The sequence below is a fragment of the Scyliorhinus canicula genome, chromosome 14 (genome assembly GCF_902713615.1).
Source record: "Scyliorhinus canicula chromosome 14, sScyCan1.1, whole genome shotgun sequence".
In the NCBI taxonomy this organism is placed as follows: Eukaryota; Metazoa; Chordata; class Chondrichthyes; order Carcharhiniformes; family Scyliorhinidae; genus Scyliorhinus; species Scyliorhinus canicula.
Window position 1 is genome coordinate 40386703 of NC_052159.1, and position 72089 is coordinate 40458791.

General features: G+C 43.6%; 1 protein-coding gene and 1 long non-coding RNA gene across 2 annotated transcripts; one reads left to right on the plus strand and one right to left on the minus strand.

The window, feature by feature from the left end:
• Positions 1–212: 212 nt before the first annotated feature.
• Positions 213–28571, minus strand: rfc3 (replication factor C (activator 1) 3). The gene is made up of 9 exons (XM_038818081.1): positions 28390–28571; positions 22841–22978; positions 16368–16435; positions 12857–12954; positions 8573–8754; positions 6002–6138; positions 5468–5566; positions 2827–2896; positions 213–610 (listed from the first exon to the last, which is right to left on the minus strand). The coding sequence occupies exons 1-9, from the start codon at positions 28474–28476 to the stop codon at positions 416–418; spliced, it is 1074 nt and encodes a 357-aa protein (XP_038674009.1). The 5' UTR covers positions 28477–28571; the 3' UTR covers positions 213–415.
• A 21-nt stretch (positions 28572–28592) lies between these two features.
• On the plus strand, positions 28593–35500 carry LOC119977316. The gene is made up of 3 exons (XR_005463166.1): positions 28593–28707; positions 32279–32349; positions 33839–35500. It is a non-coding gene; the product is annotated as an uncharacterized LOC119977316 (long non-coding RNA).
• Positions 35501–72089: the final 36589 nt, after the last annotated feature.

The following is a 72089-nucleotide window of genomic DNA, read 5'->3' on the forward strand; positions in this document are numbered from 1 at the left end:
TCCTGGATTGTAATATATGTTTAATTTTAGAAACAATTTTGATTTGTGTTGTTCATGAAATCAATGAAAAATATTTTCAAACCAGAGAATGTGATTTTGCACTTTTCCTCATACCATTTCCTCTAATATCCCAAAAAAGTGATTCCAAACAGTGGCTGTCTGCTGTCTTGAAATCGTGAGATTTAAAAACATACACAAAACAGATAACCCAATCTTCATTAGAATTGTTTATTGTGGACTCAATTATTTACAGTAGGTTTATTGTAATAGGACAAAGCAGGGAGTTGGGATTTATTCAGTCAATTAAATTTTTTTACGTTTTAGCTGAATTTCTATAACATTGAATGAGAATCACCCAGTCATTTTCACATCCTCCTCAAAATGAAAAGTCAGAACATCTTCATGAACAGAAATTTCATGAGAACATCATAGCTTCCAGACCATCTTCCATGAATTGCTTGTAAATAGCCATAAACTTGGCCACAAAAGCTTCCAGGTGATAGATGGCCTTGTTGCCAAGTTGCAGACGATGCTCATAATAGGCTGCCATCTGTGCAACCTCCCCTTTAAGCAGACCATCACAGTTGTTTAGCAACTCTAACAAGAGACCCTGAAACAGAAAATTGAAACAAGTGAATCTGAAAATTTGCATATTCTTTCATTTACTCAGTCTGAACCAACTCAGATCATATTACGTACGAAGACAAATTTTTAAGAATCCATATTTTACTTGATTAAGGGGCATCACAAGTGGTGACATTTCAATTAATTTTGTCTTCCTTTTCACACTACACAATTTTGACCTCATTAGGTGGGCATAAATTCCTTCACTATCGCTGGGTCAAAATTCTAGAACCCCCTTCCTAACAGCACTGTGGGTGTTCCTATTACATGTGGACAAATGCAGTTCACACTGCTTCAAGGGCAATTAGGGATGAGCAATAAATGCTGGGCATAGTCAGCGGTGCCCACAACCCATGGATGACTAAAAATACTATTTGGACATTTAAATCCAACATTATTGTTCCTTATTGCACATTATATCTAATTTTAGTAATAGAAATGTATTTTACAGAAGTCATCACTTCAATAATGGCACTTTGCTGTATACTGTATTACAGACTAACTCAAACTAAAGGAGCAATTCCATAACTACTGGGTCACTATTACAATCAAGAAAATTGTGTCACAAAGCACTATACTGTATTGCAATAAAACCTTTTCATTTACTATTTTTCCAAATCAATTTTGATGTATAAATTGTAATTTAAAATAGGTCCTTGGATATCATCCAATCAACACAATTGAGAGAGAAAGGTTGCTTGATAGGATCATTAATTTTATTCAACCGAAAAGCACTGCAATAAAAATGACCTTGAGTTCAGTTATTTTTTTGGTGAATGTCTGAAGTGCTTGTTGTTTCCATAGACAAGTCACTTTGCAATCATGGAAATCAAAGATTGATGAATAAATAATACAAAAAAGTTTAATTCATTTTGGTTGATGTAATTTCACCCCTTTAATGCGCTGTTGCTTTGTAGCAAATGGTAGTGGCAATGTGATCTTGCTAAACTAAGCAATAAGTTGAGACAATTGGATGTCAAGGTTGTTAACCTTACCGGTAGCTTGATAAAATTCTGCTATCATACAGCACTATTAAAGGATTACATTTAATATTTACATTTTTGGAAAAATAATAGTCAGCACCCTCAGAAGTGAAACCAAAACTAATACATCTCATTATTCATTCTCCAATGAGTTAGAATTTTCTTGACATCACTCCCTGACCAAATTAGGAGAGAATTTTCCTGATCAGTTTGTGCAGAAAAATGAAAAAAGCTGACTCCCACTCACTTCCCTTCACCTACCCAGCAAGCTGCAGCTTGCTTCCAGAAAGGGCGGCACGGTGGCTAGCACTGCTGCTTCACAGCGCCAGGGACCCGGGTTCAATTCCAGCCTTAGGTGACTGTCTTGGTGTGGAGTTTGCACACTTTCCTTGTGACTGCGGCTTCGGTGTGGAGTTTGTACATTCTCCCTGTGTCTGCATGGGTTTCCGCTGGGTGCTCCGGTTTCTTCCCACAGTCCAAAGATGCGCAGGTTGGGTGATTGGCCACTCTAGTGTCCAAAGACGTGCAGGTTAGATTAAGGGGTTATTGGGATAGGGCAGGGGAGTGGGCTTGGGTGGAGTGCTGTTTCAGAGGGTCGGTGCAGACTCCATGAGCCAAATTGCCACTTTTTGCACTGTAGGGATTCAAGGAAATCAGCAACTTGCTGTGCTAAATGGTAGATTAGCATCTGAGTTGCACTCTGTGGAATAACATGGCTAATATACCAGTTGAACTTGTTGCAATGAACCAGAAGATTTTACTTTCAATTCCATTCTAAACTTGTGTGCCAATTCAAAGCAAATACTTTCATGTCAGACTCTGTTTTGATGTTAAATCAAGGGCCACTGTTAATGATTCATTATATCCTACCCTATCTCCATCAACAGCAAAATCTTAGCTTATTTATTTGGTTTGTTGACTTGAGGTGTAAAAATGGCATATATCCTACCCTTTCTCCACCAAACCAAAATCTTGTTTTATTGATTCCGTTTGTTGGATTGAGATGTGTAAAAATTAGGCCACAGAGTAACTTATCAATTGTGAAGGGCTTTGAGACACGTAAAAGTTAATCTCCCTCCAACTCCCCCAACATATTGTACCACCATTCTAGAATTAAACTTTATAGAATGACCAAATTGTACAATTATGCCAGCAATTTTCTCTCTTCAACATTGGGGAAGTAAAGAATGATAGGATTAAATGGTCTTCTGTAATATACCTTCATTATTATTTCAGGGGGTATGCAGTGGGTCAGAAGCTCATACAACCGTCCACGTACTTCAAGCAGCCTAAAAGGAGATATGAATATCTTAGACATGATAAATTCAATGAAACATCAAATTTTATTTGTATTCGGAGCAAAACAAATATATTAGCACTAATAATGCTTTTCCCCAGATTGAAGGAATATATCCTAATTAATGTGTTTTAACAAATGGAGGCAACAGAATTTCCTTCATTGCATTCCTATAAAATGCCTAAAAAATGCTACACAAGGCCATAAAACATAGCAGAATTAGGCCACTTGGCCCATAGAGTCTGCTCCCCCATTCAATCATGGCTGATATTTTCTCATCCCCATTCTCCTGCCTTCTCCCCATAACCCCTGGCCCCCTTATTAATCAAGAACCTATCTAATCTCTATCTTAAAGACACAAAGACACTCAGTGAAATGGCCTCCACAGCCTTCTGCGGCAGAGTTCCACAGATTCACCACCCTCTGGCTGAAGAAATTCCTCCTCATCTGTTATAAAGGATCGTCCCTTTAGTCTGAGATGGTGTCCATCTTATGCAAGTTTATATCCAACAGTCTAGCATTTACGTGGATCATACTTTATTTGACCAGAGTTTACAAAATTTATTAGAAATTTTACTGATACCATGAAATTTTATGCTGTTAAACAACATTGCCAAACCAGAAAGACGAGGAATGCTACATTTAAAAAAAGCCTGTAAGAGATGATATTTGTAAAATCATTAATAAGACAGTCAAGTATAGAACATGTACATTTAAAGTTTTTTTTTACAATATTCATATATCTCCATATGAAGTTTTGCTGTGCAAGTATATCCTTTAGCTCTTTACCATTGCCTAATGACACACAAAAACATGATTCTCTGATGCAGGGATGCGGAGGGGAATTAAAGGAAAAATTAGGAAAGAATCAGAACAAATCACTGAACTATTATGTTCCCATCTACAGAATATTGAGATCCCAGGAATAAAAAATTATCAAGTGCTAACAGTAATGAAAGGGAGCCAATAAATGTTAAAGTTGCCAAGAAAGGAAATAAAGGAAAACAAAGAAGGGGAATAATATTTAATGATTACACCTATCGTGTGATTAAGATACCTCTGCTTGTTGTTCATGGGCAATGAATTACCTTAAAGAGAAGTGATCATAGTGATGCAGGCAAACAATATAAATTTCACAGCTAAGTTCCATGAACCAAAATGTGATAAGGGGCAGCACGGTGGCGCAGTGGTTAACACTGCTGCCTCACAGCGCTGTGATCCCAGGTTCGATCCCGGCCCGGGTTATTGTGGAATTTGCATAGGTCTCACCCCCCTCAACCGAAAGATCTGCAAAGTAGGTGAATTGACCACGCTAAATTGCCCCTTAATTGCAAAAAAAAATTGGGTACTTTAAATTAAAAAATTCCATGGAAGAGATTATGGCCAAGTGGGCGGAGGAGCTGGGTATGGTATTGTATAAAGGGATTATGGTGCCCGGTGCTGCAGAGGGTTAATGCCTCAACCTTGTACTCGAGGCTGGGGTTAATTCAATTAAAAATGATGCACAGGGCGCACTTAAGGCCCCAAAGCGCTGGAATTTCCCCTTCAAACATCTTCACTCCTCTCATCTCCTTCAAGACGCTGATTAAAACCTCTTTTGATCAAGCATTTGGTCAACTGCCCCAAAGTCTTCTTTAGTGCCATGTCACTTTTTGTCTCATTAATATTGTCTGATGGAATATTTAATATTGTCTGATGGAATATTTCTACCTTTAAGGGTCACTTCACAAGTTCATTGAAATGTGCTTTTGGACATTTTACCACATTAAAAGCATGCAAGTGCAAATTGCTCAAGGAAGTACAAGGAACTACTGGAGTCTAATACTGTTGGCGAGTCTTGAATTTTCCACCTTCCATGAATCAACTAATTAAAATGTTGCATGTGCCCTAACCCTGGACAAGTTCTGCTTTCCATTGCACCCACCTTCACAGACTTACACGGCTCCAGGCTCTCAATTTTAATCTCAAATTTAAGACTGTCAGAATAGAATTTGTTGTGTGTAGTTTCATTCCTCCAGATCTGCAACCTAACCTGCTTTTACTCCATCTCCAATACATTCCCAGCTTTGCCTCAACATTAGTTTTGTTCTTTAAGAATTCCCATTTTTTTTTAAAGATCCTTCTTAAAAACCAATTCTGCTCGCAATCCCCAAATCTCTCAATTGGCTACCTCTGACAGTTTCCCCGCACCATTAAGTTTACTGACTTTCACTGCTACCCATGTGCATCAGTACTGGATCTGACACACCTCCCCCAATCAGCTGGTTTGAGAAGTATACAATGAGACAAAATAGACAGAAATTGTACTTCCAAATGCTGACTTTAGAGACCCAGCTAAGAAGTGAAACTTCCCTGGAAGAATGGAAAGCTCAATTACCAAATTGAGCCTCAGAATGAATGGTCAAGCATTAACTCTTTCAGCTTTGAAAACGATCAGATAAGAAGGAATTTTGATCGTGGGAAAAATTTGAAGAAGCAGTTCCAATATAGCTTATTGAATATTTTGCAAGTTAAAATTCCTCCAGTTTTCGAGGTAGAAAAATAAAATTTAATGGAGGTTTACCTTTGTGGTGTTTGCTGGCTGACAATAGCATTAGCAGTTTCTCGGAGATATATTTCCCAGTCTGTCTCAGGAATATCCTGTTCTGCTGAAAATGGATATCTAAGAGCATAAAAATATTTAGAAATCAAGAACCATCTAGATATTCTTGCCACATTTACTATTTTTGGGGGTCAAATGCACAGTAGCTGGAACTGGTAGAAATTAGTGCATTTTCAATTTTGCTATATGAAATGTACATTTTCAAATAATTTTTTGTAGGATTGTGAAAATTCAAAGTCTACAAATTCACAAAGTACAGACTGAAGAGTATGGTGGCATAGAAGTTATGTTACTAGATGAGTTATCCAAGCATGGGCAATCCAGAGAACAAGAGCTCAAATCATACAATGGTAGTTTGAGAATTTGAATTCAGACAAATTAATAAATTACCACCTTCTCAAGGGAAACTAAGAAGAAGCAATGAAATGCCGGTGTAGCCAATGATGCCCATAGCCAAAGAATGAATTATGTTCGAAAAAAATCAATTCAACTTACTGCTGAACCCTGCAGGCTTCACACATAAGCAATGCTTTTCTAAGGTTGCGATTTGATTTTTCTGCAATTTTCTTCGCCAGTTCTTGAGGAAGTAAGAGACCTTCTTTCTTGCAAACCCCACTTAGCACGTGACAAATCTGGGAACAGATGAGGTCTAATTGTCACTCTTGCACATCACCTCAAATTCAGAGAATACTTTACACCACAGAAAATACTGCAATTTCATTAGTCAGGCCACCATTTCCCAAGTTTTATCCAGATACCACTTTACGCCATCACTTCAGTCACTAGGTGCAATTATTAAATGGTCAGAAATACAAAAGAATTTGAAGTATTTAAAGGGACTACCATGAAAGAGATATTGATGATGGTTACCCACCTTTGGTAAAATTTTGAAGACTCCAATGACAAAGCATACAATAAATCATTTGTTTTGCTGTTAGAGTAAAGGGATGTTGCTGCTATCTAAGCTGTTTTGCTAGCGTACCTTCACACATATACTGTTCGTTTTACCATTTGGGGAATAGTAGGGGAAGTAGTGGAAGGATACTAGTGCTGATTATTAGCCCGTTGAACCGTGTTAAACACTCATCCTGTGGCCAACAAGTCCAGGCATTGGACTCGAACCCCGAGCTTCTGGTCCAGCAGTAGGGGTGCGACGACTGTGCCACAAAGCCTTCAACATAAGTGATAACATTAGAGCAACAGAATAAGTCAAAATTCATTCTTCAAAATGTTTTTTTAAAAACCCCAAACAAACTTTTAGACTCTCCAATTACTGGTTGTTTGTCAAGAGGAAAGATTTTTTTCCTGTATACCTTTCCAAAATTCTTAATTGAGAGCATATCAGATCCCTTTTTCTTTTGCAATGAAATTAGTTTTAGTTTCTATAGTTCAGGAGTTCCCAAACTAATTGGATGGGGTCACATTTGGGGTTGAAAGTTTCCCCTCCCGAGTAGCAATGGCAACTGTGGAGTAGAGACGACCAGGCCTGGAGACTCTGACTAGACAGCTGTGGACTCCCTGGATCGTTGCCACCAAATAACAAGGAGCGGATGGTGAGCCCAAGTGTTCTTTAACATGAGAAACACTTTTGGCAGTTGCGTTATAGTGGACCAGAGATATTTATGATCTGACTTTGCACAGATAGAGGCTGGCAGAGACCGACTGTGCCCAAAGTGCTGGGTAAACCGAGAGGTTATGAAACTGAGTGAGGAAGGCGAATGGTGGTTTCAAACTTCACTACATTTCTGCTCCTGTCTGTTGGTACAAGTTCCTTACCAGAATAACAACTCTGCTGCATACGCTCTGTGTTTGTCGGTGTGTGTGGCTTGCAGAATAGGAGTGTATGTGGGCACATGCAAGCCTCTATGTAGTGGGGGAATTGATGACTGTGTGTGTGTGCGTGTTTCAGTCTTTTGTCATCAGGGAACAATGGAGAACTTGGCTGAAACCTACAAAGGTGCATCACATAAATGTTTTTACAAATAACTTTAAAAACTCATATATATATATACACATACACACAAACGAGTTTTTAAAGTTATTTGTAAAAAATGTATATGTTGCCCTATAATAGGTGAACTTCAATATTTATACTCTGAACGTTACCATGCTGCTTTATTGCGGTTTTCTTTTCACTGATGTCTTAATTTTCAAGTGATAAAAATGGGGTCATATTGGAAAACACATTGGCAATCGTTCCAATTAATATTTAAACAGACACTTTATTTGCCTGAATAAAAACAGAAAACGCTAGATAAACTCAGCTGATCTGGCAGCATCTGTGGAAAGAAACAGAATTAATGTTTGGATCTAAATGGCTCTTCTACAGAACAGACTGCCTTTTCTGTTGGTCGTAAAAAGACACAACATGGTTTGAATTGGCTGCCCAATTTTCTGGGATGCATCAGTGCGACTGATAGAACATTACAGCTATCACTGACGTTTTTCAAACTTGTTTGAAAAGCTAGATTTTTAAAAATTCCATGAGAGAAAAAGAGGACCCTTTTTGTATACACTGCCCATTTTACATTTTCTATTATCTTCAATAGAAATGAAAAACAGGCTTCTGCCTGGTAGCAAAAGTGAAACCACACCTAGTTCCATCACTCTCACTTGCTGAACAAAATCTGTGAAGATTACAGAACATAAAACAAAAGTTACAATGGGTATTGTTGTTTTTTTTGATCACTCGCCAACACTGACAACAGCTGTACTAAAAATGTACCTTAAATGTCTCAATTTACAAGCCTGGTTTCTCCTTGCTATCATGCAGGGCAGAATATGAATACTTGGTCTCATTCAGTGAGGACCACAAATTCACATTACAGAAGACGAGATAAGATATTTTAATTTAAAAAATCAGATAAAAACTCAGAAGCTCAAGCTGAGCTCTGATGTTAATATGTAAAGTTGAAATCATGTATAATTGTAGAATGTTTGAAATACATCCCTGGTAATGCAATTTTTTAAAAACTGTAATAGACGGCTTATTTAAGAGTCCATTGCCAAAATAATCCATTGCTAAAAATCTAAAACTAAGAATTGCATTAAGCCAAATACACTTACTTCCTCAATGCTGGGTGCAGAGACTCGCACTGCAAGACATCGACTACGAATAGGAGTAATAACTTTTGATGTTGAGTTACAGCAAAGAATTAATCTGCAGGTAGACATGTACTTTTCCATAGTCCTCCTCAGAGCATGCTGGGCATCCTTTGTTAATCTGTCAACTTCTGTCAGCAGCACAACTGTCAAAATGATTGAAATTAGAACATTTCATTAGTTGCTTAGTTTCTTTCCAATGTACATGTAGAGCACCAATGACTACAATAACTATTATAATGTTAAAAACCCCGTCGATGTTATGAGTGTGTCTCAAAACCTCAAAGATTAACTTGAAACACTGGTTATTATTGGTGTATTTTAGTTTGGAATAATGTGAGGAACCATGTCCAACCAGTAAGGAGCCAGTCCAGTTGTGTCAAAACAAGAATATTTAAAGTAAAAGAATAAACACATGACAAAAGACTAATATACATTGAAGTAAGTATATAAATAACTAAGGAGACTGTTTTATCTGAAGTTCTCACTTGTTACCAAAATATACACATAATCCCTGAATTTACTGAGACACTTCTTTTTCCAAGCAACAACAATGTTTTGTAACTCTATAGGTAAAATCCAGTGAATAGTTACCACACAATATCGCTTAGGTAATGAAGTCTGGGAAAATGTCTCTTACTGGTTCACCAAAGGCAAAAAAACGGCATCTTTTAAGAGAATATCTGCAATATGCCATGGCTCTAAATGTTTAATGGAACAGACTTCTGTGCCACAGATTGTAGATGGAACTGGCATGTCTGACTGTTGGATATAGAAATAGCCCCTCTCCCCGATGAATGCTCGCAGTTAGATTGTTCAGTCTCTCTGATATTCCCCTCTGTGGATTCTACTGTCTACCTCTCTTGGATTCCTTGCTGTTAAACCATTTTTATAGCCCCACTGATCTCCTGGTACACGGTTTCTGATGTGGTCATTAATCACACCTCAATTTCTCTAAACTCTTGCCAGTCATGTTATTTGTCTGTTATTTTTGAGCACGATTTAACGGAAAAGTTTGTGTCATTTGCGAGGGGTTTTTCTGAGAGTCCCCTGCCGGGTATGCCGGCAAGTTCCCCACCGCTATCTAACAAGACGTTGTCCCTTCTTTGGATCCTGGAGGGTTTCTCACCGGTTTAGACCACACTTGCACTGGGGACCTGAACTTGGGTTGGCCCGCCATTTTGAAAGGGTGCCCTAATCTCTAAGTGAGCTTGTGGGTCCCCTACATCCCCCACTCATGGGCAATGTCACCTTCCCACAAATATATACAATGCCCCACATCCCCCCCTGAGGACACCCTGCTATGAGGTCCCTGGGGGAGGAGGGTCTCCCTCTTCAGGCTCTCTTCTTCCTGGACTCCCACCCATTACCCCACCCCCACCCAACTTCCCAAGCGACACCTACTTACCGGTCCTGCACATGCCCCACCCAGCTTCATTCCCCCCCCTCCACCCTTGTTCATGGACATGCCCACCCCCCCTCCTCAGGCCCCGACACTTGGCAGTGCTATCTTGGCACCCTTCAGGGGGAGACCAGGGGCCTGTCCCTGGCCAACCAGGGACCCTTGATAGCCTGAAAGACCCTCCGGGCGGCGTTCTGTCTAGTCCCGTTTGTGTGGGCCAGTACTGAATGGCGCCCAGTTGCAGGAGGCCGGCAGATACTGGGTAAGCTCGCCCAAGTATGGTTGAAACCTTACTTAGGTGTGCACTGTTTTGTCGCGCCCATTTTGGGTGGGGTTCTGATTCAGACACCTCGCGAGGTCTGGGTAGATATTGCGAGGCTTAAAGGCAGCTGGGAAGCCAGAGGAAGGCCTCTCCTGGGATCTACCGGCGATGCCCTCGCTTGAGCACCAAGTGGCTGGTAGATCGCATCCTTTATTTTCATTTCAAGTTCACTGTTAATCTCGTTAACTTCCCATATTCCTAACAAGTCCAAAGTCTACAATAACTATAGGACTATGGTAGGCCAAGTCAAAAGACAGTCTTTGGGATTGAACGTAAATGAGGTAAAGACTAATTTAATAGCACTAAATGGCAATGGAAATGTCAAGATTGGAAGCACCGAGATGGAGGCAGTGGACAAATTTAAGTACACTGACTCGGTGATAAGCTGTTCCCATGATAAACAAAGTTACATCCATGAATGGAACATCAGTTAAGGCTAACTACAGAAAGAGGCACGACCAGTGAGTTAGCCTCAAAGTCTGAAATAATCAGCATGGAGCTGAAAGAATGTCTTGTACAGTCACAAGCATGGAGTGATGAATGAAAGGCTTGGACTCAAAAAGAGGATGAGAGGAGGATAATGACTTTTGAAATGTGGTAGAGGATGTTCAAAATCAACTGGATTGACAGAAAGACAAAGAGTGGGTAGAAATTGAGGAATCAAAAGGATAAATACATAGAGAGAGAAAGGCAGCCAAATACAGACATTGGAAATAAAGACCCGACAGCCTTATCCCTGGCAACAATTGAAGGAGAATTTGAAGGTTAAAAACAGAAAAGGGAAGAAGAAAAAAATCTAATAGGTGGATAACATTGAGACCTGAATGGAAGAAGGCTTGAAGCCAGAGAATCAGCATTACATGGCCTATGGTGAAAACGAACAAACGTTTGTCAAGGTGTGGCCAAGCCAGCCACCAAGTCAGCTTTTCAGTTTCAAAGTATTGGCTGACACTTATGGTTCAAAATATAATGGCATCTCTGAAGACAAACATATCTTAGCACTAAAGGGCAATATACATTTGGCAGCTTGTTTGGTTTTACACATGGAAACTTTTTCATTGTGATAAATTGGCCGAGGTTAGGTCAACCACAACTAGGGCATTGTATTCTAGCGTTTCGGAATTTTATTTTGTACTCAGCCAAACAAAATTGCTTACAGATAACAAATGTGATGGTATCCAGTGCCATTTCTGTGTGAAGCTGCTGTGAGCTGGTCAGCTGAAGGCAGCAGGGGCACATGCAGGGGGTGGAAGCAGTTGAAGCTTGGCCAGAGGCAGCAGCCATCTGTCCTAGGGCTCAATAACACCAGTGATGTTATTCTGAAACGTATGGGTATTTTTCTGGGATGAGGCTTCAGGTGCGAGCGGTGACCAGCAGCCAGTTCTCCCAGGATTTCAGCTTCCAAAAGAGCACGAATCAGGCCCATGTGACCTAGGGTATAACACAAAAACTAGCTCATGCAAGGTAGAAGGTGGTGGAGCAGTTTAACACAAAAGAAAATTCAAAGGCTGGATCTGGGACTGGGGACTATTGCAATTATTTTAAATGAACTGGAATTGGCTATACAGTGCACAGGGTTTTCACGGAGTTTGAATAAAAGGTGATATTGGTGGACTCCCACCATCAAGACAGTAGTCGGCACAGCTGAAGGAGATTTGGAAGAAATGCACCAATTTTTGAAGTCTGTACTGGTGGAACTTGGGTTGAGAGGTAGCTAATATCCGATGGGAATCTGAAGGAAAGGAGCTTGAATTCTACCTTAAGGTCTTTGTGGCAAGAATGGCACCATATGCACCCGGTACATGTGCTATTTAACGTGCAAATTATACTGACTGTCATTTATCTGTTAATTCAAGTTCAATTTGTGTTGATTAAGATATATGGTATGATTAGAACATAGAACATAGAACATTACAGCGCAGTACGGGCCCTTCGGCCCTCGATGTTGCGCCGACCTGTGAAACCATCTGAAGCCTATCTGACCTACACTATTCCATTTTCATCCATATGTCTATCCAGTGACCACTTAAATGCCCTTAAAGTTGGTGAGTCTACTACTGTTGCAGGCAGGGCGTTCCACACCCCTACTACTCTCCGAGTAAAGAAACTGCCTCTGACACCTGTCCTATATCTCTCACCCCTCAATTTAAAGCTATGTCCCCTCGTGTTGGTCATCACCATCCGAGGAAAAAGACTCTCACTGTCCATCCTATCTAACCCTCTGACTATCTTATATGTCTCTATTAAGTCACCTCTCAGCCTTCTCCTCTCTAACGAAAACAACCTCAATTCCCTGAGCCTTTCATCGTAAGACCTTCCCTCCATACCAGGCAACATCCTAGTAAATCTCCTATTGCTAGTTATAAAAAGGTAAAATCTTACCATTGATTTTTTTCATTGGGATTGCTTGGTAAATTCAGTTCTTTAGGTTTGTTGATCTCCATGGGGATTGAAACGCAAGTGTACACAATACTTTTAAATGAGTGAAATCCATAAATTAGATCTCAATTATTTAATCTCTTACCTTTGAAGTCTCTCTGTGTACTTGTCTCAAGCTGTTGAGACTGTGCTACTGTTTTAATCAGTTCTTGAATAACCACTCTGTCACTGTGCCCAGCATCACTGAAACAGAAATATAACCCTAGAATTCTAATCCGCTTTAAAATTGGAAACAACATAGTTGGAAGATGTAAAGAGTGAAGCAAATCTGATGCTCTCCAATATTCCACCCAAGAAGCCTTTATTCTCATGAGTTTTGAGAAGGCATTAGTGAACGCAAGAAGGAGACATCAGAACAAAGATGATTCAACCCTCATTCACATCAATCCAGATTTGTTGGGTGGCTAACAAGAGCAGGAATTCCAGCTGATTTTTATCTTCCCCAAGCCCAGGAATTTTGATGAAAATTGTAATAATCCCAGCACCAATGCAAGATCGGAAAGTTATCCCGGCACCACCACACATGACTAATTTACTTAGTAGATATGCTCAATTTAGTCACTAAAGAAGCAGAATAAAACACATTCGTTTATTTGAGTGCCATGCATATTTGTTGAAAAAGAGCATCTGAAAAGGTAGAGCAATACCAATTCATGCGTGTCAACTACAACAAGTACCAATATAATAAAGTATAGAAATATTAATTGTCACGCGTCACTGCGTCGAGAAAGAAAAACAAAGTAACGTGGAAAATGGCTTAAAAACTAACCGTTTCGCTGACCTGTTTAAATTCAGCCCAGATTGGGAGCAAAAATAAATTCATGTTTTGCTAACTCTAGGGGTCTCATGTAAAACTAGTTCACACAGCGTTTGAATATTTATTGCTAAAAAGAGACATGCTGCCAATGTGTCTCGCACTCATCGGGCAAATGGGAAAATGCCAAACTTCAAGCGGTCGCAACAATTCATACCACAGATTAGAGATGCTGATAGATTTGCAAATAGACTGATTGGCTGAGGCGTTGTTGTGGAGAAAGCAGAGAACTATAGGCTCTTCATGCTTTCGTGAAATTAAATAAAAAGCACAAGGGTTTAACATATTCTTTTTGTTTCGAGAATGGGTCAGCGAGTATGAACATATGCTGCTTCTAGCAAGTGTAAATAATCAAGTTATGATCTTGACTGGTTATCTTAAAATGGTTGTTAGTGTAGCTATTGGCACACTCCGTGCAAGATCACAAACACATCATCCATGTATCAGAAATAGCACAGGGCAGGAGATTAGTGCTAAGCCACTTGTGGAAACTGATGGAAATGTTAGCATGGGGAGATTACCTAGAGTGGATTGCATGGTTACACCACCATTTACGCAAACATGGAGTCATTATAACTGAATTTGACTGCACAAATTGCCAAGTTCATAAGTTTAATGAATATAGATTCAAAAAATGGTATAGCGTCCCGGCACCAATGTTGATGGCTTCCTTCAGCAACATGTTCGTAAATAAGGTAACAATGAAAAACAGGCACATAGACAAGGCATTGTTATCAATATGTAGGTTGCACGTAGTCTTTGCTAAGGAATTCTTCATTGCGTATGTGGGAAAACTCAAGTGATAATTAATTTAACCACTTGGGCAACATATGCTATCCAAAACTGGTCATTGATAAAAAGGGTGTAATGGGCCATCACACTTGTGCGCCTTAGGTAGCCCATACAACTTTCAACTTGTGTGCTTGCGTCCCTCACTCCTCTACTCACAGTTTCCTACCACAAACCTGTGTCCAACGTAGATGACGAGTCCTTGAAACTGGGCTGAATGGATCTAGCGCATGCATGTTGTGGACTGACTTTCACATGCATCAGGAATGCATCAGGCATTATGCAGCCTCAGAGAGAGTCCAGACATACATATTTTGCAACCTGACATAAGGAACCAGAATGGTTATTCTAAGCAAGCACATCATGTTGGTGAAATGCATGGCATTCTTAATGAACCTTGTGCTTTTATTTAAATTTAGATAGGTTTTTGATTAATAAGGGGATCAGGGGTTATGGAGAGAAGGCTGGAGAATGGGGATGAGAAAATATCAGCCATGATTGAATGGCGGAGCAGACTCGATGGGCGGAGTGGCCTAATTCTGTTCCTATGTCTTACGGTCTAATTTCATGGAAGCATGAAAAGCCTATTCTTCTCTTCTTAATGATGGTTCCAAATTCCTATGTATAGGATTTGCTGCCTTGCTTGAAAGCAAGACACAAAAACACTCGGTTGACTTATGCAAGAGTAACGAGCTACTCTGCAATGTACATGATGGGATTTGTCCTCATGGCTCACTATATCCACACAAGTATGAACTACCTCAGGCACACAAAAATGATGGCCATTACACACCGTTTTATCAGTTCTGCACAGCATGAATTGATCAAATGGTTGAATGAATGATTACAGCTAGTCCTTAAGTGAGTTTTCCACGAACAATGAAGAATTCCTTCAGCTTCGCTAATTATATTGATATCTGTGATTGGCACTACTTGCTGAACAATCCAGAACGCAGTAATAACTTAAAATGGGCGTTATTGTAGCTATCAGTCAAGCTCGTAACGTGGTTCATTTACGTTTGCTAGAAATGACATACATATCCAGTGACCCATTCACAGCAAATAAAAAGGAATATGTTGAAACCTTGCACCTTTTTTCAATTACCTAGAAGCATGGGTGACCTGTAGCCCCCTGTTGCTTTCTTACGACAACGCCTCGGCCGATCAGTTGATTTGCCAGCCAATTGGTATTCTTTTGTCCTGTGGTATAAATAGCTCTGATCATCTGAAATTTGGCATTTTTGCATTTGTCGCGATGTGTGCCAAGATGAATAGATTTGGCAACACATCACTGTTTAATGTAATATTCAAATTTCGTACTACCAAACAACAGTTTTAGTCATTTCCTTGTTTTCTGGGATAAACAGCGCAAATTGTTCACATTTAACATCAATGCAAGTTATTCAGATGGGTCATGAGGATGGTTGATGTGGGGAAATAGAAAAGTTCATACAAGCACAATTGATTGTGCAGTTCCTAGGAAATTGAGGTAGATTTCACAATGAAAGTACCATTGTACACTTATACTGGCATCTAACACTATATATATATATATATATATATATATATATATATATATCTATATCTCTGAACTGGAATATTCACATCCTGCACTAAAAGCAAAAATATTCATTTCCCAAAGATCATCATGCATCATGATAAGTAGTCATAGATGAAGGCAGTGCAAAATAACTTTCTAAGACAGAAGCTAAAGAAATTCGGCATGTCTGCATTTGACTCCCACAAACTTCTACAGATGTGCCATAGAGAGCATCCTATCCGGCTGCATCACAGCTTGGTATGGAAACTGCTCGGTTGAAGATTGCAAGAAACTGCATAGCGTGGTGAACTCAGCCCAATGCATCACACAAGCTTGCCATCCTCCCATTGATTCTGTCTACACCTCCCGCTCCCCGAGGACAGCAGACAGCATTGACAGAAACCCCTCGCACCCAGGCTTTTTGAACAAAAATGATCCTTTGTAAGCACTTACCTTGCATTAACTTCAAGATGATAGTTGCTTGCTATTGTGCTTATTTCCAGTTTCTTTTTGGATGGTGTCTGTAAAGATGTACAATCAAATAGTGAGAAGTTACAATATTAATATTTCATGCTGATTTGATTTGTTAGGGCTTCAACGTGACCACAATTTTTAAAAAAATATTTGTTTATGGGATGGTGATTTTGCTGGCATGGCCAGTGTAGCCACCGAAGCTGGCCACTTCCCGACATAAAATGGAACATTGAGTTGCATTCAGGGAAAATTGGACAATGTCAGAGAGGCAAGAAGGTTGCAGAACCTCTCTGTGGATTCTGTCTGTGAAGAAACCAGACAGCATAGGAACTAGCAGTTTGCATACTAATTGAGCGATTCCCGGTGATTCTCGGGCACAATAGACACAATAATTAGCTGCAATAGAAACATTCTATAGCAGGTCAGACTTCTCGGCGCCAATGGAGCCTGAAACAAAAGGACACAAACAAGTTAGAGAGAACTGCCCAGCGATCGAGGAACAGACCCGTTATTGGGGAAATTCAAATCAATCGATTGGGAAGAGACCCAATCGATTGCAAGTTTATAGAGGGTCCGCCCAGATGGGTGCGAAACCCAAAACAGTATAAGACAGAGACCCTGACCCCAGCTCGCTCTCTTAGCCGGCCCTCCCAGCAGAACACCTTTGCAGCAGCTCTCCAGAAACTTGAATGTGAGAAGGAGGCCTGGCCAATTGCTACAGTGACAAGCAAGTGTCATACAACGCACGCTATGAGAATAGACACTCCCGACCCCTGTAGTCCACACCAACTGGAAGCCTGCGGATCCAGGACAAAGCAAGAGGCCATTGTTCCCTGATCGGCAGTTCCCTTATTCCAGATAAGTATTGGCCTAGTAGTGGTAGGAACAGTTTAGTCTTAATATTATGTGCATGAGTAGTAAATAACTGTGTAATAATAAACGTGTCTTGTTTGAACTTACTAACTGGTGTATTGAGTCATTGATCTGAACTTGAACCTCGTGGCGGTATCATAAGGATACCATGCGACTCTAGAGCCAAGGAATAAAACAGAGCCGATCGAGTGTTAAGCACACTCACCTAGAACAAGCAACATTTAGTGGCGACTCCACCGGGACTCGACTAGAAGTGGCCCTCCCCCCCGAGCAACGAGCAACACCAGCATTCATTGTCCACCCCCAATTGCCAATGAGGTAATGCCGGTGTGCTGTCTTCTTGAACCATTGTGACCTGTTACAATAGAATCATAGAATTTACAGTGCAGGAGGCAGTCATTTGGCCCATCGAGTCTGCACCGGCCCTTGTAAAGAGCACCTACTTAAACCCATGCCTCCACCCTATCCTCTGTAACCCAGTACCCCACCTAACCTTTTTGGACATTAAAGTGCAATTTATCATGGCCAATCCACCTAACCTGCACATCTTTGGACTGTGGGAGGAAACCAGAGCACTCAGAGGAAACCCACAGAGACACAGGGAGAATGTGCAAATTCCAGACAGACAGTGACCAAAGCCGGGAATCCAACCTGGGACCCTGGAGCTGTGAAGCAACTGTGCTAACCACTGTGCTACTCAACTTTTTGATGAGATGTGCAAAATGGAAAAGGAGGAGGGGTAGCCTTAATAATAGATGGGGTTAAAGACAGCAATGGAAAAGGATTTTATTTCAATTTGGGCAGAACTTACAGGTGTAGTGCAACAAGAGAGTTAAAGTACTTTTAAATTAAAACAATGTTTATTTATGAAACCACTTAATACATTATAAACCCACAGTAAACATCTTAATTATCAACACCAATAAATACCCCAAAGAATACAGTACTCTACAAGTAACTCTTAAATCTTTCCTTGCAACATCCATAAGACAAAGAAAAACGGTTTTACAGAAAGACATCAGGTTTAACTTCTCTGCAGAAACAGACATTATTTTGAAATCACCAAAGGATCTGGAGACAGTTTTTGATTGCAGAGAGAGACTAATACACCTGCTTGCTGTGACTGCAGCTATCCAGCTCTCAAAACAAAACTAAAACACACCCTGTAGCAGACAGCCCAAAGCGAAAGTAAAAGCAGACAGACGGTCCAGCTCCACCCACACTCTGACAACACTGATAAACACCCACTTCGGAAAGGTACATCTACTAGTTATTTTATAAACACCCATTTCTTAAAGGTACTCCTACTACAGCTACTTTATAAACACCCATTTCTTAAAGGTACTCTCACATGACACACCCATCTTGTCCTCACTCAGGTTGGTGAGACAAAAGATGCAAAGTGTGCTCCCGGTTGAATCAGCAAGGAGTAACTGGGGCACAGGGAAGAAAGGAACACCTTTTTATGCACTTTTTGCCTTAAAGGAGATGTATATAGGGAAAGTTTAAAGGGAGAAGGTATGTGGTTCAGACAATCAGGGTGAGACCGGGAAGAGGGGCGGGGTGGTATCCCGCTCCTGAGGATGGGGTTGAGTGGGTGCGGAGTGTCCCATTCAAGTCCCAATCTGGGTGTTTAATAGTTACTGTATAGTTACAACTGAATTGTTTTCCTTTAATTCTTTCAGAGTAGCTATCAGGGGAAAAAAAAAAGATCAATTGTATACAGTCACAAACTGTAACCGCACAGCTGGCATATCCTCACTCTGCCAGTGCAGGAGTGAAGCTGCAAACCAGGACTACTTCCATGCCAAACAGTTAGCCCAGAATGCGATTGGCAGAGCTGAGCAATCCACAACCAACCAATGGATTAAGATCAAACCTGTTCAGTCCTGCCAGGTCCAGTTGTAAATGGTAGTTGTCAATTAAACAACGAACTAGAAGAGGCTCCACAAATACCAATCATTGCCCCCGTCTACTCTCAACCACAACAAAGTGATGGAAGGGGTTATAAGCAGTGCTATCAAGCAGCACTTACTTTGCAATAACCAGCTCACTGATAGAGGCAAAAATAGACATTGGACCCCTGGAAAATGAGGCTGGAGAAGTAATAATAGGAACAAACAAACAGCAGAGGAACTGAATAGTTACTTTGCATCGGTCTTCACGGTTGAAGACACCGGTGGGATGCCAGAGCTCCAGGAGAATCGGGGGCACAGATGAGTGTAGCGGCCATCACTAAGGTTCAGGGGAAACTGAAAGGTCTGAAGGTGGATAAATCATCTGGACTGAATGGACTACACCCCATGGTTCTAACCAAGCATAGACAAGGCCAGTTGAGGATGGCAGATAGACTTTCCTAAAAGTGTCGTTTGGGTTTTTACAATAATCCAGTAGTTATCCTGGAGGGCAGGCAGGAAAGTGAAGTTACGATCATAATCAGATCAGGTGATTTAGCACAGTGGACTAAACAGCTGGCTTGTAATGCAGAACAATGCCAGCAGCGCGGGTTCAATTCCCGTACCGGCCTCCCTGAACTGGCGCCGGAATGTGGCTTTTCACAGTAACTTCACTGAAGCTTACTTGTGACAATAAGCAATTATCAGCTAGAATCTTATTGAATGGTGGAGCAGGCTTGATGGGTCGAATGGTTTGCTCCTATTTTCTACCTTATTTGTCGCCACTATTACAGAGACTAGCTTTTTAATTCCACATTCATTTAATTAACTGAATTGCAATCTTCTCGCAGCCATGATGGGATTTTAAATCATGTCTCTTGATCATGAGTTCAGATCTCTGGATTACTAATCCCGTAACATAACCATAATTATCTCTCAATCTACTCAATTGTTGCACAAGTTCCTCCAGAACCAAGATCATACTATTATGCTTTGTATCCACTTTTGTATCCTCGGGACAGGAAACAAAATGGACAACCCAGCCTTTTCATAACCGCTATATCAACCGCAGATATTCAAATTACAAAGTGGTTTAGCTCCCCATTCCCTTAAAATAAATTATGCAGTCCTGACAATGAAACATTTTTCATTGAAAATCTCTCCTTCATCAACTCAAACTTAAATTATTTCTGATATACATTGTCTGATCTTTTTTTAAAAAAAACAAGTATATAGAGACGTTCATGATCCCAGATGATTTTATGACATTAACATTTCTCAATAAATTAAATCAGAGTATTTGTAATTTTGTTTTTTGTGTTGGACATGTGGTACACAACTGCCAACACTTTTACCAATGCAGGGCTGCGTCAAATTTCGCACGTAACTGTACATGACTTCCAGCTGGGCCATAATTGTCAAGAATATGGTACAAAGGTGAGTGCAACTTCCCAGAGATCAAGCTTCATGTGTTCTTGCCTTGAAGCAAATAGCGATCTCTCTCTCCCCCAAAAAGCATTCACCCAGTCTCCAAACTGTATTTTCCACTATGATATTTCCCCTACCTCAGCAGTACAAAATTAGAGTGCAGTCAATAGACAGCAGTTGCCAAACACAAAAAGCAGCATCCAAACATCTCAGGCAAATCAAGCACTGGACTACAGAATAGTTAATTAAAAAGAGCAAAGGAGGGGGTGGGGGGCATTTATATGGTTATTGGCAAAAGGACTCATGGTCGAATCCTTGTTGCTCAAGCACGTCTTAGCTTTAAATGATTTAAAGGTCTGCTGGAGGATTCTGTAATCATTCTGCAAGAGACAAGGCCTGTTAATGCAACTGAAATTTTCTAGAGGGTGGTCTCCATTCTGTTGAGCGGAATAAAATTGTTAATAATTTTGTTCTGTCGTCTAATTCTCATAATGGACCTCTGACGTCTTTCATGGAAGCATCCAGAGCTTTGATGTTGCACCTTATCACCCTGCATCATACAGCAGTAGTTTGTTTTTTAGACTTCAGTGATTATTGAGTTAGTCACAGGCAGAACTTGCTTTCTGGATGCATGTACAGATATCTTCATCAATAGTGGCATCCCTAGAGAGCACATCACCAAGGAGTGAGAATTATTCTACAGCCTTGAGAATGATGCCATCAACAGTCATGTCTCGTTCTGATTGATTTTCTAGCACTTGAGCGTATGTTTGCCATAGTCTGGATGACTTCCTTGCTGTGGACAGCTAGGGCAGTCACTGAGATACAGAAACTCTCAGATTACTGCCTATGACATAGGTGGAGGCAGGCAGTATGGAGCTTGAAGAGCTTCCCTGAATGGAATCGAACGTTCATGTCTGCATGGGCATCGCTGACAGCTTCCTTAGGTATTTCAGCAAAGAGACTGAAGAGTTGGGGAACCGCGTCATATCCTGTTTTACACTGCTGGCTACCATAAAGGCATCAGGCATCTCACCACAGGCACACAAAAATTAGAGGACCATTGAGAAACCTTTGCCTGGAACGGCCTGAATAGGTAGTAGAGGTTGAAATCCAAATCACATTTAAAAATACTTGGGATATACACTTGGAAGTGCCATAATCAATGAGGGAACAGACTATGAGAAAAGTGGAGTTAGGCTAGATACCTCATTTTCGGCAGGCATAGAGACAAAAGAGCCTGGCACTTAATAAAATGCCATTGTCAGCAAAACTGAAGCCCATGAAATAAAAGGGACAGCGTTAGCATTAACATAAAGTTGACTAAGAAACCGGAAATAGTCGTGAACTGCTGATTTTCAGACTGGAAGAAGATTCAATGTTAGGACTGCTGCTCTTTTACTTTATATTAAAGGGCACAATTTCAAAATTTGCAGATGTTACTAAACTTGAAAATATTGTGAAATGGGAGGAGGATAAGCATCGACTTAATGAGGACACAGACAGTTGTTGGAATGGATACCCACATGGCAGATTATTTTAGGAAAGTGTACATTTCAGAAAAGATACATTTTATATGAAGTAAAGGTACAATTCTAAAGGGGGTGCAAAACAGAGGGGCCAAAAGTAAAAGTGCACACACCATTGAAGATGATTAACATGACATACAGAATTGTGGGCTTTAAAGAGACAGTAGAAAAGCAAGAAATCCAAAGGAACACAATTCAGCATTTGGCTTTACAAAATCACTAGTATTATGCTTACATAGAGAGTAGATATGGGGAAGGAACATTCCTCCTCCATACTTATCCATTATCAATCAAATTTCATTTGGACAGAGTTTGAACTTGGAATTATCCAATGATAAAAAATGCACCAAAATTGCTTTGGCATTTGGAAGGAAGTGGAGTTATTTTGAAAGTTGTGGATACCGTGCCAAAGGAACCTGGAAATCTGTCACATGGGATAGCTGAAGATAGTGTAAAGTGCTCCAAATAGATTGAAGTTCTAAAAATAGGAATCAGTTACTTTATCATGTAACAATACTTGAACAATACTTGAACAAAAGAGTTGTTCCCAAGGGACCTTCCACAAAATTCACTATTCCCAGAAGAGTTGTTTTTGTTATGTATCTGGACACCACAAGTGAAACTGAAAATAGTGTACACACACACCTTTGTTTATCATTATCTTTTTAGGTTCTAAATAGCATCATTCTGCTGAAGTATACATTTGAACATTGAACCAATTCCTTACTGTTATTGTTTGATGTTCAATCCTTAGCTTCTCTATTCCTGCACCATAAAGCTCACGAAGTAAACACATTATCCTCGTCTTCTTTCCTGAGCCTGAAGGTCCATACACCAGCAAGTGAGGGAAATCACCATACTGAACCTGGTAGGAACAAAGCAAAGGTCATAATCAACCAGAGTTTCACGTGATAGAGTGAGGATGGTACTATTTCGACCAGTATTTTCTGAAATCGCTGCTATAAACCAAAGTTTACAAAGAGCCAGACAAAAGAATTCCATCGATCATTTATTTTGGCGGCAGTATTGAATGTAAGTTAAGAATATATTAAAATCAACAGGGAACAAGGCAATTAATCCTACTATATTTGCTCTTAACAGCACTATATTTTTAGGCCCACCCACTCTCCCTGAAACGTTCAGTTATACTTTTTCAAATATTTGTCCACTTCCTTTTTAAGGGTTACCATCAATTCTGCTTCCAACATTTGTTTGACCTCATTTGAATGCACAGCATTGGGAATGGAACATTTGTGGAGGTTTTGAGATTGTGAAATGTTTATGAAAACAAGTTCTTTCTTCCTCTCACAAACTTGAGAATTACACCAAAATAATAAGGGTGACCAACAACTGGAAGGCAGAAATGACATTCAGCGAAATAGACCATTGAGCAGATGCAGTTAAATGTTGAACTTTCAATTATTAAGAATTACCTTACCTGTGTTTCACTCAAGTCAATGCTAATGGCTTAGGCCCATTGAAAGTTTAAAAAAAAAATCTATGAAAAGGTGAGGGAGGGAGAAGGCGAAAGGCAGATCCAGTTTCTTTCCTCGTTATTTGCTTTTATTTCAATAGAAACGTTAATTTTGAAATAAATCCTTTTCAAGGCAGGATGGAGGTGCAGGTTAGAAATGGGGTAAGGGGGATGCTCCTCTGTTTCTTTTTGTACTTGCTCCCCAAAACACAGGTAACAAGTCGAGCGAAGGTTAAGTGTGAAGTGATTCATGTGTAAAGGAGCATATACAAAACGTTCTAAAGCCTAGTTTTGGAATTAACCATATCACTTAAATTTGATACAAAACTCTTATCATGACTCTTCTCCAGAGGACCCTTCTATACAAGATTACCAATTAGCTGTCTCAATACACAATATTTGATCTAAAATAGCCTGTTGCTAGTTGATTCCTCAACATATTGTTCTAAAATAAACTGTCTTTGAATGCATTTCAGGATCTAGTTCCCTAAGCTACTTTGCTCATTTGTTTCTCCCAGTCTACAAGATCAAACTTAAAAACTCCCCACAGTACACTGTATGAGTGGGTACCAAGCTCAGCTACACTGTCTCATCCTAACTTCTTTTAAAACAATGATCACTGCTGCAAATGCAGATATATACACATGCCTGTTTCTTAAAACCTACCCTGTTGATCATGACTTTGGTCACCTGTCCTATCATCCCTATGTGGCTGGGTGTCAAACTGTGCCTGATAATTCTTCTGTGTGGTGCCTTGAAAAAAATGCTAATGCAAGTTTCATTGTTCCAGCATACATAGGATTACATGTTCTGTGAGAAACTAGAGCTTCCAGGTTATAAAGTGCCTTTTGGCCAGGGTTGGACATGTCCTATGATTGGGGAAAGGGGATAGGAAGAAAGATGACGAACCAAAGTAAAGTACCTTCACACAGAGATATACATCTCTGTAGAATTACTGCAGTAGACATTGACGTAATCTGATCAACACTCCCTTTGTATCAGAATGGTACCTTTGTCTCTGTGTAAGCCAACGGAAAGGTTCAGCAATTTTCAAAGTATCGCCTGTGGGGGAGGGTGGGGTTCTTTTGTGTATAAAGATTCTACGTCCCTCATGTTCCTCAGAGTGTGCCTGCTGCAACCCTTGATTCCAGTGGCCTCTCTCCTTCTTGCAAGTAAAATCATTTCACCTTTAAATATGTGTTATCTGTTACACTTCTTTCAGCCTAAAAGTCTTACTCGGATGTTAAAGATTTTGACAGGAAAGGGGATAGGAAGAAAGATGACGAACCAAAGAAAAGTATCTTCACACAGAGACAATCAAATAAATATGTTTCATTCTTTAAAATTGAGCACAATTGCTTGATCATGGTTAACTTCAAGATATCTTTGGCACATGAATGTTTTCTTTCTTCACTTTGTACCTTTGATTAAATAATTCTTAACCTAGTACAGAAATTCATACCTTCAAATTCTGCACTAATCTTTAAATGCTTCACCTGGCACAACACAAAGATCAAAGAGAATGACGTCATGATATAGGCTTCCAGTTCAAGGAACATCACAGAAAGTATTTATTTTTGAAGGCAATTTTGCTGAGCAATAGAACAAAGCTTAATCCTATTTCTATTATTAAAGAGATTTTATCAGCAAAAGAAAATTTTTAAACTGAAAGTTATCTTTCAACAGAAAAGATCTGTTTCCTTGCAGCTGCATTATCAATGTGCAGTTCGCTGTCTCATCTTCAAATCACCTGCTGCTGTTATTCAGATTTATTTATGACAACATGCAATTTAAACTAAAGTTATTAGAAATAAAGGGGGTGCATTTAAATATTGCAAGTTATTTATCAACAGATAATAGAAGCAGTAGAAAGAAACACCTTTCAATCAAAAGGACAGTTAAAGTGGCGAAAGATATTATTTAAAATTGCAAGGGAAGTTAGGATATGGACATAAGAGTGGTGGGGCTGGCAGAACTATTTACAAATATTTAGCAGTTGCTTAAATAAGTGTATTGTGCCAGAGGATTGGCAACCAACAAACAAATTACCCTTATTTAGAAGCATATCTGAAACTATGGTTGTGTTAATTTCACATCAGCACAAGGAAACAAAACAAATTGTAAAGGACAAGCTAGTGGACCACTTAGGGAGATACAAACTAATTCATCAGAATAAGCATAGGTATACAAGGTCATGCCAGACTAATTTAATGGAAAGTTTTCACTCAGCAAAAGTGTCGATAAATAGTGACAGCATTGATGGTTTTTGCGGAATTTAACAAAACTTTAAATAAGGTTCACAAAAAACTAGCTGAATCCTCAGGAATGGTTTTAGAACTTCTGATGGAATTGATAAAATGATAACAGGGCATTAGAAACAGAATCTGAGGGCAGCCCGGTGGTGCACTGCGGCCTCACAGCACTGAGGTCCCAGGTTCAATCCCAACTCTGGGTCACTGTCCGTCTGTGTGGAGTTTGCACATTCTCCCCGTGTTTGCACAAGTTTCACAACCCAAATGATGTGCAGGGTAGGTGGATTGGCCACGCTAAATTGCCCCTTACTTGGGAAAAAAAAATTAAATGGGTATTCTAAAAATTTTTTTTTTTAAAAACAGAATCTGCTAAACAGGTATTTTTTTTCCAAAGCATATGGTGAGAGCACTCTCAAAGGGGTCAGTGGAGGAAGTGAATCGCTTGTGAAGCAAATGTCTGTAGTTTCATAGAAACATAGAAATTAGGAGTGGGCCATACGGCCCTTTGAGTTAGCTCCACCATTGACTATGACTGATCATCCAACTCAATAACCTTCCCCGACCTCCATATCCTTCAAAATCACACTGATCCTCTGACTCCTTCTTGAAAACACACGATATTTTGGCCTCAACTACTTTCTGTGGTAGTGAATTTCATAGGCTCACCACTTCACCACTCTGGGTGAAGAAATGTCACCTCATCTCAGTCTTAAAATGGTCCACCCCATATACTCAGACTGTGCCCCCAGATTCTGGACTCCCCACCACTGGGTACATCCTTCCCGCATCTAGTCCTGTTACAATTTTTTGGTTTCTGAGGTCCCCCCTCAATATGCTGAACTCCAGAAAATATAATCCTAATTGACTCAATCTCTCCTCATATGTAGTCCCGCCATCCCAGAACACAGTCTGGTAAAGCTTCACTACACTCCCTCTATGGCAAGAACACCCTTCCTCAGATAAGGAGACCAAAACTGCATACAATATTCCAGATGTGGTCTCACCAATGCCCTACATAATTGCATAAAGACATGCCTGATCTTGTACTCAAATCCTCTCATTACGAAGGTCAACATACCATTTGATTTCTTTACCCCCTTCTACACTTGAAAGCTTATTTTTAGCGACTGGTGTACAAGGGCACTCAGGTCTCGTTACACATTTCCCTTTCAATTTATAGCTATTCAGATAATAATCTGCCTTCCTGTTTTTGTTACCAGAGCGGATAACCTCGTGCTTTTCCTCATCATTCTGCACCTACTATGCATTTGCCCACTCAATCAGCTTGTTCAAATCACAGATGCATCACACTCACCCTCCCACCCAGCTTTGCATCATCGGCAAATGTGGAGATATTACATTTAGTGGCCAGCAGTGTTGCTTCACAGCACCAGGTTCAATTTCTGGCTTGGGTCATAGTCTGTGCAGTCTGCACATTCTCCCCATGTCTGCGTGGGTTTCCTCCGGGTGTTCCGGTTTCCTCCCACAAGTCACAAAAGACATGCTGTTAAGTAATTTGGGCATTCTGAATTCTTCCTCCGTGTACGCGAACAGGCGCAGGAATGTGGCGACTAGGGGCTTTCCACAGTAACTTCATTGCAGTGTTAATGCAAGTCTACTTGGGACAATAATGATTATTATTTAATTCCCTCATCCAAATTATTAATACATGTTGTGAATAGCTGCAGACGCAGCACCGATCCCTGTGGTTGACGCAGTGTATGCGTGGGTTTCCTCGGGGTGCTCAGAATTTTCTCCCACAATCCAAAGATGACAACAAGAAGTCTCACAACACCAGGTTAAAGTCCAACAGGTTTGTTTCAAACACTAGCTTTTGGAGCACAGCTCCTTCCTTCAGCAGTGCTCTGAAAGCTAGTGTCTGAAACAAACCTGTTGGACTTCAACCTGGTGTTGTAAGACTTCTTACTGTGCTCACCCCAGTCCAACGCCGGCATCTCCACATCATGGCTACAATCCAAAGATGTGCAGGTTAGGTGGATTGGCTATGCTAAAGAGATCAGAATGCAAATCACATTTCCAATGTTCAAGTCTTTAACCTTGCTTGTAATAGGGTGGAAGGAATTTAATATTAAGGCCTGTTCATTTGAAGGCTGTATTGCGCTTGGTACTGACATACAAACTGTCCAGATTCACAAGAAACGATGGTCCCCGGTAAGGGGAAAGCCGACGAAAGGGGAAATATGAAAATGGCCAAGGTGCATTAAAGAAAGTTACATTTTAAAATATAAAATGTTGAGTTAGACCTATTAGGTAAAAACCATGTTGGCAATCGAATGCAGCAACCCAAGGACGGGAGGCAGCAAAAAAAAAGAAAACGGCAGCGCAGCATTGGCTTCTTATTCGCAGCAAGAATGCGGTGCTTAAAACTTGCTGCTTGACCCATAACGCCGCAGAATTAAACACAAAGGCCTTTTCTCTCCAATGTAAAGTCAACAATTGGCTCGGAGAGAGGGGCATGTGGAAGGAGGCTTATGTCGGCAGACCGAAGGAGCTAGTGCTCGGTGCCCGCAGTTGGGTGCCGTCACTCACCAGGTTGCGGAGCTGGCTGGCCTGCTCCTTGTGGTAGTCGACCTTGGCGAGGGCCGTCGGCCGGTACTTGTCCACCCACAGGCTCATGGTCCGTTCCTCCGGCCCGCGCTCACCAACCACCTCTCCGCGCGCTTCCTCTCAAAACTGGCTTCCGGCCGCGCGCAGCCGGCGCCCACGTGACCGACCACAGCCAACCAGCGCCTTGCCTCTCGTTGGCACTAGCCTCTCTCCTTCTCATTTTATTTTATAACAAGTTTAACCCTGAACGGTTATGCCGCACAGAAAGCTGGACACATCCAATTTGTCACTTGGACAAGAGTGAGTTCATTGAGGATTTTGGGAAGGGTAAATTGTGTCAGCTAACTTGGCTTAGTTTTAGTTAACAGAGAAGGTTGATAAGGGTAAATGTAGTTGATGTGGTGTACCTGCTGAAAATTCTTTTGAAGTGCCACATAACAGACATTTCATCAAAGTTAACGCCTAGAGAAGCAGCTTAGATACAAAGTCGGCTGGAAACAGAATATCATGATGATGAACAATTGTTGGAAGATAAATATTGGGGTTTTGCACGTCAAGACCACTGTGGTGTTCTTTATGTTGCTAATTTTAGAATGATGTGGAGATGCCGGCGTTGGACTGGGGTGAGCACAGTAAGAAGTCTTACAACACCAGGTTAAAGTCCAACAGGTTTGTTTCAAACACGAGCTTTCGGAGCACGGCTCCTTCTTCAGGTGAATGGAAAGGCTTGTTCCAGAAATGTTTATATAGACACAGTCAGAGATGCCCCGGAATGCGAGCACCTGCAGGCAATCAAATCATCAAAGATGCAGAGAGAGAGGTAACTCCAGGTTAAAGAGGTGTGAATTGTCCCAAGCCAGTTCAGTCGGTAGGCCTCTGCAAGTCCATTACACCATTACACGTGGAAACACCACCCACCAGGTACGCGGCGCATACTCGTGCGACTCGACCAATGTAGTCTACCTCATACGCTGCAGAAAAGGATGTCCCGAAGCGTGGTACATTGGCGAGACCATGCAGACACTGCGACAACGAATAAACGGGCATCGTGCGACTATCAACAGGCAGGACTGTTCCCTTCCAGTTGGGGAACACTTCAGCAGTCAAGGACATTCAGCCTCGGATCTCCGGGTCAGCATTCTACAAGGAGGCCTTCAGGAGACGCGACAACGCAAAATTGCTGAGCAAAAACTTATAGCTAAGTTCCGCACGCATGAATGCGGACTCAACCGGGATCTGGGATTCATGTCGCATTACATTCGGCCCCCACCAACAAGCCTGGACTTGCAGAGGCCTACCGACTGAACTGGCTTGGGACAATTCACACCTCTTTAACCTGGAGTTACCTCTCTCTCTGCATCTTTGATGATTTGATTGCCTGCAGGTGCTCGCATTCCGGGGCATCTCTGACTGTGTCTATATAAACATTTCTGGAACAAGCCTTTCCATTCACCTGAAGAAGGAGCCGTGCTCCGAAAGCTCGTGTTTGAAACAAACCTGTTGGACTTTAACCTGGTGTTGTAAGACTTCTTACTAATTTTAGAATGGTTCGGTAGTGTTCACAAATAGCTTTAAATTAAACAAAGCTATAAATTTATTAACACTACTTAATTGGATTCAACTTACTCCTATATAATACACAGTTGATAATAAACATATAATCTACACTCATCTACTACTAATCTCTACACTATTACATTAACTATGATCTGCTCTCACTCATTATCTTTCCTTCAGTCTGTTTTCTAGCTTTCTCCTCAACCTCTCACCACAAGGTTCAGCTTCAGTCATATAAAGTTGTACATCTAGCTCCGTCTAGTGGTTGATTTAGACATTACATTAACCCTTGCAGCTCTTTACATTTCTGAGTGTCACAATGACCTAGGCTCAGATTCTTGCTCAGTTGGGTGGCCTTTAAAAATGGTGGCAAGACCCATTTCCTGAATTCCCAATGCATTCAGGTTTCTGGCAATTTACATCAGCAAGGGATGAGGCTGCCCACAAGCAGCATTCCCACCTTTGTCAGGATGGGCAGTTTAGCCACCTCACCCACCCTAACAATTTAGTGAGGTTGGACCCTTCAGTAATTAGACATAGTTCACGGCCACTCGGAGGAGGTGTGAAGTACGGGGAACACCTGTTCCAAGTGAGGAAACTCCCATCGCCCCAAAATGTCACCCGTACCTGGAATTCATTCATCAACAAGCTTTGAAATACAAAAATTGTTATTTCAGTTTCAATAGTTAATAATAATCTTTATTTTTGCACGTAGGCTTGCATTAACACTGCAATGAATTACTGTGAAAAGCCCCTAGTCGCCACATTCTGGCGCCTGTTCGGGTACACAGAGGGAGAATTCAGAATGTTATATGTAAGTTATATGATGTAGTGTCAATAAAAGGTGTTTTGCTACATTGATTGATGTCTCTACTGTAATAACCTGAAATGATTTAATTGCCCAGTGTCCTTTTAAAATTAAAAAAAACTGCAGAAAGCCTTACCTTGTCCTGGACTACTTTGATTGACATAACATCTTAAAAAAAGAAAAAAATGGTTTCCAGTTTCAGTCGTTCAGTTTCAATAGACTCCTTTGTTTACATTTCCCAGGGTTTGTTATACAGTATATTGTATTTGTGTGTGCAAGGCACAATTTGTAAATTTGATGATCAGACAAAACTCCGAAGTATTGTGAATGTGAGCGAATAATAGTCTAATAATCTTTATTATTGTCACAAGTAGGCTTACATTAACACTGCAATGAAGTCACTGCGAAAATTCCCTCGTCGCCAAACTCCTTAACCTGTTCTGTTACACTGAGGGAGAATTCAGAATGTCCAATTCAACTAACAAGCACGCCTTTCGGGACTTGTGGGAAGAAACCGGAGCACCTGGAAACCCACAAAGATCCATGGAGACTGTGCAGACTCTGCACAGAGAGTTACCCAAGCAGTAATTGAACCTGGGACCCGGGAGCTGTGAAGCATCTCCAGGTGTCCCTGCTCCTTACCGTCATTCCTACCATAATAAATCACCTCGTGCTTCTCTGCGTTAAATTTCATCTGACATGTCTGCCCATTCCACCAAAAAGGAAAAAACGTCCATTTTAAGCGATTGCCAGACGCCACCATTTTGCGTTAGCAGTGTGAAAGTGGGCACTCGCAGAGGCAATGTCCCGCCTTTGTGAAGTGTAAATGCAAAAACCACTTTGCTCAGCAATGCTTTTCTAACCAGACAATCGAAGTGCAAAAATCTAGAAATGCTGTTGGCAAAATTAATTTAGAAGATCCATTCTTCATAGATGTTGGGCTGGATTCTCCAATTCTGGGGCTATGTCCCCACGCCGACGTGGGAGCCAGAAGAACTGGGGGTTTTGCTGGGGGTTAGCAGGACGGCAGCATAGAGAATCCAGCTGTAGCTGCTGATATGCCCCGGAGAGTTGCCGGGCCCATGGCCGTGCATGCGCATTAATACTTTTGGCGTGTGTGAGCTTGAAGTTCAAGTCAAAGAAAGAATCCATAAAGTGAAATTTTTAATTGTAGACACAGATTGTGAATCGTTACTGGGTGTGGAAGCTTGTGAAACACTTGAATTAGTCAAAAGAATATACAGCACTGACTGTATTTTCACTGTGCACAGTGCATCGGTGGATTCAGTAGTAGAAGCATTTCCAGACGGTTTTTCAAGGAAGGGGCTGATTTAGCACAGGGCTAAATCGCTGGCTTTGAAAGCAGACCAAGGCAGGCCAGCAGCACGGTTCAATTCCCGTATCAGCCTCCCCGAACAGGCATCGGAATGTAGCGACTAGGGGCTTTTCACAGTAACTTCATTTGAAGCCTACTTGTGACACTAAGCGATTTTCGTTTCATTTCAGGTTCGTGTCTTGCCATTTACTTAGCGAATTCAACAGAAGGATAACGCGCAACCCATAATACATGCTCCAAGGTGAGTACCAGCACTATTAACGGATCGTCTGATAGCTGAATTTGATAGAATGACGAATCTGGGTGATTAAGAAAATTGAAGAACCAACAGATTGGGTAAATTCAATGGTGTGCGTGAAATGCAATAATGAGTGAAGAATCTGCATGGATCCTAAAGAGCTCAATGCCAACATCAAGTGAGAACACTATCCAATACCAAAATGTGAAGAAATCAGGTGCACCTGCTCCAGTAAACTGGATGCATCATAGGGTTTTTGGTAACTCAAATTGGATGAGGTGAATACATTTGTACATTTTTTTTTTTTTAATAAACAATTTTATTGAGGTAGTTTTTGGCTTTATAAACAGTTACAGACATCATCAGAAAGGAAGCAAAAAAGGCAAAAATGTGCAAACATCCACGTACTTTCAATACTTCCATCATACCGTATTGCACAAGCCCGCTCCCCTCCCACCCGTACTACCCGCCATATTTTCCCTCCTACTCTAGCCCCCCCCCCTCCCCCCACCCCCCTGCTGACGCTCACTCTCCCGCAAAGAAGTCAATAAATGGTTGCCACCTCCGGGTGAACCCCTGCACAGATCCCCTCAAGGCGAACTTAATTTTTTCCATCCCCAGGAAACTTGACATGTCCGCAAGCCACCACTCAGTCTTCGGGGGCTTTGAGTCCCTCCACGCCAATAATATTCGTCGCCGGGCTATCAGGGAAGCAAAGGCCAGCACATCGGCCGCTTTCTCCCCCTGGACGCCCGGGTCTTCCGAAACCCCAAAAATTGCCACCCCTGGACTCATCACCACCCTTGTTTTTAGCACCTGGGACATGACCCCCGCAAATCCCTCCCAGTACCCCCTCAGCTCAGGGCATGCCCAAAACATGTGCACATGGTTCGCTGGTCCTCCCGCGCACCTAGCGCATTTGTCCTCTATCCCGAAAAATTTGCTCATCCGAGCCACCGTCATATGGGCCCGGTGAACGACCTTAAATTGGATCAGCCCGAGCCTTGCACATGTCGCGGTCGAGTTTACCCTACTCAGGGCCTCTGCCCACAGCCCATCCTCCATTTCCCCGCCTAGCTCCTCCTCCCATTTAAGTTTCAGTTCCTCTGTCTGGGACCCTTCCTCCCTCATGAGCACCTTATAAATACCTGAGACTCTACCCTCCCCTTCGTCCCTCCCAGAGCCTATTCTGTCTAGGATCCCCATTGGCGGGAGGCGCGGGAAAGATGGGACCTGTCTACGAACAAAGTCCCGCAGCTGTAGGTATCTAAAATCATTTCCCCCTACCAACCCAAATTTCTCCTCCAAGCTCCTCAAACTCGCGAAGCTCCCTTCCAGGAACATATCACCCACCCTTCCCGCCCCTGCTCGCCGCCATACTCGGAACCCCCCATCCATACTGCTACATTTGTACATTTAACACTCCATTTGGGCGCTACTGTTTTCTTCAAATGTCGTTTGGGATAATATTGGCATCTGACATCTTTCACAGGGCATTGGAGCACATTGTGGAAGATTTAGGAATTAAGAAGATTAAGGAAGATTTAAAAGCACTGTTAGCAGCAGTAGAACTGTCCCAAAAACACTTTTTCTCCCTGGAGCCAAAGACGCAGGAGATAGATGGTGAGATAGCTAACATTAAAGCCCCCGACTGGTGGAATCTACGTTCGTGGATTGTAATCCCGGCCTGGATTCGAATAGCCTCTCATCATTTAGTTGTGTGTCAGTTGGTTGTTATGTTATACCTGTGTTGCCTTAGCTGCAAGTTCCGAAGACAGAGGAAAACTGCGGAGCTCCGAAGGGCTCTGAAGAGGCGCAATATCTACAATCAAGACAGAAGAACCGTGGTATGATAAAATTCCTTCTGCTCTTAGTAAAGAGATTCATTCCCCGCCATGATTGCCCAATGCTGTAAAATATCGAATGTATGTTTATATTGTACGTTTGGGGGCCGCTGGTTTGTTCATTATATTTGATTGTGTGTTGTGTGGGCGGTAACCCTTGCGTTTGGGGGCCGCTGAGTTGTATGATCATATGTGATAGGTTTAAATGTGGTATTGCATCCCGCTTAGTACAAGGGATTGTGTTTGCATCTTTGCTATATCATCTTTCGATATTGTTGTACAATAGAGGGGTATAGTTTAGATTAAAGGAACCTCTCGGGATACGGAGCTTCGCGGGCTGCCATAGGGTGCTCACAGTCGGCAAAATTGGGAAGGGAATCTTGCCCTTCAACCCTAGTATTGATACAGTCCGAGCCAGTCTGGACGTATCGAAGGGGCATCTGTAGGTTTTCCGGGCAAGATTCAAGCCTTTTACGAGCTGGGAAAAGGACTTTGAACTTTAAAGCAGTAAAAAAACAGCCATGTTGACTAAACTTCCCAGCAGCCTCAGCCCTGTGTGTGTGTTTAGAGAGGCAACTCTCGAAATCCACAAGCAGCAGAAACCCAGACATGCCGGTGATTAGTTTATCTGCAAGATAAAGGAGTTTGTGACATCACCAGACTAGACCGGCAGAAGAACAATGCACCTGGGTTAGTTTCAATACAGGCGCTGATGGCCCTGGCCCAGAGGGAAGATAGAACCCATTTCCTTAATGGGATAGCATTCAGCAACCTCCGGAGGGACAATAGGGTGCAATCAAGTACCTGATACCGAAGATAACGATGTTAAGCCCACGTATGCTTCAATGGGGACTGAAGATCACAGTAGCAGATAAGGCCGTAGCCTTTACTTGGTGTATAAAAAGGATGGTCAGATCGGCCAGCGGGTTCTTCCTTTTTGTCACTCTTCTCTCCTCGCTCCTGCTCATCATCATCGTGCTCCTGGTGCCTGCCTTTCATTTGTTTCAGCACGCAGCCTGAGACCCACTGAGCAGTTTAAGTTTGAACTTGGATTGTGAGTATCCTCTGGAAGTTTGCTAACTTCCCAAGATTACTATAGTGGATGAGGCTTTGGGGGAAAGGGGGTTGCACGCATCTATCATAGGTTTAAGACACTGCTAAAATTGTGTAAAGTAAGCTTTTACGTGGTGCCCGTTTAGTATTCCTTCCATAGTCATAGTTTTGTAAAGCATAAGGCATTTTGTGGTGTTTTCTAGCATTTGGTGATATTGACCTTGAACATTTAATAAATACCTATATTTGGCTTTCAATTGGAGTCCGTTTTGAGTTTTCAATTCCTCACCAACGATCTCTGATCAAGTCACAATAGTAAATCTCCCTTACCATAATTCCGGTGTCTAGGACTGAGGGGTACCCCGGGCGCCTCGAAACCGCCCACTCAGGAAAGACTGCCAGATAAAGGTGGGCAGAGACTTTCCTTTCTTCTCTCTCCCGGGGGCGCTGTTCAAGTGGAGTAGGCGCGAGGTGGTTGTGAGTCCACCGGTAAGAGAGAGAGGATCACCCGGGCAGTAGTGGGGTTTGGACAAAGGGGTGTGAAGCCCAATATAAGCCCGTTGGGTGGAGTTAGAAAAAGGGGATCCCGCTACAGATACTTAAAATGGGATGTAGTGATATGCGTATAGATATATAAAGGGTTCATGATTACATCATTGTGTAAGACAACCACTAGATGGCAACACTATAGTCATGTAAAACTATGTGAACTCAAAGAATCTTGGGTGTCTTCGAACCAGAAGTGTCTAGATAACAGTGTATTTGAGAGATAGATAGTTAGCACGTGTGGTTAAATATAGTTAATACTTTATTCTGAATTACTTAATCACTAGTTATAGTTCTGTAAGTGTGAACAAACTCAACATTATTCAATTTGTTATTCATTAAACCTATTTTGCTTCAAGTTGACGATTGGTAGTTTCTTTAGAATCACAGCATCAGACCATTCTGAAAGTATAAAGCAAAGAGTAACGACATATTACAAACGAATTTGGCTTCAGTAAACTAGCTAGAGTAATATAGTAGGATCAGAAAAAAAAAACCTTAGTAGCTAATCAACTCGAGGAGCATCATCAGCAAATAACAGACCTTTGAAGACAATCGACTCAATGGACAAAGCACAAGCTCCTCGACACCTAAGGATAACCGGTAATTTGAATGCAAACTGGCGGCTGTTTAAACAGCAATTTCAAATTTATCTGGAAGCATCTGATTTAACTATTGCAACCAATGCTCGCAAAATTGCACTGCTATTAACTATGGCTGGTCAACATGCAATAGAAATTTACAACTCTTTTCAATACTCTGCCGGTCAGGACAAAACAAAGTTTGATGTTATTCTTAACAAATTCGACTAATGAGACGTTTGAACGTTTCATTTTTCATAAAAGATTACCAAACAAGGGGGAAGCGTTTAACAGCTTCTGAGACTGCTAGCACAATGCGGTAACTTTTCAGCACTGCATGATTCTTTAATTCGAGACCAAATAGTGTTTGGTATCAATGGTGACGAAGTTGAGGGTGTAAAAGCGGTGTCCCAGTTGAAGAAGATGCACATTTCGGACGGCAACCATCTTGCACGTGTTCACTCAAACCCTGCACATTCGCACTTCATGAAAAATGTGAGGCGGACGAGAGCCAATCTGCGTATGCGCGAAGAAGTGTCGTGCGTAATAACGTCGATGGCATGACGTGTTCATGGTGTGCAACCTCCCACTTCCAAAAAAAATGCCCTGCCAAAGGAAAACAATGCTCGCAATGTGGCAAATTAAACCATTTTGCTGCTCAGTGCAGATCCTCACTTACATTTAAATCTGCTAAACAGGCTTCTAGACAGATTAATGTCCGTAGTGTGGAATCCAAAGAAGAAGAAGAAGAGAATTTTTCATCTGACACAGACACTTACTCACTGGAAAATGCGTTCTTTGTTGGGGTAATAGAGAAATGTGAAGAATCCACTGAACACTGAAGTAACAAAACATCCTGAACTAATCAATTCTCTAAATTATTACACTGAATGGATCACAGTTGTCAAAGTTAATAACTGTCCAATTCAATTTAAATTGGATACTGGCGCTTCAACTTGCTCTCAAAGCTGGATCTCAACAAGCTTAAACATGCACCTGAGATACTTCCAGCAGCCTGTAGACAGAAAGACTACAATGGAATTTCAATTTCATCGATTGGATCCTGTCTCCAACAAGAATATTGTAACGTCCTAAGATTTGAGATTGTCAAGTCAGATAAATCATCACTCTTGGCTGCACAAGCCTGCAAGGAGTTGCACCAAGGTCAACACGGTAGCACATGGGCAGCACGGTAGCACCAGGACAGCACAGTAGCATAGGGCAACACAGCAGCACAGTGGTTAGCACAGTTGCTTCACAGCTCCAGGGTCACAGATTCGATTCCTGACTTGGATCACTGGCTCTGCGGAGTCTGCATTTTCTCTCCGTGTCTGCGTGGGTTTCCTCCAGGTGCTCTGGTTTCCTCCCACAGTCCAAAGATTTGCAGGTTAGATGGAATGGCCATACAAAATTTCCCTTAATGTCCAGAAAAAGGTTGGGTGGGGTTGCTGGGTTACAGGGATGGAGTGGGGGTGTTGGTTTGGGTAAAGTGCTCTTTCCAAAGACCGGTGATGACTCGATGGAGCAAATGGCCTCCTTCTGCCCTGTAAATTCTATGATACAGCGAATTTATACTGCAACTTTGTCTCAACCCATGCTGAATGATGATATCCGAAGCATTTTAAATCAATATCCAGGTGTTTTTAAAGGCAGGGTGTAGAAGTCAGGTATTTTAAATACACTTAATATAGGTAAAAAAAGCTGTTTAAAGCATAAATATTAAATCCCAGTTTTAAAATGAAAGAAACATACAATTTCCAAACTCAGACATGAGTTTGGAAAACACAGAACCACTGATAAAAACATCACATTTTTCCAAGGGCATGGGCTGAATCCCATGACAATAAGGTGGAAGCATTAAAGGCTCCATTGTTCTGATTTCAGGCCACTTGTGATAACAGCCTGAACCACATTCCATTCTTATTCATTTCTGATACAACATTCACAAAGTCAATCAAATAACTGAAAATTAAAATTGCGGCAAACATTTTACTTGTACGCGCGCTTCACGTGCGATGCGTGAATTCAACTTTTCTTTCCTTTTAACTTAACAGCGGATTGGGTGGTGAGAAGGATTACGAAAGGACCTTCCCACTTTGATCCCAAAGGTTCCTTTTGCAGCTTTTTGACATACACTTCTTCACCGGGCACCAGGTCGTGTCCACCCTCCGGAGGATCACCCCACGCAGCTAACACCTGTTGAGAAGCAAAGCTAACAGCATTTGTTAGATTTTGACAGTAAGACAGCAAAGCATCACTCATTAAATGACAGTCTGCTTTCCTCAAGTCAATAGTTCCTGGCAGAGACATTGGTCTGCCTGTGATGATTTCAAAAGGGCTCAGGCCTGTTGTTCTATTTGGTGTTGCTCTAATGCTGCATAATACTATTGGCAAAGCTTGGACCCAATTCATGCCTTCCTGGCTGTATTTAGACAGTCTTTCTTTCAAAGTTCGATTCATACGTTCCACTTGTCCTGATGATTGTGGATGATAAGGACAGTGTAAATTCCAGTTAATGTTTAGTAGTTTACAGACTTCCCTACAAACAGCTCCTGTAAAGTGGGTTCCATTGTCTGAGTCAATGCTAGCTGGTACTCCCCATCTGGGAATAAAGTCTTTGCATAGCACTTTGGCTGTATGGGCAGCTGTCCCTCTTCTAGCTGGAGCAGCTTCCACCCATCTGGAGAATTTATCCACTATTACAAGGACGTCATTGTACTGTTGACATTTAGGAAGAGTGATGTAATCTACTTGTAAGTCCTGGAATGGACCTGCAGGAGCAGGAGCTCTTAATTGAGGCATTGATGTTATAGGACCCAAGTTATTCTTTTGACAGGTTACACATCGGTTTGCTACCAATTGTGCATGTTTTTTGAATCCTTTACCACACCAACTTCTATGGAATCGATCCATCATTTGTTGAGGTGATATGTGTCCCCATGAATGAATTTGTTGAGCTAAGAAGGGCATTAGTGATTGCGGTGCGACTGGTTTACAAGTTTGCACTTCTCTCCAAATTTCATCATCATACGGTTGAATACCTGATTCTAACCATTTCCATTTTTCTTCCTTTGTACAATCATTCTGCATTTCACGTAAATCATGTAATAAGGTGGTTACTCCCAATTTGTAAATGTGACTGGATTCCTGATGCCAATGAGAGGCACAAAGGGAGGCAGCTTCCCTTGCTGCTTGGTCCGCAAGAGCATTTCCTCTTGCTTCCATAGTGTCCTCATGAGTATGGGCGTTACATTTTAGAACTGATACTTCTTTGGGCAAGGTCATAGCTTCTAGAAGATCTCGTACTTCCTTTCCATTTCGGATAGGTGTACCTGCTGTTGTGAGAAATCCTCTTTTTCTCCACAGTTGGCCAAAATCATGTGCTACTCCAAAACCATATCTGGAGTCAGTATAGATGTTAGCAGTTTTATCTCTTGCCACATGACATGCTTCTGTAAGTGCCTTTAATTCGGCCTGCTGAGCTGATGTAGCTGGGGGCAAACTTCCTTCAGCTAATACTTCGTATGGGCTTGTGACTGCCCACCCAGCTCTTTCATGAACAAACATGGTAAAAGGTTTTCCGTTGTTTGGAATACCTAAGGCTGGCGCTGAACACAGGACCTTTTTCAAATTCAGAAATGATTGTTTTTGTTCAGAATTGAGTTTAACTCGATCTTTTGATTTTCTGTTTCCTTTTAGAAGATCATTCAATGGCTGGCATAACTGAGTATAAGAATCAATCCAATTTCTGTTAAAATTACAGAGTCCCAAGAAAGATCTGACTTCCTGTACAGTTGAGGGTTCTTTAGCTGCTTTGATGGCAGCTGTTCTGTTCTGAGTAAGTTCCCTTTTGCCTTTGGAAATTTTCTGTCCCAAGTAAACAACTTCTTCCTGGGTAATTTGTGCTTTTGCAAAGCTAGCTTTGTGACCATTTGTACTGAGGTGGTTCAAGACCACCCGTAAGTCCTTTTCATGGTCATCTTTATTGATGGAGGCTAACAGAACACCATCTACATACTGAATAATGGTTGAAGGCAGATCAGGCAGTTCCCTGATGTGATTCTGCAGAGCCATGTGGTAAACAGTTGGGCTATTGTGAAAACCTTGCGGTAGTCTAGTCCATGTGTACTGTTGTTGATTGACTGTAAAAGCAAACCATGGTTGTACTTGTTTAGCTAATGGTACTGACCAGAAGCCATTTGCCATATCAATGACTGAAAACCACTGAAGGTCAGGAGTTAAAGAGTTAAAAATTGTAGACGGATCTGCCACTAAAGGAGCTTTTCTGACAATGAATTGATTTGCCTTTCTGTAGTCAATAGTAAGGCGCCATGTACCATTAGCCTTTTTCACAGGCCATACAGGGCTGTTTGATGAACTGTGAATACGCACTAAAATATATCCCTTTCTTCAAGTTGTTTTATTATAGGTAGAATACCTTGAATAGGGCAGCACGGTGGCCTAGTGGTTAGCACAACCGCCTCACGGCGCTGAGGTCCCAGGTTCGATCCTGGCTCTGGGTCACTGTCTGTGTGGAGTTTGCACATTCTCCCTGTGTCTGCGTGGGTTTCGCCCCCACAACCCAAAAATGTGCAGAGTAGGTGGATTGGCCACGCTAAATTGCCCCTTAATTAGAAAAAATAATTGGCTAATCTAAATTTATAAAAAAAAAAAGAATACCTTGAATTGACGTTTTGCTAATGGGGTATTGTTTGGTACAAGGTGGAGCTGATCCCATGAAAGTAACTGGGTCCATTTTCAAAAGACCACAATCATTTTTGTCAATTGCCCAAATTGGATGATGTTGTATTTCATCTTTTTTTATGTGTCTAATGGACCAGGTAATTTTCCCATTATTGAAATTGAGTGAAGAATTTAGTTGTGATAAGATGTCCATACCTAGAAGTGCTTGTGTTACCGGACCTACCCATATTGACGCTATCAGTTGATGTGGTCCAAATTCTAAGAGCAGTGGTATAGTCTTCCGAAGAGGGACAGAGTCTCCTCCTGCAGCCAAAGCTTCAATTTTCTCTGAAGTCAGGGGAAAGAAAGCAGCATTCTGTTCAGTAACACAGGTAAGTTCAGCTCCAGTATCAAATAGAAAATCAATATCAATACCTTCCACTCTTAATGAAATATATAATCCATAATGTTTCTGCTGCAAAAGTGCATGTAGAGAGAAATGGAGAGAATCATCAAGAGTGGGGTCTAGTAGTTTTTTGAATTATCACACAGAGAACGTCTTTGAGTTGGAGGACAGCTGTTTAACATTTCATTCATAGCATTGTTATCATCGTGTAGAATCCTACGTGGGTACGGTTCGTCCCCATGTGGGTAAGATTTCTCCCTACATGGGTAAGATTCCTCCCTACGTGGGTAAGGTTCCTCCCTACGTGGGTAAGATTCCTCCCTACGTGGGTAAGGTTCCTCCCCACATGGATAAGGTTGGGAGGTTTTAAACGTAAGTCTGGGTCTGTCTTGTTGGAACGTTACCCTAGGTGCGTCTTGTTTGTGCGCATTACGTGGTTGACCACGAGGTGGAAATGTATTGTGAAAATTGTCTACCTCATTATCATCTCTCGAATCCATCCGTGGTTTAAGATAGCATTTTGCCATCCAGTGTCCTACTTTACCGCAGTAAAGACATTGTGGTATATTTTCCTTACGTGATTTTAATGGAGCCAGGGTACATGTTTGCCCTGAATCTTGTGGTGGTGTTTTAGTCACTGCTGATGAGCTTGTCCGATTGCGTAAACCGCGATCTATCTGAATGCACCGGTCAACTATGTCTCGGTATGTGCCAGTTTTGGCCCAAGATGGTAAAACCAAATTCAAGGCATCAGAAACTTCAGGTTTAACACCGGCTACAAAAGCCGTTTTTAATGGATTTAAATTGCTTGCATCCCATGTGTCAGTTTCGTCTGTAAGTGTCATTCCCGAATATTCCAGCCAAGTCTGTAAAAATCTGTCCTCAAAATCCTGAATATCTTCATTACTTTTTTGAATGCAAGATGTGATCTTAGACCAATCGGTCCTCGGGGGGCGATATGTTAATAGCCAATCCCTGATTGCTAGCCAACCAGCGTCTAAATTTTGCAAATCGTCTCCAAGGGCAAATTCCACCTCAGTTCTAAGGGTTGAAATTACGCGAGTACCGAGCATGATAGTTAGAACTTGTACTCCATCAAATGGGTGGAGTCTGTAAATGGATTTTAATCTGTTAATTCCATTCCATGTGGACATACCACCCTTTTTAGGATGTGGGAGATTTTTGGACCATTCGTCAATTTGTGCAGGCTCTGCTGGTTCCTGAGTCCATTGATGATCAAATATGTTTCTAGAGATAGTTTCACCTTATTCCTCTATATTTTTGCTTCCAACTCTAACCCGTTTGCGTTTTAAAGGGGCTAGTTGAATTAATTTAGTATTACGCTTTGTAGGAACACTATCTTCGTCTGATTCATTTGGCAGAGGAATTAATTTATTCTTGACACTTGATCTCGGCTGTGCATTTGCCAATTGTGCCACTAGGTGGGCTGCTTGTTGAGTTTGTGTTACTTCAGCTGCTGTTTGAATCCAGTCTTTTAGGACCTTGCCGCTTTCAGTGGCAGTGTTTAAATCTTTTTTTAAAACATATCTTTCTTCGATTAACTTGCAATTATCATATTCCATTCGCTCAGTTTTTGATTGCAACCTTTGGTATCTTGACTCTACTTCAAAAATTTGATCTTGTAATTCTGCTGTTTGAATAGATAACTTCTGGAGTTTAGAGGTTTTGTTTTGCAATTCTGTTCCAATTTCATCATAATGTTCAAGTTTAGAATCTGCATCTTGCAATTCTCTTTCTAAAACACATTTTTGTTCCATTACCTTGTACTTTTCAAGTTCAATTTGCTCAGTTTTTGATTGCAACTTTTGGTATTTTGACTCCACTTCAAAAATTTGATTTTGTAATTCTGCTATTTGAGAAGATAACTGCTGGAGTTTAGATGTTTTGTTTTGCAATTCTGTTCCAATTTCATCATAATGTTCAAGTTTTGCTTTTGTATCTTGCAATTCTTTTTCTAAAACACATTTTTCTTCAATTAACTTGGAATTTTCAAGTTCAGTTTGATCAGTTTTTGATTGCAACTGTTTGTATTTTGACTCTACTTCAAAAATTTGATCTTGGAACTCTATTTGAACAGATAATGCTGGAGTTTAGAAGTTTTGTTTTGCAATTCTGTTCTAAGTTTATCGTCCTGTTCAAATTTGGATTTTACATCTCGCAATTCTCTTTCTAAAACACAGTTTTCTTCAATTAACTTGTACTTTTCAAGTTCAATTTGCTCAGTTTTTGATTGCAGCTGTTGGTTTTTTGATTCCACTTCAAAAATTTGATTTTGTACTTCTGCTATTTGAACAGGCAACTGCTGGAGTTCAGAGATTTTGTTTTCCAAATCAGTTCTAATTTCATCGTCAGATTCAAGTTTTGCTTTTGCATCTTGCAATTCTTCAACAACTGCAATTAGTTGGTCTTTAGTGGTCCTATACTCATGATCAGTTTTATTTTTAGTAATTATCTCTTGCTGTCTGCTTAATTGTTCCATAATTGCCAGGGACCATTTAACACATTCTGCACTGTGCAATCGTGTGCTTTTTCCCCATGCTCTCTTGATATTATCAAAGGACCACTGTCCTCTGCGGATATTATACTTTGATTCAATTTTTCTTGAGGTTTCACATAGGTCAAATTGTTTACGAAAGAAAGACCCAAAATCCCCCAACATATCTTCAACGGAAACATCTGGTATCCCAGTTCCTCCTTTTACCGTCGTAGGGAGTAAATTTCTGCCTTCTAAAGGGTCTAAATCTATACTTTCATCTGGATCAGCATAAATTCAACCTTTCACTTAACTTTTTGTGTGTAGGCTGTGTTAGTCTCAACAACCGGCACCTGATTGATTTAACAGTCTATAAAAATGTCCTTTTCAGGGGTCGAAGCACTGATTGATGCGGCTTTAAGACTTTTAATGGGTGAAAAAGATATTTCTTACCCCAGTCTAGCCGTGGATTCCGACTGTCTTCCGATCTCTTCCGATTATTCCCGAAGCTTCCGTCGTCGCCTGGTCCTCCTCCGATTTCTCACGAAGCTTTCCGAACCTCTCCGATATCAGAACTCCACCCCCGCTGCCGACTACGCCAAGTGTACATTTAAAAGCTGCAAAAGGAACCTTTGGGATCAAAGTGGGAAGGTCCTTTCGTAATCCTTCTCATCACCCAATCCGCTATTAAGTTAAAAGGAAAGAAAATTTGGATTCACACATCGCACGTGAAGCGCGCGTACAAGTAAAATGTTTGCCGCAATTTTAATTTTCAGTTATTTGATTGACTTTGTGAATGTTGTATAAGAACACATTCCTTTACACAGCTAAGATATATGCTGAAAACTTTAACATGTCTAATTGTTGGGTATGCATTGCAACCCCTACTAACTCAGGAGAGGGTATTCCCTTTCTAACTATTCCCTTTAATGCTTCAGAAACAGCAGAATGGTACATCTATCAAAGTGTCCCTAGCTCTGTGGTGACCCGTTCTGGAGCATATACATGTGAAAATGGGAGGTACCAGGTTGACATCCAAAAATCTATTAACTTATGGAAATCTGCAGGCTATCCACTAAATACCTTTTCAGGATGGCACCAACTTCAATTTAACCCTGACAAAAAACCTCAACATCTTAACCTCCCAACTAATATTAAACAAAAAAGATCAATTTGCCTCATCAGTAAGGACCCTAAAGGGATACCAATGGGTAATAGTAATTGTACTAACTATTTAGATGTTAACACAGCTTTTAAATGTACAAACGACCGCTTAGAAAGAGTTATGCGGTCCTCAAGGATAACAGGCATACCTAACCTCAAATAATAAAACATTCGAAGACCAATGGCTCTTAGAATATATTTACTCATATTCTGCTTATAATGGAACTTATTTTATTTGTGATGATAAAGCATATCCCTGGCTCCCAAGATCCTGGTCAGGATCTTGCTATTTAGGATACATGGTACCTGCCATTTGTCATGTGACTAATCTCCTGCATATTTCAGAAATGACTGTTCAAAGAAAAAAACGTTCTATCATCTTTAGAGATGCAATTTTTGCTAGAATCATTCCTTTCTATTGGGAAGTAAGAATGGAGAATGAGTTAAATAAAATAACAACCATCACACTGCCACTGCCCTAGATAAAATCTCTGACGAAATGCGAACAATTCGAACCGTGGTATTGCAAAATCGAATGGCACTTGACTATGTGCTAGCCGAAAACGGTGGCACGTCCGCCCTGATTGGTGCAGAATGTTGCACTTTCATTCCTGATAACTCTGAAGAAGTTAAAGATTTGGTATTACATATCCAAAAAGAAATCAAAAAACTTGATCCATCCCAAGTTCTCTCTCTGGGATAGAATTTGCGGGTGGTTTGGACACACAGGAATGTCCATAATGAGAATAATCCTATTCTCCTGTGCAGCTGGATTCATCATTTATATGACATACCAATGTGCTACGTGCATCAAAGAACTATTCGCTAAGCGCAGGGGACCAACTGTCAGAATGATTCACACTAACCCTACTGCACCCCCAATTGATGAATTTGAGGTGAAATACTTTTGTTGAAATGTTAACCGTAATATTATCAATCAATTATTTGTATAATCTATTAATACTGAATCTGTAGCATCAAATTTGACTAATTCATTAATTGTTATTTTGTAATAATGATTCTTTAAGAATTTTAATGATTATTGTTGAAATACTTGTTGCAATGCTAAGTTTCCATTCTATTGTTTAAATCTGCAATGACAATATGAATGAATTATTCTTTGCGCTTTTACCTATCCTATCGCTTTAATTATATCTTTTATCTTATTCTGATATATCTCACTTGATCTTTCGATTTATCAAAGGGGCGACTGTAGAAGTCAGGTATTTTAAATACACTTAATATAGGTAAAAAAGCTGTTTAAAGCATAAATATTAAATCCCAGTTTTAAAATGAAAGAAACATACAATTTCCAAACTCAGACATGAGTTTGGAAAACACAGAACCACTGATAAAAACATCACATTTTTCCAAGGGCATGGGCTGAATCCCATGACAATAAGGTGGAAGCATTAAAGGCTCCATTGTTCTGATTTCAGGCCACTTGTGATAACAGCCTGAACCACATTCCATAACGTCTGCAATCCGAAACATTTTAGACTGTGTTAAGACAGTTTCAATTATATTTTCGGAATTATAGTATGATGAGATGACATAACGTCTCAATTGTTGCAGATAAGCAACAATTGGAAGTGGCGTTGCATCGTGAGGATGGACGGCTTGTTATCAAATCAAATGTGTTTTGAATATAGCTTAAACCAATTAGGATTATATTGGGGTGTGATCGGATCGCTTAAGACAGATATGAAATAATATATCCATGGATGATTTGGCCACCATTTTAGACAGAAAGAGACAGAAAGAGACAGAGAAAGAAAGGAAGAAAGAGACAGAGAGAAAGAGACAGGAAAGAGACAAAGAGAAGAAAGACAGAAAGAGAGAGAGAGAGAAAGTAAAGGAAGAGAATTAGAAAAGAGTTCTGTATTCCTATTTCATTTTCATACTTTGACTTCAGCCTTTGACTTTTAAAGTTGTGTTCAGGCTATTGTCTCAGAAGATAATTCCTGTGATTCTTTGAAGAAAATCAAATTGTCTACAAACTACCTTTTAAAAGAAATTCAAGTTGTAACCAATGAACTTCAAATAAAACAATTCTTATTTGCACCTGACAAGTTTTTAACTTGAATTTCTACTGAGTTTCAGCAATGTCTCAAGAACAACCGGTAAATTGAATAAAACTTCACAATTCGAAGATCTTTACACAGGGGTACATTGACATTCAAGTATAAGATCCTGTTAAGGACGGTTGCCAAACCTATGGTATATGAGGGGCTGGTTTAGCACAGGGCTAAATTGCTGGCTTTGGAAACAGGCCAGCAGCACGGTTCAATTCCCGTACCAGCCTCCCCGAACAGGCACAGGAATGTGGCGACTAGGGGCTTTTCACAGTAACTTCATTTGAAGCCTACTTGTGACAATAAGCTATTTTCATTTAATTTCCTTCAAGGAGAATTCGTGCTCCACTAAGGGAAAGATTGAAGCAAGAATTATAGCGACTTCAGAACCAAGAGATAATTTGAAGAGTCACTAAATCGACTGACTGGGTCAGTTCGATGGTTTGCATGAAGAAAACCTACACATCTGTATTGATCCTAAGGATCTCAACAAAAACATCATGAGGGCGAGATCAGCTGGCCGCATCAAGCTCAAACAGGAGGGCGACGTGACTGGTAGCTGCTGGGTGAAGCCTCTCGCAGGATTCCCGGCAACCACAAGGCCTGACTGGATCTCCCCAAGTCCAGTGAGGCGCCGAGATCAGGAACCTGCCCACAATGGGCGTGAATAAGCTGTGCTCACACGAGTAGGCCTTGAACCTACAAAGGCCTACACAGAGGATCTCCTGTCCTCCCAGCATCAAATGGCCTCCCAGGGAGTCCCCAGCCAGGCACCATTCAGTACTGGTTCACATAAATGTGGGCCAGGCAGAAAAGCACCCGGGAGGTCTCCCAGGCCATTGGTAACATTGCCAAGGTGCCCAGGTGGCACTGCCAAGCTGGCAGGAGCACTGGTGCTAGAGTGACACTACCAAGGGTCAGGTCCCAAGGAGCCCATGCCCATGAAAAGAGGATGTGGGGGCGGTGGAATGGAGGATATGTGGGGGAGTGCAGGGCAGGTAAGACGGTCCTCTGGGAGGTTGAGGGGGTGACAGAGGGGGACCCTGTAAGAGGTCTGAAGAGGGGGGCCCTCAGAGATGCAATAGCAGGGTGTCCTCACTCGGGGGTGTGTTAGCTAATGCCCATGTGTGTGAAGGGTGACATTGCCCATGTGTGTGGAGGGTGACATTGCCCATGTGTGTGGAGGATGACATTGCCCATGGGTGGGGAGTGTGGGAGACCCACAAGATTACTTTGACATTGGGGAACCCTTTCAAAATGGTGGACCGATGTTTGAATTCAGCTCTCCAGTAATTTTTAATTTATTTTATATTACCCAATTCATTTTTTCCAATTAAGGGGCAATTTAGCGTGGCCAGTCCACCTACCCTCCACATCTTTGTGTTGTGGGGCGACACCCACGCAAACACGGGGAGAAAGTGTAAACTCCACACACAAAGTGACCCAGAGCCGGGATCGAACCTGGGACCTTTGCGCTGTGAGGCAGCAATGCTAACCACTGAGCCACTGTGCACCCCAGTAATGAAGAAAATTCTAAGTGTGGGCTAAACTGATGAGAAACTTTGCAGAGCCCAAAAAGTGACTAAATGTTCTTCGATATCGGTGGGGAGCTCACTGGTAGAGCTGGCAAGAAAGTCCTAGAACCTGCCGCTAATGACACTTAGAAACATTTCAGTTCGATTGCGCCCCTTATTTTCATTCAGTCACCCCTAATTCTAGATTCTTCCACAAAAGGAATCCGCCTCTCCACATGAATCATGTCAAAACACTTCATGATCTTATATGTTTCAATTAAGTTGCCTCCTTGTCTAAACCTCAGCAGACCTGTTGGGCTAAAAATGCACAAAGGCCCATTTTCAGGCACATGGGTTGGAATTTGCGATCTTCCAACATCTTTTTCAATTAAAGCAGACAATATAGTGTGGCCTCTTCATTCAAACGATTGTAGTGTTGGGCCAAGTGGAACCTATTTTCAGTCTGAGCGTTCAGTACGGGCACAAATAGCAATGACGCAGCTAGCATCTTAAAAGCATCCTATTCCTCTTAAAGGAAGGGAAGGACTATTGTCTGCCTGTATTGATACTGGCTGCAAGTATGAGCTGCACAGTTATATCAGCAAGGAAGAACGAGGGTTCCGGGGTTCAGAAACATGGCTCTGTAGGCTTTAATGATGGAGGTAAACAGGAGGAGGGATGTAATGTTTTTGCTGGGGAGCAGAGAAGATAAGGAGGCCTTCAAGTATCACCCTTCGAAAGCAATGGGAGCAGGTAGTCAGAGAAGCCAAAGCCAGAGTCTGGCCCCAAGAATCTGACAAAAGTACTGTATAAAATTCAAGGACCTCATGCAGGTGGTGAAGGTCAGTGAATGCAACTTCACATGATGCCTCCTACCTACAGCTCCAATAACCTAATCTGTTGCTTGATGAGTCATACTTGCATCTTTCACTCATCAATAGTCTTTGAAGCTCATGTTATCTTACCATCCAGATACCACACCTCACGAGAGCCACTTTAGCTCAGTGGGCGAGACAGCTGGTTTGTCGTGCAGGACAAGGCTAGCAACGCCTCACCTGATGTATGGTGATCCTCAGGTTAAACCACCACCAGTCAGGTCTTCCCCTCTAAAGGGAAAGCAGCGTATGGTCATCTGGGACTATGGCGACATTACCTTTCCTTACATCTCACTAGCACACACCCTCCAATGCTACGAGCCTCACATTTACCTCCCATTGCTTGCACATATCCCCTGCTATTCAACACATCACCTAAATACAGTGCAACATTATCCCTGACATTCTGCCCTCTCTCTTGCAGGACAATGGTGCCAATGATAGAAGAGGCAAAGTTAAACTGTGAATTGCGCTTTCACGTATCTGATCGTCAGTCCAGAAGTAAAACACTCGAACACGTCAGTAACGAATATTCGTTTATTTACGGCCGGGACAAATCTCTAAGCAGTCGGGTAACTACCTTCGAGAAGTGCCAAAGTCCAAAATATGGACGGTATCTTTATACAATCACAGTTTAGAGGTGGTCCCTTTAAATTCCTAGATACACCTATGATTTTGCAAGGATCCAGAACATGTACATATATGGAATTATTCTTCGAGGTCGGGAGGTTATTTTTGACATAATCATTAGCACAAGTCACCATCAATATTAATACAAAGGTTTTTGTATCCCATGGCCATATGGCTCAACTCACTCCAAAGACAGTCCCCCTTACATTTCAATGTTTAATTGTTCCAACTGGTCAAACGAGCTTAATTATGTTTATCTCTGCAATAAAGTAACGGTTCCCATTCATTCCATTCTTTGCCTTTTTGACCTCTCTGCTTTTACAGATACGGGTCAGAACATTAATTAGTACCAATGCCACACTCCCTATATTCCATCCCATAACCTTCTGACATCTTTGCTTTTACAGATACGGTCAGACACACTCCCTTTATTTCATCCCTTGACCTGTTGACATCTCTTTCACAGAGCTTTTCAGAACTGTTATATTAACCCTATCAGCGAAGTTCCAAATGAAATCCACTTCTACATTCCCCCCTTTGATCATTCCTTGATCACATAACACTCAGGATACTTTAGATGGAAATGAGAGCGAGGCGGAGGTACTCCTCCTCTACTAGGCTCCGGCAGGATGCCACTTCCTCATATAGGTCAGGGGTAGGTGGAACCAGTTTTTCTCTTTCGTCTAGGGCGGATCTCTGAAGCATCTGTGGTAATGCAGCGGCACCCAAACGGTTGCATAGGCATTTCACACCAGTAGCTATGATACAGAGCAACAAACAGATGGTAACGAAGATAATGAGCCCATGGAATAGGTAAGTGGCCCAAGAATTGGACCACATCCAGCTCCACCAGTCAGCCTGACCGGCGAGTCGCAAGCGCTGTACTCCATCTCTGATATGGGTTACCAGACGCGTGATATTCTCTGAACTGTCTGGAATATAACCCATGCAGCCGTCTGTTCGATCGAGAAAGGAACAGATATCAAGGGAACGCCTCCATGGGCATGGGTCGGGACCTGTGTACATACCCAGCAAGAGGAGACACCCACTTTCTTAGCATAGACATAGGACATAAACAGAAAAGAATTTGCCGTTACATGGTGCGTTGCCCGCTTCCTTCTGGAAGGCGAGTAGGGGTGAGTAGTCCTTGATGGTAAAATTTGTACCCTGTCCTTATCAATGCACCGGTGGTTCCACCGGCATGTGCGGCGATCGTAGATCAGAACCATGTACGTAGTCCGGAATCGGGGCTTCTGGTCGTCGGGATGAACGGTGGTTGGGCAGGTTTTGATAGCCGTGGTGATCCATCGGAGATCTGTCGTTGTTCCACATCGTGGGGTTCCTTCTCGGCACAGGGGTGGACGTCGGCTTCCATACGGGCATCTCCTTCTTCTGGATGCAGCGAGAGAGAGCAGGGTGGCGAGTATTGTGACGGTGAAGAGGGACTTCATCCTGGTACTCGTGTTCCTAGGACTTAAAGGAAAAGTTTAGAACATCATGGATACTTACTTAACTTACAATGGTGCATATGTACCCATGCGTTCCGGCCCTCCACTTTTACTGCAGTGGGGGTAGTGAGTAGAACCTGTAGGGGACCCTCCCATCGAGGTTCCAAACCCTTACGTGTCCAATTTCGAATTAGGACATAATCCCCAGGGTTGATGGAGACGTCATGAGTAATGGAGGGGACTTCTTCCTGGGTGGCACGAACTCGGGAGTGTAATCCTTTCAAAATTCTAGTTAGTGTTAATATATAATTAGCCATCTCGGTAGTCATGTAATGGAATTGAACATTCCGTGGAACACTGCTGTCCCAAGGCGTTCGAAAGGGTCTGCCATATAGTATTTCCGCTGGGCTTAGGCGAGTTTTTCCTGCGGGAGTGGCACGTAGCTGGAAGAGTGCTAAAGGCAGGAGTTTGAGCCAAGTGGCCCCAGTGTCTGCTTGTAGTTTAGCGAGTTTAGTCTTTAGAGTCTGATTAGCCCTTTCCACCACTCCAGCGGCTTGTGGTCTGTAGGCACAATGAAACTGTTGCTTTATTCCTAGCAGAGCACAGAATTCCTTATTGATCTGACCTATGAAGTGGGGACCATTGTCAGAGCTCAGCCGGGCTGGAATTCCAAATCGCGGAACAATTTCTCGCATTTACACCTTAACTACTGTCGAGGCCTTGTTATCCGTAGTCGGGTAGGCCTCGATCCATTTGCTAAAAGTGTCCACAATGACTAACACATATTTATAGCATTGACATCTTTCCAACTCAATGTAATCCATTTGCAGGGTCTCAAATGGACCCTCAGGTAAGGGGGTTGTGCCAGGATCACAGGGGACGGCCTTACCGGGGTTGTGCTGTTGACAGATTAGGCACCGACTGCTAATTTGTTGGGCCATCTCTTGCAGTCGTGGGTGCCACCAGCTTTTTAACAATATGTCCCCTGTGGCACGAGCTCCACAGTGAGTTGCAAAGTGTACACCTTCGGTCACCCAGGCTGCTAATGCATCGGTCATACATGTTTGTCCTACCGGGGTGACCCACAGCTTATTTTCGATATCATATATACATCCTAAGTTTTTCCACATATTTACAGCAGTTGCAGGAGCGTCCTCCTACATTTGGATTATGTCAGCAATGGTTGGCATAGGTTTTTCAGAGGGGGACTTTCCCGAGGGGGTTTTAGTCTGCCTCATCATTCTAGGCACCATTAGTTTGCCAGATTTAGAAATTTCTTTTGCCTTCTCGTCCGCTCTCCTGTTGCCCGTTTCCACCAGTCCTGTGCCTTTTGTATGCGCTGCGCATTTTATCACCGCTATCTTGTCTGGGAGCATAAGGGCCTGCAATAACTGGGTTACTAACTGCTGGTGTGAGATGGGTGTACCAGCGGAGGTTAGAAATCCTCTGTTTTTCCATCACCGTCTTGATCGATGATTGCATAGCCAGATTGTCTATCCCCCCTTACGCCGACGGAAGAACTTCCATCGGTGAAAAAGGAACAATCTGCACTCGGGATGGGTATATCGGAGAGGTCGTCTCGAACCGAGGAGACTTCCTGCAACAGTTGCAGACAGTCATGTGTTGGGTCGAGCATGTCTGTGGGAGGATGCGTCAAAAAGTCAGCAGGGTTGATAGTGGTGCAGTGGGCAAACTGGACTTTCGGGTTATTAAGGAGAGCAATCTCATATTTGTTCTGACGAGCCATCGTGAGATGCTGAGTCTGTAGCTGTCCCAAAAGGGCCGTAACAGAATGGGAACTATAGACAGTGATATCTTGTTGGAGGGTAATATTAGCAGCCGATTGCAGGCTGTGTGGTTCTGCTAGTGACTGTTTGTGATCAGCGGGCACTAGGACCCTGCGGAGCCATGCAGTGTCAATTTCAACGCAGCAGTTTCGAAACTGCCCAGCACAAATTCTTTATCTGTTTATTCTGAGACCAATGTAGTTCTGAACATACTGAGTTACTCATAATACTGATCACATTCCAGGGGCGGTGGCGGAGGTGGCTGTGGGGGCTGTGGGGGCTGTGGGGGCTGTTGACGTCCCCCGCAATTGAACAGATGTTCCTCATCCTAATCGTCCCCCTCCCCCCAACCTTGCTTCGCATTGCTGACCGGCGCCGGGGGGAGGAGTAGCATTCTTACGTTTCTTATATTCTTTACATTCCCTTTTTAAGACCTCTACTGTTTTAGCAATTCCCCCTTCAGTGAGGCCAATACCCAATTTTGAGGCATTTGCCTGCCAGCTAGCCAGTATAGATGCATCTTTCATTAACTGACAGTATTCCCTCCACAAGGCAATTAATTTCTTTGCGGTGGGTTCTTGATAATACAGAAAAATGTGTCATTTGAAACATGAAAGTCTGGCAATATCTGGTTTGAGAGGGTACAGGGAAAGATCCCACAAAAGGTTAATAGCAGCTGCAAAGAGCAGGGTTATAAAATGCAGATACTTGCTCACAAGCAGGCCTCAGCAGACACACAGGCTTCATATGGTAAGCTAAAACAATGGCTCACACCTTCGTGGAATGTAACTATCTCAGAAAGCATCTGAAAAAGCATGGATGAGAGTTTCAATTGCATTAAGTGATGAATGTTTAAAACAGGCAAGTCTTTCAAGTCACAACCAAGTTAAATTTTAGCATACAGCTAAGGGCAAAGTTTCACACCTTAATTGAAATAAACTCTCTTAGTAAACAGCTGGAAAGAATGGAAGATGCGCAGTCGAATTTAGTGTCAATTTAAGGGGTAAAATTCTACGAACATCAAGTTAATTAAAAGAAAATTGGAGATGACCTGGCTACGAGAAACATCATTTAAGTCAAAATCAAAGGCAAAGTTATGAACTGGGGACAATTGGAAAATTAAACGATTTGAAACCACAGAAATAAAAGTTAACTATTGAAACAAAAGCATTTTTTAAAATCAGATCTGAGAGGAGACGATATGCCTGAAATGAATAATTAGTTGTAGTAAGATGTTTACATCAAAGATACTTTTAAACTATCAAAGTGAAACAAGCCCATATACAATACAGTCGTTAAAACTTAATAACTCTTCGAAAGAGAATATAAACCCAGGGAGCAGAAGCACCAGCACTCTGCAACAGCAACAGGAGAGAGAGAGAGAGAGAGAGAGAGAGACACAGCCTGCTGGAGAAAGACAAGGAAAGCAGCCGAGTTTAAACAGCTAATTCAACTCAAGAAGACCAGATTTTAAGTGGTTATTAGCTTACTTTACTTCCTTAATAACACAGGACCCAGGACACCAATGCTATTAAGGGGTAAGTAGGTAAAATTCTTCAGTGAAGGTATGGGTTACACCGGGGGATAGGCTCCGAGAACCCCGCCCGTAACTTCCAGAGAACGCTGCCTGGAATCACGGCGGCAGTCCCGTCCGGAGCCCACAGCCCGCTAACCGTCCCCTAGCAATCCTGAGAACCCCGCCCGTAACTCCAGCGAACGCTGCCTGGAATCACAGCGGCTCCTCAGGCTGCCTCTAGCAGTCCTGGCAACCCCGCCCGTAACTCCAGCGAACGCTGCCTGGAATCACGGCGGCAGTCCCAGGCTGCCCACAGCCCGTTAACCGTCCCCTAGCAATCCTGAGAACCCCGCCCGTAACTCCAGCGAACGCTGCCTGGAATCACGGCGGCTCCTCAGGCTGCCCCCAGCAGTCCTGGCAACCCCGCCCGTAACTCCAGCGAACGCTGCCTGGAATCACGGCGGCAGTCCCAGGCTGCCCCTAGAGACGATAACCACAGGGTTCACTCACTTACCCTCTTTAAAACGGGTTCGCTGGACTGACCTGGATCTCGCAGAGGCTTCTCGACAAACCAACGGCAAGGCTGAGCAACGATCAAACTGGTAGTAGGCGAATACCAAGGTGGAAAACAAATTTTTACTCACGTTGGGAGCCAAATTCGTCCTCTACTTTGAACGAGCTCAGTCGATTACGCCGGTTAGTTGCGCAGACCCCTCTGGAGATCCCCGTACGGGCCACCAAATGTGAATTGCGCTTTCACGTATCTGATCGTCAGTCCAGAAGTAAAACACTCGAACACGTCAGTAACGAATATTCGTTTATTTACGGCCGGGACAAATCTCTAAGCAGTCGGGTAACTACCTTCGAGAAGTGCCAAAGTCCAAAATATGGACGGTATCTTTATACAATCACAGCTTAGAGGTGGTCCCTTTAAATTCCTAGATACACCTATGATTTTGCAAGGATCCAGAACATGTACATATATGGAATTATTCTTCGAGGTCGGGAGGTTATTTTTGACATAATCATTAGCACAAGTCACCATCAATATTAATACAAAGGTTTTTGTATCCCATGGCCATATGGCTCAACTCACTCCAAAGACAGTCCCCCTTACATTTCAATGTTTAATTGTTCCAACTGGTCAAACGAGCTTAATTATGTTTATCTCTGCAATAAAGTAACGGTTCCCATTCATTCCATTCTTTGCCTTTTTGACCTCTCTGCTTTTACAGATACGGGTCAGAACATTAATTAGTACCAATGCCACACTCCCTATATTCCATCCCATAACCTTCTGACATCTTTGCTTTTACAGATACGGTCAGACACACTCCCTTTATTTCATCCCTTGACCTGTTGACATCTCTTTCACAGAGCTTTTCAGAACTGTTATATTAACCCTATCAGCGAAGTTCCAAATGAAATCCACTTCTACAAAACCAGCAGGAGATAAGCATGCCTTCATCCTTTGAACCAGACTGAGGAGACAGTGTGCGCATTATGGGGTCAGCAGCGACAGAGTCTGCAGCATTTGGTGTTGCTGATAGTCGTATGCCCTTTCTTAACTCTCACTTCATCCTCGTGGTGCATGATGCACAAAATGCAGATGTCGTGACCATGGATCTCTTGCTTTGCATCCACCAGCCTCCTCATCCCAGCTCACCTTTCTGACATATTTTCAGAAACTCAAGAGCTACTGCATACCCAACCACAACATCCCCAAGAAGAAGAGAGAGGGAAGATGAGAGAGCGAGAGCAACACCTTGCCACCAATGAAAGTGCACTAATGATGTACCATCCACAGTCATCATCACAGATATTGGTACTGCGTGAACTTTAGAAGCTAATGTAAAATGAGGATCTGCATGTGGAGACTCATGAAGCCAATTCAGGCTGCAGTCAGGCAAGGACGATAGGAAAGCATGTGTACCAGGTCATTAGAGGGCGAGTCACATAGAGATTTTGCTGCAGGGAAATCAAACGAGGACTCCAATGGAGTGGCCTGCAGAAGAATTCTGATGAACATACACTCCAAAATGCTTGATGCATTGATAGGCCTGTCAAACAGCCTCTCGCCACAATTGTGATGAAAATTGCATACAAAGTAAGGACACTGCTTCAGTAGTAGAGGGCATTCGTGAGACCACACTTGGAGTAATGTGTACAGTATTGGTCATCTTATATAAGGAAGGATGTAAATTCTTTGCAAGCAGTTCAGAGAAGGTTTACCAGACTAATACCGGGAATGGGTGGGTTGTTTTATGAGGAAAGGTTTGACAGGCTAGGCTTGTCTCGCTGCAGCTTAGAGGAGTAAGTGGTGACTTGACTTGATTAAAACACATAAGATCCTGAGGGATCTTGACCAGGTAGATATGGAGAGGATGGGGGTATCGAGAACTAGAGGTCACTGTTTAAAAACAAGGGGTCGCCTATTTAAAACAGAGATGAGATGCTATTTTTTCACTCAGAGGGACGTGAGACTTTGGAACTCCTTTCCTGACAAGTTGCTGGAGTCTTTGGGCATTTTTAATGCAGAGGTGGATTAATTCTTGGTAAGCAAGGGGTGATAGTTTAGCAGGAGACGGCAGGATGCAGATTTGCAGTTACTATCATATCAGCCGTGATCTTATTAAATGGCGGAGCAGGTTGAGAGGCTGAATGGTCCACTCCTGCTCCTTGTTCGTACGTTTGTATATTCATATGTTTGTATGTGTATATTTTGTCTTGTGTGTCAAAGTTCTTTTTGTTCTTTTAATAAACTTATCAATTCTTCAAATTTTATCACAGGAGCCCTGTTTTGTGTTCAGTAACCTTTCCTCCTTGTTTCTACAAGGCAAACTAAAATTACAATCAGATGAGATGAATTTCAATCTGAGATCCGATTGGTTCAGCATTAACATCCGCTACAGTCCTAGGGCTGTGAGATGCTGGCTGGGGCTGTGAGAAGCTGGACAGATACTGGGCGAGAGTGTTCGGGACACAAACAATAAATATGAGGGAGGCGGTCGGGCAGGACCCTATGGTGGCGATCTTCAGATATCGGAGAGGCTGGAGCTGATGGATGGGAGGAAGATCGATGTCATGGCCTTCGCCTCCCATTGCCCGGCGGAGAATTCTGTTGGAATGGCGGTCGGCCTGGCTATGGCACCTTTATGATTTCCTCCGGTTAGAGAAAATCAAGTATGAACTGAGGGACTCAGCGGAGGGCTTTGAGACTTGGTGGGGACTTTTTGTGGCCGTGTTCAAGGAGCCGTTCGTCGTTGGGGGGGGGGGGGGGGGGGACGAAAATCAGGAATAAAACCTGTTCAGACTGCACAACTGAGTTGGGGAGCATGTTCCCCAGATTATTTATGTTTTGGAACTGAATAAGTTTGGAATAAAATATATTGAAAAAAAAACATCCAACACTGGCCACTAATCATGCCAACATTTTACTCACTTAACTAGAGCTGGTAGAGAGAATTAAAAATTTAAGTAACCCACCCCAGTAAATACTCTTGATCAGTGTGAGCAATGCAAAGTCTCCTCCACCACCACTGAGCAGCTGTCAGAGTAATTTGTGTAAGCCTGACCTGGGAAACTTGCCAAGGTCTGCAACAGTTTACATAGGCAAGCAGAAGTCTCACCCTCCAGACTTTTGGCAATAACAAAATTGACACATACTGTGTCCTGTACTTGGGAATGATGAAGCAGCAAGGTATTTGTATCATGAACAATATATGCATTGAGAATCTGAAGTAGATAACTTTCTGCAATTATTTTTCAATCAAGTAAACCACTGAACTATAGCTTCTCTATTCCAAGCAGTGCATCCAAGAACAGCTTCATATATTCGATTTTAAACACTTTTTTGGCGGTTAGACAGCTGCATGAAACCTCTGATCAGCTGCAGGCAGACATATTCTACCTGACAAAGCATAATAATGGTACAACATTAACAACAATGATGAAGAGGTCTGTAGCTGAGCTATATTAATGTAAAAGCTGCTAATCTCAGCATTTCTCAACTGACTAAAATGAAATGGTAAGTGACTTCCCTGCATATTGTTGTTATAAGATTGTATACAATAAGTCTTGGTTCCAGAAGTGTTAGATGGCAGCTATAACAGAAAGATGCGCAGTAATACAGGGTTATGAAGTCAACAGAAGTGGCAATGGAAGAGATTTCTGCCCATTTTGCTGTTACACTTATCCTAAAAACTTGTGAAATAGCAGAAAATCCTGCAAATGCTTGGTTCTATTTTATTGGAGTCATTTTAACAAAAGGAGAAGATGGGGAGCATCAAAGATCACAGGGCATGGAAAGCGGTAGGATGTCGACAGGAGTAAGACTATGGCATAGATTGAGGAACACCAGAATTGTCCTTACAGCGGGTTATCATCACCGTCCTGCCTTGTATACTGACATGTTGACAGTGCCGACATAGGCTCATCACCCTGGAGTGATGTAACACAAACCCTGGGAGGGTGGAACAGGGTGGTTGGGGCATGTGGGGGGAGGGGGGAATGGGTGGGTGGATGGGGGGGGGGGGGGGGGGGGGGGGGAGGAGAGGATGAGAGAGGGAATAGGTGGGAAGAGGAGAGGAAATGAGATCACGGACAAAGCCTTGTCCTATGAGAAGCAGGTGAGGATGAGGGCCTTCCTTGTCCTCCGAGCATGCCGGACCTTCGCTCTGCCTGTCCTCTATCCATCAGCCGCTCCTGTGGGTCCTCCCTGGGCTCATCCGGCAACCCCGCCTGGTTCAGCCCCTCGTTGTATTCCTCCTCAGATGAGGCGACACGTCCCTGTTCCTCCACCTCCAGCATGTCATCCTGCTGCTGTGTCAGGTTGTGGAGGGCGACCCTCGGGGGGTGTACTTCAGTGCAACACCAGAACTGTCGAGGCATCAAAACCACATTTTCAGTAGTCCGATGCACCACTCAATGACAGCATGGATGGACACAGTAAGAAGTCTTACAACACCAGGTTAAAGTCCAACAGGTTTGTTTCAAACACGAGCTTTCGGAGCACGGCTCCTTCTTCAGGTGAATGGAAAGGCTTGTTCCAGAAATGTTTATATAGACACAGTCAGAGATGCCCCGGAATGCGAGCACCTGCAGGCAATCAAATCATCAAAGATGCAGAGAGAGAGGTAACTCCAGGTTAAAGAGGTGTGAATTGTCCCAAGCCAGTTCAGTCGGTAGGCCTCTGCAAGTCCAGGCTTGTTGGTGGGGGCCGAATGTAATGCGACATGAATCCCAGATCCCGGTTGAGTCCGCATTCATGCATGCGGAACTTAGCTATAAGTTTTTGCTCAGCAATTTTGCGTTGTCGCGTCTCCTGAAGGCCTCCTTGTAGAATGCTGACCCGGAGATCAGAGGCTGAATGTCCTTGACTGCTGAAGTGTTCCCCAACTGGAAGGGAACAGTCCTGCCTGTTGATAGTCGCACGATGCCCGTTTATTCGTTGTCGCAGTGTCTGCATGGTCTCGCCAATGTACCACGCTTCGGGACATCCTTTTCTGCAGCGTATGAGGTAGACTACATTGGTCGAGTCGCACGAGTATGCGCCGCGTACCTGGTGGGTGGTGTTTCCACGTGTAATGGTGTTGTCCATGTCGATGATCTGGCATGTCTTGCAGAGATTACCCTGGCAGGGTTTTGTGGTGTTGTGGTTGCTGTTCTGAAGGCTGGGTAATTTGCTGCAAACAATGGTTTGTTTGAGGTTGCGCGGTTGTTTGAAGGCCAGTAGTGGGGGTGTGGGGATGACCTTGGCAAGATGTCCATCCTCGCTGATGATGTGTTGGAGGCTGCGAAGAAGATGTCGTAGTTTCTCCGCCCCAGGAAAGTACTGGACGACGAAGGGTACTCTGTCAGTGGTGTCCCGTGTTTGTCTTCTGAGGAGGACGGTGCGGTTTTTTGCTGTGGCGCGGTGGAACTGTCGATCAATGAGTCGAGCGCCATATCCCGTTCGTACGAGGGCATCTTTCAGCATCTGTAGGTGTCTGTTGCGCTCCTCCTTGTCTGAGCAGATCCTGTGTATACGGAGGGCTTGTCCATAGGGGATGGCTTCTTTAATGTGTTTCGGGTGAAAGCTGGAGAAGTGGAGCATCGTGAGATTATCTGTGGGCTTGCGGTAAAGCGAGGTGCTGAGGTGACCGTCCTTGATGGAGACGAGTGTGTCCAAGAATGGAACTGAATTTGGAGAATAGTCCATGGTGAGTTTGATGGTGGGATGGAACTTATTGATGTCATCGTGTAGTCGTTTCAGTGATGTCTCGCCGTGGGTCCAAAGGAAAAAAATGTCATCGATGTATCTGGTGTATAGCATCGGTTGAAAGTCCTGTGTGGTGAGGAAGTCCTGTTCAAACTTGTGCATGAAGATGTTGGCATATTGAGGTGCAAATTTGGTCCCCATGGCTGTTCCGTGCGTCTGGATGAAGAATTTGTTGTCGAAGGTGAAGACGTTGTGGTCTAGAATGAAACGGATGAGTTGCAGAATTGCGTCTGGAGATTGGCAGTTGTCGGTGTTGAGGACTGAGGCTGTTGCAGCAATGCCGTCGTCATGGGGGATGCTGGTGTAGAGTGCCGAGACATCCATTGTGACGAGGAATGTTCCTGGTTCAACTGGTCCATGGGTGCTGAGTTTCTGTAGGAAGTCCGTTGTGTCGCGACAGAAGCTGGGTGTACCTTGTACGATGGGTTTCAAGATGCCCTCGATGTGGCCAGAGAGGTTCTCACACAGGGTCCCATTGCCTGAAACGATAGGACGGCCTGGTGTGTTGGCCTTGTGTATTTTCGGGAGGCAGTAGAGATCTCCAATGCGGGGATTACGTGGGATGAGAGCACGTAGGGTGTTCTGAAGGTCTGGATCTAAGGTCTTGATCAGTCTGCTGAGTTGGCGGATGTGTTCCTTGGTTGGATCTGCGGGTAACTGCCTGTAGTGTTCCTGGTTGTCGAGTTGTCGGTATACTTCTTTGCAGTAGTCTGTTCTGTTCAGTATGACGGTGGCCCCTCCTTTGTCTGCTGGTTTGATGACGATGTTGCGGTTGGTCTTGAGAGTGCGGATGGCGTTGCGTTGTGCTTGGGTGACGTTTGAGGCTGCCTTGTGATTGCGAGTGATGAATCTGGCATTGACACGACTTCTGACGGCTTGAGCATACATGTCGAGTCTAGGGCAGCGGCCTTCCGGAGGGGTCCAATTTGACTCTTTCCTTTTCGGTTGCTGCACTGCAGATCTCGCGGTCTGCTGTTCCGGTTCATTGGTCGTGTCCCTGGGTTCGCTGTCGGCCTCTTGGGGTCTGTGGAAGAATTCCCGGAGCCTCATTCGCCTGATGAATTCCTCCGTATCTGCCGCGAGACTGATGGGGTCCATTTTGGTGGTGGTGCAGAAATTGAGCCCTCTGCTGAGGACTTCGATTTCGTCTGGTTGAAGGGTGTAGTCTGACAAGTTGACAATGGATTTCCCTGTATTGTTTTCGACTGTTGTACCGGGAGAAGCTTGATTGCTGCTGGTGGCGATGCCAAGTTTCTCAAGCTTCCTGTTCTTGGTGTGCATGTAGGTGGCATAGTATTGCTGTCTCATCTGTTTGGCGGTGTTCCGCAGCTGGTCTGCTGTGTCCTGAGCGCAAGTTGAGAATATGGCCTCTCTCTTGGTTTCCAGGTTGCGTCGACTGCTGTAGAGTTGGTGTACGAGGTGTTTGAGGAGTGTGACAGAGGTGCGGTGGCAGAGTCTTTCAGCGTAGTCTGTGTTGTAAGTCGACTTGAGTGGGTTTTTGATCTGTAGTCCTTTCGGGATCTTGTCTGCTTTTTTGCATCTTTGTAGAAACTGAATGTCAGTGTCTATATGCGCGATCTTCCTGGAGATCCTCTCCACTTTGAGCCGGCAGTTTGCGGTGTCAATGGTAGCCATGATGTGGAGATGCCGGCGTTGGACTGGGGTGAGCACAGTAAGAAGTCTTACAACACCAGGTTAAAGTCCAACAGGTTTGTTTCAAACACGAGCTTTCGGAGCACGGCTCCTTCTTCAGGTGAATGGAAAGGCTTGTTCCAGAAATGTTTATATAGACACAGTCAGAGATGCCCCGGAATGCGAGCACCTGCAGGCAATCAAATCATCAAAGATGCAGAGAGATGCAAAGATGCAAAGAAGTATACCGACAACTCGACAACCAGGAACACTACAGGCAGTTACCCGCAGATCCAACCAAGGAACACATCCGCCAACTCAGCAGACTGATCAAGACCTTAGATCCAGACCTTCAGAACACCCTACGTGCTCTCATCCCACGTAATCCCTGCATTGGAGATCTCTACTGCCTCCCGAAAATACACAAGGCCAACACACCAGGCCGTCCTATCGTTTCAGGCAATGGGACCCTGTGTGAGAACCTCTCTGGCCACATCGAGGGCATCTTGAAACCCATCGTACAAGGTACACCCAGCTTCTGTCGCGACACGACGGACTTCCTACAGAAACTCAGCACCCATGGACCAGTTGAACCAGGAACATTCCTCGTCACAATGGATGTCTCGGCACTCTACACCAGCATCCCCCATGACGACGGCATTGCTGCAACAGCCTCAGTCCTCAACACCGACAACTGCCAATCTCCAGACGCAATTCTGCAACTCATCCGTTTCATTCTAGACCACAACGTCTTCACCTTCGACAACAAATTCTTCATCCAGACGCACGGAACAGCCATGGGGACCAAATTTGCACCTCAATATGCCAACATCTTCATGCACAAGTTTGAACAGGACTTCCTCACCACACAGGACTTTCAACCGATGCTATACACCAGATACATCGATGACATTTTTTTCCTTTGGACCCACGGCGAGACATCACTGAAACGACTACACGATGACATCAATAAGTTCCATCCCACCATCAAACTCACCATGGACTATTCTCCAAATTCAGTTCCATTCTTGGACACACTCGTCTCCATCAAGGACGGTCACCTCAGCACCTCGCTTTACCGCAAGCCCACAGATAATCTCACGATGCTCCACTTCTCCAGCTTTCACCCGAAACACATTAAAGAAGCCATCCCCTATGGACAAGCCCTCCGTATACACAGGATCTGCTCAGACAAGGAGGAGCGCAACAGACACCTACAGTTGCTGAAAGATGCCCTCGTACGAACGGGATATGGCGCTCGACTCATTGATCGACAGTTCCACCGCGCCACAGCAAAAAACCGCACCGACCTCCTCAGAAGACAAACACGGGACACCACTGACAGAGTACCCTTCGTCGTCCAGTACTTTCCTGGGGCGGAGAAACTACGACATCTTCTTCGCAGCCTCCAACACATCATCAGCGAGGATGGACATCTTGCCAAGGTCATCCCCACACCCCCACTACTGGCCTTCAAACAACCGCGCAACCTCAAACAAACCATTGTTTGCAGCAAATTACCCAGCCTTCAGAACAGCAACCACAACACCACAAAACCCTGCCAGGGTAATCTCTGCAAGACATGCCAGATCATCGACATGGACACCACCATTACACGTGGAAACACCACCCACCAGGTACGCGGCGCATACTCGTGCGACTCGACCAATGTAGTCTACCTCATACGCTGCAGAAAAGGATGTCCCGAAGCGTGGTACATTGGCGAGACCATGCAGACACTGCGACAACGAATAAACGGGCATCGTGCGACTATCAACAGGCAGGACTGTTCCCTTCCAGTTGGGGAACACTTCAGCAGTCAAGGACATTCAGCCTCTGATCTCCGGGTCAGCATTCTACAAGGAGGCCTTCAGGAGACGCGACAACGCAAAATTGCTGAGCAAAAACTTATAGCTAAGTTCCGCACGCATGAATGCGGACTCAACCAGGATCTGGGATTCATGTCGCATTACATTCGGCCCCCACCAACAAGCCTGGACTTGCAGAGGCCTACCGACTGAACTGGCTTGGGACAATTCACACCTCTTTAACCTGGAGTTACCTCTCTCTCTGCATCTTTGATGATTTGATTGCCTGCAGGTGCTCGCATTCCGGGGCATCTCTGACTGTGTCTATATAAACATTTCTGGAACAAGCCTTTCCATTCACCTGAAGAAGGAGCCGTGCTCCGAAAGCTCGTGTTTGAAACAAACCTGTTGGACTTTAACCTGGTGTTGTAAGACTTCTTACTGTGCTCACCCCAGTCCAACGCCGGCATCTCCACATCATAGCATGGATGGACACATGGGCCTCGTTATACTGAGTCTCCGCATTGGTCTATGGCCTCTGAACTGGCGTCATTAGCCTGGACCTCAGCAGGAACCCCTTATCCCCCAACAGCCAACCCGTCATCCTGAGGTGTTCCTCGAAGACGCCGGGGATCTCCGACTGCCCCAGGACAGATCAGCGTGAGGTCAGGTGTAATGCCTGGATCTGGTATGTCTCTCTTGTGTAGACCATGAATTGTATTCAATTTGTATTGGTTTTTGGAGAAGGCCAGGAGCTGGATTAGGGGTTTGCCCCTGTCCACACTCTTGAGCTCTGGCTTTGAAATAAAGTAGTAAAAATATTTTTAAAATATAAATCTGTAGCTGTCGTGCACACTCCCTGGGAAGCTTGCACATAGATGCATGACCTGGAGATGGTGGTTGCACACGTGTTGAACATTCAGGGAGAGGAACCCTTTCCTGTTACTGAACGGTACTCCCTGATGCCCCGATGCTCACAAGGTGACATGTGTGCCATCAATTACCGCCTAGACCTGGGGCATCCCAGCAATGGCAGAGAATCCTGCTGCCCCGGCGTCTTGTTGGGCTTGATGCATGTCAAAGTTTATGTAGTCGGCTGACTTCTGCTGGCGGCCATGGAGTGAGTGGTCGCACATTTGATGGTTCCTGCTTGAGGCTGAATTGTTTGGTCTTTGTTACCCATTTACAGGGATGCAAAGTACAGGTACAGACAGAGCTAAAAATTCTCCTTCGGGTGGCCATGTCTCAGCCCTATCAAATAAGGGCTGCAACGGTAAAGGGGCAACAGTCATACCAGAAGCTTTCGTGAAGTGCAACAGAAGGAAAGATGTCGTAGAGCCCTGGGGCGTTGTTACCTGCTCAGTGGTTCACGGAACAATTGGTGGAATTTTTGATGGTCAAGTCCCAGCAGCAAAGGCTCAGAAGATCTGGCTAAAGTGGCAGATTTGGGCAGCCATTGAGAGAGTGGAGCAGAGGTTGGAGGCACATCATGCGTCGCTCCAAAAAGTGGAATAGTCGATGGCGGATCATGAGGACCACCGGTTATGCTGGTGGCGGAGGGCCAAAGGAAGCTGAGGGATAAACTGGACAATTTAGAGAATCACTCGAGGAGGCAGAATATCTGGATTGTTGGGTTGCTCGAAGGCCTTGAGGGAACACAGGCCTCAAGGTTGTAGTGAGCATGCTTGGGAAGCTGGTGGAGGAGAGGGGGTCTTCGACCGACTCTCGAGGGGGATCGAGCGCACAAGTTGCTGAGGAGGAGGCCGAAGATGTGGGAGCAGCTGAGGACGATGATGGTACAACTGCACGGATATCTGGACAAGGGGAAGATGCTGCGGTCGGCGAAGGAGATGAGGAAGTGCACCTAGGAAGAGAATGTGATTCAGGTCTACCAGGATCTGGGCGCGGAGCTGGCAAAGTGCCGGGCTGGATTCAACATGGTCAAAGTGGTCCTGTTCAAGGATGAAGTGAAGTCTGGGGTGCTGTACCAGCCCAGTTGTGGGTCACATACCAGGGCTAGGAGTTCTACATGGGCACGCTGAGGAGGCGAGCAGGTTTTTGCGAGATCATGGACTTGGGGACTTGTAAGAACTTCAGATTATGGAGATACCAGTGGAGGGAGCGTTGGCGCTTTTCGGCTGGGTTGAATCATGTATCATGTTTTATATCATGTGGGTTCTTTGAGATGTGGGCTTAAGTGGGAATGTGGAGGAGCACGTGCAAGGGACTGGGGGGATGTTTGGGGGGATAGCAGTTGCCTCGAGGGGGGGGCCACCCTGCTAGAAGACAAGCCAGTTAACAGGAGTGAAGTGGGGGATAGATTTGTGATGGGACGGTGGTTTTCTTTCTCTTTTTCTCTGTTAGGGATAGCGGAGGGATGGGTGGGGGGTTGCTAATGTGGATAGTGTTGGTGTGGCGCAATTGCTTAGGATTATAAGAACTAGGAGATGCAAGAGGCTATCTGGCCCTTTGAGCCTGCTCCGCCATTCAATGAGATCATAGCTGATCTTTTGTGGACTCAGCTCCTCTTTCCCGCCCGAACACCATAACCCTTTATTCCTTTATTCTTCCAAAAACTATTTATCTTTATCTTGAAAACATTTAATGAAGGAGCCTCAACTGATGTACTGGGCAGGGAATTCCATTGATTCAAACCTTTTGGTGAAGAAGTTCCTCCTAAGCTCAGTCCTAAATCTACTTCCCCTTATTTTGAGGCTATGCCCCCGAGTTCTGCTTTCACCCGCCAGTGGAAACAACCTGCCCACATCTATCCTATCTATTCCCTTCATAATTTTATATGTTTCTATAAGATCCCCCCCCCACATCCTTCTAAATTCCAACGAGTACAGTCCCAGTCTATTCAACCTCTCCTCGTAATCCAACCCCCTCAACTCTGGGATTAACGGAGTGAATTTCCTCTGCACACCCTCCAGCGCAAGTACGTCCTTTCTCAGGTAAGGAGACCAAAACTGAACACAATACGGCCTCACTAACACCTTATACAGTTGTAGCGTAACCTCCCTAGTCTTAAACTCCATTCCTCTAGCAATGAAAGACAAAACTTCATTCGTCTTCTTAATCACCTGTTGCACCTGTCAACTAACTTTTTGCGACTCATGCACTAGAGCACCCAGGTCCCTCTGCACAGCAGCATGTTTTAATATTTTATCATTTAAATAATCCCTTTTGCTGTGGCCAACACGCTTGAGCTCTGGCCACACTCCAAAATGGATAATCTCACATTTGTAACATTGTATTCCATCTGCCAGACCCTAGCCCATTCACTTAACCTATCCAAATCCCTCTGCAGACTTCCGGTATCCTCTGCACGTTTTGTTTTACCACTCATCTTAGTGTCGTCTGCAAACTTGGACACATTGCACTTGGCCCCCAACTCCAAATCATCTATGTACAACACGGTAGCACAGTGGTTAGCACGGTTGCTTCACAGCGCCAGGGTTCCAGGTTCGATTCCCAGCTTGGGTCACTGTCTGTGAGAAGTCTGCATGTTCTCCCTGTGCCTGCGTGGGTTTACTCCGGGTACTCCAAAAATGTGAGGTTAGATGGATTGGATATGCTAAATTGCCCTTAGTGTCCAATAAGGTTATGTGGGGTTACTAGGGGGGCTACGGGGATAGGGTGGAGGTGTGGGGCTCAAGTGGGGTGCTTTTTCCAAGGGCCGGTGCAGACTCAATGGGCCAAATGGCCTCCTTCTGCACTGTAAGTTCTATGTTCTATGTATGAAATTTCCCTTCTCATCCTCTAAAGGACCAATATTTATTTCTGCCAGTTTTTTGTTTTATATATTTGTAGAAACCGTTACTACCTGTTTTTATATTCTGAGCAAGTTTACTCCTATAATCTATGTTACTCTTCTTTATAGCTTTTTTAGTAGATTTCTGTTGCCCCCTAAAGATTTTCCAATCCTCTAGTCTCCCACTAATCTTTGTCACTTTGTATGGTTTTTCCTTCAATTTGATACTCTCCCTTATTTCCTTTGATATCCACGGTCGATTTTCCCTCTTTTTACTGTCCTTTTTGTTGGTATAAACTTTTGCTGAGCACTGTGAAAAAGCACTTGGAAGGTTCTCCACTGTTCCTCAACTGTTTCACCATAAAGTCTTTGCTCCCAGTCTACCTGAGCCAGCTCTTCTCTCATCCCATTGTAATCTCCTTTATAGGGGTGATGGCTGCAGACATCTTGGGGAGGCCCGAGGGGAGCGTGAGCTATGGAGCTTGGGGAGCTGGTTAAAGCGGAGATACAGCTGACCAGAGGGGAGTGTGTGCCGTGACACCCCTCCCCCCCCCAACCCATCAGATTTCATGGAATGTTCTGGGATTAAATGGGCCAGTTAAGAGGTTGTGCATGTTCATACATTTGAGGAGTTTGAAGCTGACGAGGTGGTTTTGCAAGAGACTCATTTGGATCAGACAAAGCTGAGGAAGGGATGGGTGGGACAGATGTTTCATTCGGTGCTGAATATGAAGATGAAGGGGGCAGTGCTGGTTAATAAGTGATGCACGATCAATCACTACTGAAGCGAGATTGTAGTCCAATTGAAGGCTTTAATGAACAAGTAGTTACCCTCAGCAGCTCCGGTACAGAATGACTGCTGTGGGTGAAACACAGACTCTTATGCTCCGCCTACTGGGTGGAACCAGCAGGCAGGTTCTACCACTCATCCTACAGTATAAGGTACATCCCACCCAGGTACCGCATTACCCCTAATATAGCCTACCACATTCACCCCCTGTTTAAAAAAGAGTCCGGCGGGAGTGGTGGCCTTGCTTTTAGAGTGGTAGAGGTTATAGCGGTACCTTTCGGTGCCTTTACATGCAATTCACATATTTACAGACATTTATTTACAAGTTCATTTTAGAATGAAACTATCGGCCCTGGTCGTCCTCTGCGATCGTCGCAGTCCTGGCGGTGATGCTGTCGTTGGCTCGGGCATCCGTGGCTCTGGGAGCGTGTCGTCTTCAGCTTCATCGCATCCGGATGGGGTCAGTGGGAGGACGGATCCTCCTGGGAAGGGGGCTGCGGTGGTGTGCGCCAGTGAAAAAATGTTGGGGTTGGTGGGGGGGCGGGGTGAGGGTAGGGATCCAGTGGGGGCCAGATCCCGGTGGGAGACCGTGTCTTGTCGGTCGTCGGGGTGCGCCACATTTGCCTACTGGGGGTTAGCATGGAGGGGATGTACCCTCTCGACCAGTGGGTCTGACTTGTGGGCCCGTACGTGTTTGTGGAGTAGGACGGGTCCGGGGGCTGCCAGCCATGTTGGGAGCGAGGTTCCCGAGGAGGACTTCCTAGGGAAGGCAGGGAGACGTTCATGAGGTGTTTTGTTGGTAGTAGTGCACAGTAGTGATCAGATGGAGTGAAGTGCATCAGGGAGGACCTCCTGCCATCGGGACACTGGGAGATTCTTGGACCGCAGGGCCAGTAGGACGGCCTTCCAGACCGTCCCCTTCTCCCTCTCTACTTGCCCATTTCCCCGGGGGTTGTAACTGGTTGTGTTGCTGGAGGCAATGCCCTTGCTGAGCAGGAATTAACGCAGCTCGTCACTCATGAAGGAGGACCCCCTATCGCTATTGATGTAGGCGGGGAAACCGAACAGGGTAAAGATGCTGTGGAGGGCTTTAATGACGGTGGCAGCCGTCATGTCGGGACAGGGGAAGAAGAAAAGAAGAAAATCGCTTATTGTCACAAGTAGGCTTCAGTGAAGTTATTGTGAAAAGCCCCTAGTCGCCATGTTCCGGCGCCTGTTCGGGGAGGCTGGTACGGGAATTGAACCATGCTGCTGGCCTGCCTTGGTCTGCTTTAAAAGCCAGCTCTCTCGCGCAGTGTGCTAAACCAGCCCCATATAACGAAAGGGAACCGGGAGTACTCATCAATCACGTTTAAGAAATACGTGTTGCGGTCGGTGGAGGGAAGGGGCCCTTTGAAATCCATGCTGAGGTGTTCAAAGGGGCGGGAAGCCTTCACCAGGTGTGCTTTCTCTGGCCTGTAGAAGTGCGGCTTGCACTCCGCGCAGATTTGGCAGTTTCTGGTTACGGCCCTGACCTCCTCGATGGAGTAGGGCAGATTGCGGGTTTTAACAAAGTGGAAGAACCGGGTGACCCCTGGGTGGCAGAGGTTGTCGTGGAGGGTCCGGAGTCGGTCTACTTGTACACTGGCACAAGTGCCGCGGGACAGGACATCAGGAGGCTCATTGAGCTTCCCAGGACGATACAAGATCTTGTAATTATAGGTGGAGAGCTCGATCTTCCACCGTAAGATCTTATCATTCTTAATTTAGCCCCGCTGTGCATTGTCAAACATGAAGGCTACCGATCGTTGGTCAGTGAGGAGAGTGAATCTCCTGCCGGCCAGGTAATGCCTCCAATGCCACACCGCTTCGACGATGTCTTGGGCCTCCTTCTCGACGGAGGAATGGCGGATTTCTGAGGCGTGGAGGGTGCGTGAAAAGAAGGCCACGGGTCTGCCCGCCTGATTGAGGGTGGCAGCCAGAGCTACGTCTGGTGCGTCGCTCTCGACCTGGAAAGGGAGGGACTCATCGATTGCATGCATCGTCGCCCTGGCGATGTCTGCTTTGATGCGACTGAAAACCTGGCGGGCCTCTGCCGATAGGGGAAAAACAGTGGACTGGATTAGTGGGCGGGCCTTGTCTGCATAATTGGGGACCCACAGGGCGTAATAAGAAAAGAAGCCCAGGCAACGTTTAAGGGCCTTGGGGCATTGGGGGAGGGGAAACTCCATGAGGGGGCGCATGCGTTCGGGATCTGGGTCTATGACTCCATCATGCACTACGTAGCCGAGGATGGCTCGGTGATCGGTGCTAAACACGCATTTGTCCTTGTTATAGGTTTTTTGCGGTATGGAGGAATTTCATAGATTATTATAGAATTTACAGTGCAGAAGGATGCCATTCGGCCCATTGAGTCTGCACCGGCTCTTGGAAAAAGCACCCTATCCAAGGTCAACACCTTCAGCCTATCCCCATAACCCAATAACCCCACGCAACACTAAGGACAATTTTGGGCACTAAGGACAATTTATCATGGCCAATCCACCTAACCTGCACATCTTTGGACTATGGGAGGAAATCGGAGCACCCGGAGGAAACCCACGCACACACGGGGAGGATGTGGAGACTCCGCACAGACAGTGATCCAAGCCGGAATCGAACCTGGGACCCTGGAGCTGTGAAGCAATTGTGCTATCCACAATGCTACCGTGCTGCCCCAATTTGGTGTCGTGGTCCTGCTGCAGGTGGTGACATTGTCGAGGTACGGGAATGTGGCCCGCAGACCGTACCGGTCAACCATTTGGTCCATCTCCCGTTGGAAGACCGAGACCCCATTTGTGACACCAAAGGGAACCCTTAGAAAGTGGTAGAGCCGCCCAACTGCTTCGAATGCAATGTACTTGCG

Excerpts from the sequence above, each read along its gene's own strand:
- rfc3 (XM_038818081.1), bottom strand. The coding sequence starts at position 28,476 with ATGAGCCTGTGGGTGGACAAGTACCGGCCGACGGCCCTCGCCAAGGTC. Across the intron at positions 8,755-12,856 it reads TACACAGAGAGACTTCAAAG|TTGTGCTGCTGACAGAAGTT; the intron begins GTAAGAGATTAA and ends TCATTTTGACAG. Across the intron at positions 6,139-8,572 it reads CTGCACCCAGCATTGAGGAA|ATTTGTCACGTGCTAAGTGG; the intron begins GTAAGTGTATTT and ends ATCTGTTCCCAG.